This window comes from Mustela putorius, unplaced genomic scaffold (genome assembly GCF_011764305.1).
Source record: "Mustela putorius furo isolate JIRA1106 unplaced genomic scaffold, ASM1176430v1.1 tig00000275_pilon_pilon_pilon, whole genome shotgun sequence".
In the NCBI taxonomy this organism is placed as follows: Eukaryota; Metazoa; Chordata; class Mammalia; order Carnivora; family Mustelidae; genus Mustela; species Mustela putorius.
This window is the reverse complement of record NW_025421341.1, coordinates 22,155,590-22,211,816: the sequence shown is the minus strand read 5'-3', so window position 1 is coordinate 22,211,816 and position 56,227 is coordinate 22,155,590. Positions and strand designations below refer to the sequence as shown.

At 52.7% G+C, this 56,227-nt stretch overlaps 2 protein-coding genes and 1 long non-coding RNA gene across 14 annotated transcripts; 1 reads left to right on the top strand and 2 right to left on the bottom strand.

Moving 5' to 3' along the window:
- Window positions 1-5,448: 5,448 nt before the first annotated feature.
- On the bottom strand, window positions 5,449-19,548 carry CXCR2 (C-X-C motif chemokine receptor 2). 7 transcript variants are annotated; one of them, XM_045078731.1, is made up of 6 exons: window positions 15,484-15,962; window positions 15,208-15,290; window positions 14,738-14,912; window positions 13,503-13,605; window positions 12,595-12,803; window positions 5,449-8,708 (listed from the first exon to the last, which is right to left on the bottom strand). In XM_045078731.1, the coding sequence occupies exon 6, from the start codon at window positions 8,681-8,683 to the stop codon at window positions 7,613-7,615; it is 1,071 nt and encodes a 356-aa protein (XP_044934666.1). In that variant the 5' UTR covers window positions 8,684-8,708; window positions 12,595-12,803; window positions 13,503-13,605; window positions 14,738-14,912; window positions 15,208-15,290; window positions 15,484-15,962; the 3' UTR covers window positions 5,449-7,612. The 7 variants fall into 7 exon arrangements, with proteins under 7 accessions (XP_044934666.1, XP_044934667.1, XP_044934668.1 ...); XM_045078732.1 differs by lacking the exons at window positions 12,595-12,803; window positions 13,503-13,605 and having other exon boundaries at window positions 15,484-15,964; XM_045078733.1 differs by lacking the exons at window positions 12,595-12,803; window positions 13,503-13,605 and having other exon boundaries at window positions 14,738-14,835; window positions 15,484-15,964.
- A 1,026-nt stretch (window positions 19,549-20,574) lies between these two features.
- Window positions 20,575-41,058, bottom strand: RUFY4 (RUN and FYVE domain containing 4). Of its 5 annotated transcripts, none has more exons than XM_045078730.1 (13): window positions 40,949-41,058; window positions 39,371-40,162; window positions 38,082-38,220; window positions 37,845-37,951; window positions 36,292-36,417; window positions 35,909-36,015; window positions 35,419-35,562; window positions 34,929-34,998; window positions 33,440-34,066; window positions 32,743-32,849; window positions 26,876-27,022; window positions 21,889-21,999; window positions 20,575-21,384 (listed from the first exon to the last, which is right to left on the bottom strand). In XM_045078730.1, exons 3-13 carry the CDS (start codon window positions 38,119-38,121, stop codon window positions 21,282-21,284), a joined length of 1,689 nt encoding a protein of 562 aa, XP_044934665.1. In that variant the 5' UTR covers window positions 38,122-38,220; window positions 39,371-40,162; window positions 40,949-41,058; the 3' UTR covers window positions 20,575-21,281. The 5 variants fall into 5 exon arrangements, with proteins under 5 accessions (XP_044934665.1, XP_004762787.2, XP_044934664.1 ...); XM_004762730.3 differs by lacking the exon at window positions 40,949-41,058 and having other exon boundaries at window positions 39,371-39,501; window positions 39,702-40,413; XM_045078729.1 differs by lacking the exon at window positions 40,949-41,058 and having other exon boundaries at window positions 38,082-38,242; window positions 39,371-40,413.
- LOC106006870 lies at window positions 21,858-30,869 on the top strand. Of its 2 annotated transcripts, XR_001181188.2 has the most exons (4): window positions 26,967-27,066; window positions 27,878-27,973; window positions 29,072-29,126; window positions 30,477-30,869. It is a non-coding gene; the product is annotated as an uncharacterized LOC106006870 (long non-coding RNA). The 2 variants fall into 2 exon arrangements; XR_001181186.2 differs by lacking the exons at window positions 26,967-27,066; window positions 27,878-27,973 and adding an exon at window positions 21,858-21,986.
- Window positions 41,059-56,227: the final 15,169 nt, after the last annotated feature.

Sequence of the window (56,227 nt, the reverse complement as noted above, 5' to 3'; positions counted from 1 at the left end):
GACTTGTGAATGTCTCTGAAGCTGCTGGGGGAGGGGCCGTGAGTTGGGATCGGATCTCCGTTCCTCCCCACGTCCCCTCCCCATCTCCATGTCTGTTCCACTTTGGGCAGGTGGAATGGTCAGAAGAGGGCTGCATTTCTTCTGGGTGAGTGGGTTTTAAACTTGAGTCTTGATCAGACTCATCAGGGACTCCAGATTCCCAGGACCCACTCTCAGGTACTCTGATTCAGCAGCAATGGGACCCTCACCCTTACGTTCACCTTAAGCTGGGATGGTGAGCTGGATATCTTCCAACTGTGCTCTAGGTCCACCCTCCACCTATCTTATCCTGCTCTATGCCCTGGGAACCTGAGCAATACGGACTATCTCAATGGATTCCCCTGTCCTCTGGATTCTGAGTCCAGTCAATGGGAACCCTTGCAGGAGATGGATGGGCAGAAGCTTCAAGAAGGGCATTTATTCCCCCAGCTCTGTCCCTGCTAGTTGCTGGGATTGGATCCTGGCAGGGAGCCCTTATCATACAGCTTCCTCCCTGGGCTCCCAGAATGGCTCCCTTGCCTCACCTCTCAGGCCTAGTGGCAGCAACAGCTCTTAGCTCTTTCTGATCTTGGGCTACTGCACCACTGGACACTCCTTTCCCCAAATTCTTTCCACTCTTTATTAAACCCTCACGAGTCTGGTGAAATGCTCTCTCTTGGCCCAGCTCCGGTCAGCCATCTGGTTCTGCCAGGGTTCCGACCCATTCAGGGGTTGTCCGTAAAGCCACGTTTGAAGCAAGGGGCCCATTCTACACATGGCATATTTTTAGAAACACGGCTTCACGGCCGTTAGTGCCCTCTAGTTCTTGTCTGGCCCCTCGGTGCTTAACTCATTTGAGACTAAGGTGACGTTTTGCAAAAGCAACTTTACCAGAAATGAAGTTAAAAAAAAAAAAAAAAGACTGTTTACTGAGAAAGAATAAAAGCCTAGAAACAAATTCACAAAGCCTAGCCCCTTTGTCTGTAAGGAGAACGGTATCTCGCTGCCTGGCGTGCCCTGCCCCCTGCATGGACAGTCAAGCCTGGGTTCTTGCATTTTTTAGAAAATCCTGCCCCAATCAAATTCACTGAAACAATGCAAAACTGTAGGCATTAATCGTGCATATCAGCCCACCCTCCACTTCTCTTTAACTATAACTCCTTTCAGCAACTTCGTATATCTTCTTCCAGATGAACATTTATAAACATGCTTATAATGTGTTTCTACACACATGGATAAGCCATTGACTACACCCACTGTTCTACTTTCCTTTTTCATCCAGCATTATTTCTTCAAGATCTTTCCATGTCCTGTCGTATCACTACCTCATTATATTTTAAGGATTTTTTTTATTTAAAAAATTTTTTTCACTGTACCAGAATTCATTGTTTATGTACCATACCGAGTGTTCCATGCAATATGTGCCCTCCATAAGGATTTTTAAAACAGCTTTATTGACTACAATTTACCGACTATAAAATTCACCTGCTTTAAGCACACCGTACCATGACTTTTTAGCAGTTTCATGGAGTTGTACAACTATTACCATAATCCAGATGTAGAATATTTCCATTACCCCTAAAAGAGGTCTGGTGCCCATCTCTAATCATTCCCGGCTCCTCTCCCCAACCCTACCACACCCCAGCTCTCTGTCTCCGTAGATTTGCCTTTTTTAGACATTTTATGTCAGTGGAATCATACGATATGTGATGTTCTGTTCTGCCTTTTCCCACTTACCACCACGTTTTTGCCTTGTGTTTACACACACACGTCCAATGTATTCTGTGGCCTGGATGCACCTTCACAGTTTATTGGACTCTTTCCCTGTTGTTGAACATTCAGGTTGTTTCTAAGCTTTGAGTTTTAGAAATGAGGCTGTGATGAATATTCTGTATTGATGTTTGTTTCCCTATGTGGGTATTTCTATAGGGTAGATTTCTAGAAGGATATTTCCTGAATCAGAAGGTTTGGGCACTAGAATAGATCTGATCAAATTGCCTTCTTTCATGGTTGTATCTATTTACTCTGCTACAAGTTTGGGTGGTAATATGGTCTAATAATAATATGGTGGATTCTGACCCCAAAACTATAGGATGTAGCAGTTTCCACTGGGCTCCCTGCTGTGGCCCCTCCAAATGACCAGAGTTGTCCCTTTGTTCTTCTGATAACTCTCTTCATATTTTCCCCTTTATTTTAATAATCAAAAGCATTTTTATGGTGAATAGGACACAAACCACAGGTTGAAGAAAACTAATGACTACAGCTGTAAGAATAATAATACAATGAATCCCAGGTAACCAAATCTAGGTAAAGGAAGAATATTCCCGGTATTATCAAAAGCCCCAAAGCATTCCTCCCTGATAGACTGAAAGTTTATGTAAACATTATCCAAACACTGGTGGTGATCATTCTTTCTCTTTAGAGTCCGCACCTAAAGTTTGTATGAAAGATTTGCAATGAGTCAGTTCACTTAAGCTGGAATCATGTTTCATCAAATTCCCTCCCTTTCTCACCTAGTTTCGTGTTAACATCGACCAGAAGAGACTGTTGTGTGAGCTTTGGAAGCTGGAAAGGGGGGCAGAGGCTGCATCCTTTTTTATGCTCTGGAAGGTCAGTGGCAAGCACCAGATGCTGGTCTCTGCGGTCCTTAACCTGAGCCACACATCTTCTGACCTTCACGATGGAGGCGTCAGCATCTCTCGCAGGCCGATTTGATCAGATCTATTCTAGTGCCCAAACCTTCTGATTCAGGAAATATCCTTCTAGAAATCTACCCTATAGAAATACCCACATAGGGAAACAAACATCTCTTGTAGTCCACAAGAGACTGGCGCAGGTTTCAGTCTGTCCTGGCAGGTCCCAGCTCGCCCTCCCTGTTGTCTGCTTCATGGGATCTTTCCTTCTTGGCTCTCTCTGGCCTGCCATTTTCAGGTCCTAGCACCAGAAGCAAAGATAACTGCCCAACCTAGACCATTTTGCCAGCTCCCACAATTGCGTGCAGTCAAATCCCGATAATGAATCTCTCCCCCGAGTGGTCCTGCTTTCCAGTGGAGCCCTGCGTGATAGAGCACGTGTCCTCGACAGAGGCTTGTTTTATCTGTCTCTGAATTTTGTGTTGGGCTCTATCTGTCTCTTTTCTTTTAGAGAGAGAGTGCACACATATGTGGCTGTGTGAACGGTGGTGGGGAGGGGTGGGTAGAAGTGAGAGGGAGAGCGTGGAGCCTGTTGTGGGGCTCGATACCACGTCCCCGAGAGCATGACTTGAGCTGAAATCTGGAGTCAGACACTCAACTGACTGAGCCACCCAGGAACCCCATCCAACGGTCTCTTTAACCGTCTTACCTACCAGCTCAGAATAGGGTAACCCCATCTGAGCTGCTCCCAACCTGGGCCCCAAGCCTCAGTTGCCTCTTGACTCTGTCAGATGAGTGTAGGCGCTGAAGAAGTGGCCCAGCCCTACCCATATGAGTGGAACACTCTGGGAAGTTCATTTACGTATTTTTCCCTCTATTTGTAAGGTGCCTGAGGGGTCACCACTAGAAAAGCTAAATATCTAGAAATATGAACCGCACTAGGCATTTTTAATCCAGCTCTACTCTTACCCAGCCATGAGATCTTGATTGAGCTGCTTGCCTAGGCCTTAGTTTCCCCACTTGCATATTGCAAGGGTTAGCCCCCCGCGGGGGGTGGAGGGATGCTCTAGGTCTCCTCTGGCTCTGCCAGGGCAGGGTGGCCATTTTCCACATCGGTCAACATGGGATGAACGTCAACGTGACATGCCCCTCCTGGGGGGTACGTCTTCCTGTCACCCAGGAGACACTGGGGCTAACCCGATTTCGTGAGCAAAGGGAGCCCATTCCTGCACTGAGGAGGGACTGCGTCAAGGAAGATGTCATAAACTGGGGAAACGGAGCAACAAGACGGGGGGTTCATGTAATGTGGGGAGGTAGCTCAGAAGCCAGAGGGGCAGGCTCAGACTGAGAAGGCAGATCTAGGCAGAACAGAGCTGGGCCCTGAATATGGGACTTAGGCCTGGAAACATCAGAGGGAAGAAGGAAAGCAACAACTCGAAGACAGACCTTGGATTTGCCTCCTCCCAGTGATGTCTTGGTTGGTAGGTTTTTTGGTGCCAAAACTGTCTTTATGTGGGAGAAGAAGGGAGGGAGGGAGGAAGAGAGATAGAGAGTAACAGTTTACACAAGTGCAGCTCCTAGGCTTATTTTATCTCCTCATTTCCCTCGAGAAACATGCTTCCTCTAGCCCTTGTTAGAGGAGCAAAGAGCAGAGCCCCAGAACCACAGCGACACTTGGTCTGGCCTCTTCCCACTGACAGTGATCTCAGAGAGCCATCTGGCCCATCAGCCCTGCCAGGTCAGAACACCTCCAGTCCCTCTGGCAACTGGGGTGTTCCCTCCAGTTAACACACGTTGGCCTGCTGAATCAGAAGCTGTTTGGAAGGCTTGGCCAGAGCAGCTCAGTCAAGCTTGAACCTGAGCTTAACACAGTGCCTGGCAAACAATGAGCTCGAGACAAGGGATTATTAGGGCTGGATTAATCCTGTTTGCACTTTCATGAGTCAGGACTGGTAGTTACCTGTCCCTTGAGCACCCCAGCTCAGAGGTTTGCTCCTGCCTCCCTGGAGAGGTCTTTGGTCAGAGCCACAGCTGCTGTCTCTTTGATTTAGTGGTTGGAGAATTGTTAACAGGAAGGGGATCGGAGCCTGGTGAAGTTTGGGGACTTCACCAGGGAGCCGTCGAACTCCCCTTGCCGTCCTACTTCCTTAGGGGGCTGCTCCGAGCCCAAACCCCTCCTGCCAAAGCCCCCGCAGGGACAAGGCCTGTGAACGGGAGCTCTGCCAGGGTAAGGCTCTGCCATGTCCCAGGGCTCTGGGAAGGCAGGTCTTCAGGAAATACTGCCCAACCAAGGCAGATCCTTGGTTTTGCCTGGATACCATGTCCCTATTCTGCAAGGTGTGCTTTTGATGGTCCTGCATGTCGGGTGTGTGTGTGTGTGTGAGTGTGTTTTGAGTGGGAGAGAGAAGAGAGTGGAGACTCAAAGTAGGGGTGGCTGGTTGAGCTCAGCAGAGCTGTCTGGCTTCCTGCTCCCCAATCCTGCTGATTTGGTAAAACACACTGACCCTTGGTACTCAGGACTCTGGTTTGACCCAAAGACACAAGAAACACTTTGTGATCCTGGGACACATCTCCTTCTATAACACATGTCCAGCGGCCACAGATTTGGGCTAGGGGTGAAGGAAGTAGAAAGGCTGGGTTCTCTCTCGATTTCAATCCTTGTCTCTCTCTGTGCACCCAATAAGCAGAGAAGGGATTTAATTATTGTAAATAAATCTACATTCAGGACCTCTGCCCACCCTTGCCTGTAGCAGTTCAGATGCTTTTGATCACAAGTAATGAAATACACAACTCTAAGTGGCTTGTACAAAGAAAAAAAGACATTTAATTATCTACTCGAACAAGAAGTTACAGGTAGATGGTTCCACAAATGGTTCAATTGCTGAAATTTGTCGTTTGGGAACTAGTTGTTTTTTTTTCCTTTCCAGTAAGATACACACAACATAAAATTGACCATTTTTTTTTATACCAGTTTTAAGTGTCCTGTTTAGTGGGATTAAGCACATTCCTACTGTCCTACCCCTATCACCACTATCCATCTCAGGAAACTTTTCATCGCCCCCAACTGAACTGTGTACCCATTAAACAACTACTTCTTACTTTCTCCTCTGCCTGGACCTGGTAACCACTGTTGGACTTCTTGTCTCTATGAGCTTGACTATTGTAGGTACTTCTAAAAAGTGGAATCATACACTATTTTTGCCCCGCTTCTTCTACTTCATATCATGTTTTCGGGGTTCATCCCTGTTGTAGCATATCCCAGAGACTCATTCATTTTTAAGACTGAACCATATTCCATCGCATGTATACCCCACATTTTTTTTGTCCATCATCCACTGATTGACATTGCGTGATTGTCACTTTTTGGCAACTGTGAATGATGCTGCCATGAACATTAGTGTACTGTTTGAGTCTCTGCTCTCAGTTCACTGCTTTCAGTGTACACTTAGACATGGAAATGCTAGATCATACAGTAGTTCTGTTTCATCTTTTGAGGTGCTGTTTTCCATGGCAGCTGCACCACTTTACTTTTCCACCAACGGTGCACAAGCGTCCCACCACTTTTTCCATATCGTTGCTGACACTTGTTATTATCTGTCTTTGTTGTTGTTGTCATTGATGTTGAATTGTAAGAATTATTTGTGTATCGTGGAGAGTAAACTGTATAAAATTTGATTCAAAAATATTTTCTCCCATCCTATGATTTTCCTTTCCACTCTCTTGATCGTGTCCTTTGATGTACAAAGTTTTTAACATTGGGGAAATCCAATTATCTATTTATTCATTACTTGCCCGTGCTTTTGGTGTCATATCCAAGGAATCACTGCCAAATCCAATGTTATAAAACTTTTCTTCTACGTTTCTAATAAACACTTAGTAGTTGAAGCTTTCCTGTGTAGGTTATGATCCATTTTGAGTTAACTTTTGTATATGGTATGAGGAAAGGGACTAGGTTCATTCCTGTGCATGTGGATAACTGGTTTGCCCAGCACCATGTGTTGAATAACTATCCTTTCTCCCATTGAATAGTCTTGGGAACCCTTGTTGAAAATCATTGACCATTTATGCTTGGGTCTCCTTCTGGGCTCTTTGTTCTCATCCACTCCATCTGCCCAAGTGTGTTGAGCACAATTTTTGCCTCTTTGTCACATCATATCCCACAACCATATTGGGAAGAACCATAAAGGCAAGAACCAAGGACATGTGGGTGTGTGTGCCTCTCTCTCTTTTTAAATCAGGAATACTTCCCAGGAGTCCCTGGACCCAGCAGACTTCCTCTTAGGCATTGGTGTCCTGAAGCCAGTTTGTACCTGCTTGTGAAAGCAGCCCATTCATTTCCTAAATTTTTGTGAGCTAGTTGCTAAACACATGAAAACCTTTGACATCGCCCTGGTGGGAACATGCTGATGCAGGCAACTTGGTAAATGCTACAAACCCAGACTTCTTTTCACCAGCACACTATTGCCCTGAAACCTTACTAGTCAGAAGTGGATGACAGGGCCTCTCCTAGCTAAGGGAGTCTGGGAGAGTGAGTGTCTGTCCTTCTCGGCCTCCCTCAAGGGAGGTGGGCTTTGCCAGCAAGCAAGAAAGGGAGAGTCAGGAAAGCAACGACTGCTGTTTGCCACTAATGGCTCCCCGTGGTAGGAACTTTCTGTCGTCACCTGAAAGGATGCCTTTCGAATGTCTTTAACTGCCCCAGACACCAGAGTGCTTGAGCTCAGTGCTAGGGTGGACTGAGCTCTAGCAGCTGGCATAGGAAGTATAGGGAGGCGTGGGGAACGAGGGCAGGCTTTCTAAACCGTCCAATGGGCCTGAAAAGGACGTGGCCCCAGTAGCTTCCTGTAACCACAGCCAGGAGCTGCTTTGACACAGAGACTGGAAACAACCAGTGGACATGAGGCTCAGGATGGATGCCGACGGCGCGGGAGGTGCCCCGAGGTGCTCCAGCAGGGCCCAGGGGCTCAGAAGGTGGTAGAAGTGTTTGCTGAAGAAGAGCCAACAAAGGAAGGCCTGCCGTCCTTGGACAAATACTCCTTGCTGATGAGCCCGTGGAAGGCCATGATCTTGAGGAGTCCGTGGCGAAACTTCTGGCCGATGAAGGCGTAGATGAAGGGATTGAGGCAGCTGTGGAGGAAGCCCAGAATCTCGGTGGCGTCCAGGGCCCGGCCGATGTCGTTGCGGCGCTCGCACGTCTCCTCAATCACCCGGAGCCTCATGAGGGTGTCTGCGACCAGGACCAGGTTGTAGGGCAGCCAGCAGAGCAGGAAGACGAGCACGACGGCGAAGATGACCCGCATGGCCCGGTGCTTCTGCCCCATGTGGGCCTGGAACAGCGTACGCAGGGTGAGTCCATAGCAGAACAGCATGACCGCCAAGGGCATGAGGAAGCCGAAGGTCTGGGGCAGGGCCCGCATCACTATCCGCAGTCTCGTGGTATTGGCGCCCATGTCCTCGTAGCAGACCGGGCTGGAGTAGGGGGGATTGATGGCCCTGCGGAAGATGAAGATGGGCAGGGACAGGATCAGGGACAGCGCCCAGATGCCTAAGCATATGAACTTGACCCAGTGCCGCTTCTGGGTCAGTGTGCGTGTGGCATGGACAATGGCCAGGTAGCGGTCCATGCTGATGCAGGCCAGCAGTAGGATACCACTGTAGAAATTGACTTCCTTCAGGAGCGAGACCACCTTGCACAGGGGTGTGCCAAAGATCCAGCCCTTTGCCTTGGAGGCAGCCCAGATAGGCAAGGTCAGGGCGAAGAGCAGGTCGGCTATGGCCAAGTTCAGCAGGTAGACGTCAGTGACAGACTGGCTGAGCCGACTGTATAGGACAACCAGTATCACTAGGGAGTTTCCCAGCAGGCTCAGCACGAAGACCAGGGCGTAGATGACCACCACTGCATACTTGTTGATTTCCAGAGATTCTGGCCTGCATGGGGCAGAGCCTTCTGGAATGAAGGGCAGGTCTGTGCTGTAACTGTAATTTTCACCAAAGAGATCTTCCAAGCCGTAAGCCTCCCAGTCCACGTCTTCCATATTGGAGGCAAACTTAAGTCCTGGCCTAGAGAAGAGAGATGGGAGTTACTGCATGATACTCTCTCCCCAGATTCTAGCCTATTTGCCCATGAATCTCGGACAGGATTCTTTGCCTTGGCTTGTATATTACACGGAACCTTCACATTAGGAAATAGTTGTGGCTCTACGTTATGAGCCACATTTTGTGATAAATGGCACGTTGCACAAAACCTGTAGTTCCCTCAAAGCCAAAGAGGTTCTGAGCTCTCTCCATGACATCACCATCACCCAAAACATTGTTTAAATCCCAATCCCTACAGAACATGTCTCAGATTCTTCAGTGGTGAGCCTCTCTGGCTAATGAAGCTGGATTTAATGTCAGAAATAGGAGGTGCCATTCAGTTCTTGATGTGGGAGATGAAGCAGGGTTTGACTGCTAGAGAAAGATAGAGGTTTGACTAGAAAGCTGAGGGAGGAGCCCCTCTGTCCCACTTTTGGGAAGTCATTAAAAGAAGTTTGTGGGAAAATAGATTTAGTGGTAACAGCAATACAGCTGCAGGATACTGGACCTAGAAGAAAGCTTATTTACAGCCCTGCATTTTTCTTTCCGGATGCAGGAGACCTGCTGTGGGAATATTTGTGCAGTCTGAAAAAAGTATATTAAAAATCCCAAGCAGGTGGCTGATTGATTCTCTAAGTGGGTGAAATGTGACAGACTGTCACAGCCGTGGACTGCCACGTGGAGGTGAGCAGAGAAATCCAGAGTGCTCGAAGCAGTGGGAGAGGCAGAAAAGACAGGTCGAGACAGGTGCAGGCAGTGGCACCTGTGCCATATCAGGAGGTGCAGACGGGTGGAGACACACTATCCTTGTTTTGGTGGCTTTTCCATTCTGGTGGGGACACTTTCTGTCATGCCAGTGAGTACCTTCATCTATCCCTCACTCCTCAGCACCCCCAGACGAAGTCCAGGTAAACCCGCTTCTGTTGGCTCGGCCCTTGTTTTGGGGATAGCCCAAAGCCTGCTTTCAGGGGAAGCTGTAGTCACTCTGAAATTTTACCCAGTTTTCAAAGAGGATGTAAATGAAAGTAAACCAGCTCCCAAGTGAGTTCCTTGTGAACCATAAGATGCATCAGTACTGTGCCATTTCTTTATGACAAGGTATGACAGTCCTGGGACCACATGCAAGGAGGTAACCCATCTCAAAACGGAACCAGCGTTAAAGAGAAAAACACGAAGTACTAAGGCTCCAGAATAACTTCAATACTCAATAGGATCATCATTATAAAACAAGAGGGACAGTAACGCTGTTGATGAGGATGTGGGGGATGGGACCCTTCTTATATTACTCGTGGAGATGCGCCCGTGGAGCGGCTGCTTTGAACAGTTTGGCAGTTGTTCAAAACGTCGAACATAGTTACCAATGACCCAGCAATTTCACTTCTAGATACGTGCCCAGGAGAATGGAAAACCTATGTCCCCACAAAAACTTGTACACAAATGTTCACAGCAGCGTGACAGCCGAACAGTGGGAACAATTCAAATGTACATCAACCGATAAATGGAGAAATTAATGGAGGTGCACACAGACCATAGGCTGTTGTCCAACCAACGACAGGAATAAAGAATTGACATCTGCTGCGACGTGGATGAACCATGAAAACATTATTCCAGGCCAAAAAAAAAAAAAAAAAGCCAGACATAAAAGGCTTCATACTGTACAAGTCCATGTATGTGAAATGTACAGGAGAGGCAAATCAGTAGAGACAGAAAGTAGATCTGGGTTGCCAGGTGCTGGAGGGAGGGGTTTCCTTCCAGGCTGATGAAAGTGTTCAGGAATTAGACAGTGGAAGGATTGTATAGCTTCACGCGAATACTAGGAACCACTAGTTGTACCCTGTGAATGGGTGACTTTTACAGAGTGCGAATTCCATCTCAATTAGAAAAAAATTAACCAAAGGGGGACACCTTTGAGAAGCAAACACAGATAGTAAAACAACCACATCAACAATGAAACTCTCCAAAAGCTTTTCTCTTTAGCAGAGGGAGGTCTGTCACTCTCAATCATATATAGCAAAGAAGAAAGCCGAATAGGGTTAGGAGAAACTGGAAAAGCAATGCCCTTTCCCCTGGAGGGACGGAATTCTTAGTCTAGGTGATTGTGGCCAGTTAAATCAGCTTCTAAGCCCATGGAGAGCATAGAGCAGACTCTGTGAACCTAGAAAGATCTGATGCATTTGGGGAATGTCTAGCCAGGGAGATAAAGTAATAATGGGAAAGGCCACCATACAACTTAGCCAGTGTTTTTCGCGAGACCTGTGACAAGTCACTAGTTCTGCCATCCCACGGTCAAGAGGTTGTTTATCCCAGGGTTCTGTCCAATGAAATCACAAGGTCAAGAATGGGTCACCTCTGGGAACAGATGATCAGAGATGCTCTCAAGGGAAGAAATGACCTAGAGAAGGCCCACTTTTAGCAGAGCATAATGGGACAGAGAGCTTGTGCCCATAGAGGACAGGCCCGTATTTAGGAACACTGACCGTGAGAAGGCAGGGCCAGGGCAGAAGGAGAAACTGCCCTAACAGGAGACAACAGCAGCCAAGCATACTTCACTGGTAAGTCCTCATTCTAAATAAGCCAGTGCTCAACTGTATGGGGGAGGGGCTGGAGATACACAGGGGAGCTCCCACTCCCAGACATGGAAGATCTGCTTGAGGGTCCAGAGGGAGACCCTGAAAGTCAGGACAGGAGGTGGAGAATTCCTGTCAGAATTCTGACAAGAGAAACAGGACAAGAAGAAGCAGGCAAGAGAAACAGGACAGGGCAGTGACCTCCAGCCACTGGGGAGACAATGCTTTGTGGATGCTTGTGGGTTTTTCAGCTTACCAGTCTCTAGAAAGGATGTGTTGACAGTCAAAGGGAGAAACTAAGGGAAGGGAGTTGACCTGTCTGAGGTCTGCTTTTTGCCTCGGAGGTACATGACCTCCCTGGAGTGTTAGAGATAGATATGATCAGTCCTGACTACAGATGAGAAGACAGGCACAGAGGAGCTCAGACGTCAGCCCATGGTCACAGAGCCTACAAATGCTACAGCCCGGATTCCATGTAGGTGTGGATCAACTTAGAATCTACAGACTTGCTTTATTAAAAAAAAAAAAAAAGTCATACCTCCTATATTAAATATTTTTGAAATATATTTGTAAGTTAAGTTTTCAAGATCTCATGAAGTCAGACTGCATACAGTTTACTCCTATTGTTTGCTATTTTGTACATTGTTTTCTTATCTATTCAATAGGGCCAGAACGAAAGAAATAGTTCTTGCAAGAATGATAAACAAAACACCCTTAAACTGGCTGACTCCCACCGACCTCCTGGTCATGTTCTCGGTGAACAAGCGGGAGATTCCCTCATTGAGTGAAATGGCAGGACCCTAATGACTCACGGTCATTCAGAAACTCCATGGATGGGATGATTCTAATTCATTTTATAAAAATGCTAAACAACGGAGACGTACAAGATCCCAAACATTGAAGGCAATCTTTTCAATCACAATAGAAAATTCAGGAATTTTAATACAATTCTAGCATGCTTTCTCTCTATAAATATAATCCACAATATTCGCATTTAATATAGGGGAAGGGGGCCTGGATGATGTCTGGCCCTTCCTTGGACCCCATCCTAGTCAAAGCAGGGGAGCTGGCTGAGTCAGGAAGGGAAGGGGCTGGGCAGAGAGTTGCCCTAAGTGGTTGTTGGAGAGAGGAGTAAGGAAGAGGGGCAGGAGCTCTCCCTTTGGGGATCTAGGGAGGTCTTAAGAGGAAAGAAGCCCACCCCGTGGTGGGGAGAGATGTCTGGGGTCATTGGGGGCTGGGTGTCAAGGGGGTCAGAGAATAGAGACATTCTGGAAGGTGAGAAGGGTGGGTGTTCCAAGACTTACCAGGAGCCTGGGCCTTTCACCTGTGGGACCCGTCCAGGAGGGCAGATGTGTCTGACTGACAGGGCGGGGTGGTGAGAAGAGAGTGGAGGAAGTGAGCGGTGGATTACATTGCTCAACTCGAGGGTGGAGTCCTCAGGCTGCTGGATGCTTTTGATAACTTGAATAATTAATTCTCAGGTCAGCTCTTGGATGGCGAGTTATTTTCTGACCTGGTAGAGTTTCATATCGGTAAGGGACCTGTGGTGTTTTCTAGCCAATCTTTCCATTTCACAGAGGAGCAAACGGAGGCCCATGCCAAGGCAGCGGTTTAACCAGGACGGCATGGATTTCTCTCATCTTTGCCCTGGTCTCAGCAGACCCTGGCTCTTTCAGCAGCCTGGTCTGACTGTCCCCATACCCTAACTGCCTCGGGCTGCCCCCTGCTTGGGAGCCCCCCCGCCGTCCTGCTTTTGAACAGTTCTCCCATCTCAAAGGAGAGCAGCTCATGAAGATGAGAGAGATGGAACTTGGGCTTCTGGTGATCCTGGACCTAATGTCTCCTGTCCCCACCCCATGCACTCCCAGAGCCCTTTCTTGGCCTGTACACTTGGGATTGGGTGTGTATGGCTGGCCACTTTTGGAGCCAAGACCATCTCATTTGGAAAGAAAGGCTTTTGGTAAAAATTCACATCTTATCCAAGTCCAAACACATTTTCGAAAGCAGAGTTGAGTGACACTGAGAATGTACATTTGTTATTAATTACCGTGGAAAGGATAAATACAGGCAGAACAGTGAACACTGATTCACGGCTCCCTCCCAAGCTCCCTCTCCCTCCAGCAAACCATGCCTCTAGACCCTCCACTATGCCCCTTGACCCCTGCATCCCAGGACCCATGGAGAGCTCGAAGCCTGCAACAAACTTGCTTACCCCTAGGAAAGAACCTTCAAGTCCAACTGTTTAGCAAACATTCTTTGTCACTTCTCTCTTTCCCATGCTGGAGAAGAATGCAGTGACTCCTGGCCCGGTGATGCTAAAACCAGGCAGAGGCTTGTTATACACGGAGAGAGGCACAGGAAAGCAGTGGTTAGAGACTGAGTGAGCCCAGCAACTCGGGGCCAGTGACTTTCCCTTTCCGAGTCTTGGTTTACTCATCTGTAAAATGAGGCCAGTGATAGCATCTAACCCACTGGGCTGTGCTGAGACTCAAACGAGGGATTACCCATAAAGCACTTAAGACATACAGCAAGCCTGATATTAGCGTTTGTTAGGGCGATCTTCGTCTCTGGAACAGTTTATCAACTAGTGCCGTGACTGTCTGTCCCACTACACACACCACCCCCCCAGGGAAGGAAAAGCAGTGGGTCTGCTTCCCGGGCAGACTTTGATGTACAGCCCCATCGGCTCTGGCCTGGATAACAAGAGTCATGTGAGCTACAGTGTTGGGTCCCTGCTAAGGTCCAGCTTCTGGGAAAAGTGCTTTTCGGAACTTGTGCACTGAGGGGCACTTGGCTGGCTCAGTCAGGGGAACATGCAACAACTCTTGATCTTGGGGTCTAGAGCCCCACCCTGGGTATAGAGATCAGTTAAAAATACGATCTTGATGGGGTGCCTGGGTGGCTCAGTGGGTTAAAGCCTCTGCCTTCGGCTTAGGTCATGATCCCATGGTCCTGGGATGGAGCCCCACATGGGGCTTTCTGCTCAGCGGGGAGCCTGCTTCCCACTCTCTCTGTCTCTGCCTGCCTCTCTGCCTACTTGTGATCTCTGTCTGTCAAATTAAAAAAAAATCTTAAAAAAAAAATACAATCTTGAACAAAAAGAATTGGTACATATTTAATCCTCATAACAAAGGCGTGAAGTGTGCACTTTCTGAATGAGGAAACCAGACTCTGGGAGTTAAGCAACCTCATCAGAGTGACACAGGGAACTGGCGTTTAAACAGTTTTTAAGAAATGTTGTTACCTGACCTCAAACTCTGTATTCTGTCCACTGTAACAAGGGGCTGGAGCCTAGTTTCAGCTTTCCGAGCTTGGTTAGGAACCTTTCAGTCCCAGACAACGGAATGAAAAGGTGTAGAAAGAGGAGCCCAGATCTGACATCTGCCCCCCCCCGCCCCCGCCCCCCCACTGGCCCGCTTCTTGATATTCATTAGGTTGGTCTGGCACCTGCACGTGGATGGTGGGGTGAGTAGAATGGGCTGATGCCGTTGCTGGTGGTCAAGATGAGCTTGGACGAGTCAATTCTCGCTGGGCCTTGATGCAGTCTACTGGAAAATGAAGCGATCGTTCTAGATCTGTATTGTCCAGCACGAGAGCCACTGGATATACATAGCTACTGAAACTGAGTTGAAAGAGAACGAAAAATGTAGTTCTTCGGTCATACTGGCCGCCTTTCAAGGGTTCAAGGCTCGCACGTGACAAGTGGCTACCATATTGGACAGTGCTGATATAGAACACCCCCGGGACTGCAGAAAGTTCTTTTGGGCCACACTGTCCAGGTGAAGATATCTTTCTCTTTAGCTCTATGTTCCTGCTTCTGCAGTCCAACCCATCAGTTCTCAGGGGACTCAGAGAGGAGAGTGAAATTCCACCAGACACGAGTCCCTGACGGCCCTCGCTTGGAACAGCTCACTTACCTGCTATTTGCCACGACAGTTGCTGTCGTCGTATGAGTGGCTCCTGATTTCCTCCGGGGCTAGGGGCTTGGGAGCAGTCAGCACTGTTTGGCCGGAAAAAAAGTGAAGCAGCTTTAGAGGGAAACGTCTGACCTGGGGTCAGCAGGGTGAATTCCAGGAGGCCCACCGGGGAGGCGTCCCCTCAGAGAAGCAATGAGGTTGGTCCTAGGACTCTGACTCCAGGCCAAAGATCTGCCTGGAGATTTTGTGGTGAGCACTGGGGATTTTCACACCTACCTGTCTGAGGCTTTCTGGAGGAGCCTGCCAGGCTGAGAAGAGACTGAGCCTGCTCAGGCTATCTCTGAGCGTTTCCAACCTGCACATCCTTCTTTACAAGGAAGATGCAGGCAACCCCAGCCCCTGGTGAACAGACTTGCCTGCACTTGTTACACACTTTCTTCCTTCCTTCTAGGGTCAGCGTGAGAAGCATCCCTTCTTCTCTTTCTGGTGAATTCCTGCCCCGGCTGTGGGACACCCTGCCTCTCGCGTCCTTGAGGGGTCTGTCTCCTGGCCCTTCTGCCCCATCCGCCATCTCGTTCCCTGAGTTTGCTCATGTCTCTGTCACTCGCCCTCTGTCGTAGGACCCCTCCAGCTACTGTGCCCCCAGCGCTCTGCTCACGGTGGACTTCTAGAGAAAGTGGCTACTTCCCCCTCGCCTCCTCTCCTTCACTGCTCAGCCCACTGCTGCTAGCTCCCTTCCCGTCCCTCTGCTGAAACAGCTCTTGCCAACACTACCAACAACCTCAGGCCACGACGTCCAAAAAGCCCCTTTCTTAAATATATCTGCTGCTGAAGCAAGCACGCCCATTTCTTAAATAAAGCGGTTTTACGGTTATAACAACAAAGCCCACATACTGTAAAGAATAGAGGAACCACCAAAGGACCTGAAGTCGAACTGGAAGGACTCCTTTAAGTCTTTAGATTCACACACAGATCTTATGTCCATCTTTCCAGACTTTTCCACACATGCATGTATGGACATGCTTTCCTTCTTCTTCTTCTTAAAACAAATGATATGGAACTGATGATATCATTCTGCACTTCACCACGCTGTTATGGGCTGCACAGAGGTCCACCTTTCTTTTTTCCCTGACAACATACTAGTCCACGGGGCGGATGTATCATGATTGATCCGATAATTGCCTTGTGGATGAATATTTAAGTCTTGCTACGAGCATCTTTGGATGTACGTCTCTGGGAATTTGTATGATGGTTTGTGTGGCTTAAGTGTAATTTTGCTGGGTCATATCGGTGCCTCTTTAAATTTTGATAAGGCTGTATCTGCTAATGGTGACTACATGTATTGTGGTGGCATAATGTACAGAACTGTCCAGTCACTGTGTTATATACCTGAAATTAATATAACATTATGTATCCACTATGCTTCCATACGAAAAGACTGTATCGGGGCACCTGGGTGGCTCAGTGGTTAAGCATCTACCTTCGGCTCAGGTCATGATCCCAGGGTCCTGGGATCAAGCCCTGCCTGCCTTGGGCTCTCTGCTCGGCGGGGAGCCTGCTTCTCCCTCTCCCACTCCCCCTGCTTGTGCTCTCTCTCTGTCTCTCCCTCTAACAAATAAATAATAAAATCTTGAAATTAAAAAAAAATTTAAAAAGAAAAAAAGAAAAGACCCTATCAATTTATTCTCCCACTGGCAATTCATAAAAGGGTCTGTTAGTTACCCTATCTACTCATACTATCTCACATTTGTCAATTATGTTAAAATGTTTTCTCCCAGCCTGCTGTATGCCTCGTAACTGTATTTATGGGGAAATGGTTATTGTTCAAGTCTCATTTGACCTCTGCAGTATTTAATCCCACTGACCTCATTCTCTTCCTATTTCTCCTGAACCTTGGTCTCATTTTGTGGCTGTAGTTCTCCATTCATCCCTCAAATCTGGATGTTCCCTGGATGTTCTCCAGAGGAGAGGACCAATGCAGGTCCTCTTCTTTCCCTGCCCTCACCAGGCCAGCCCATCTGCTCCCCAGGCTTCAGCCCCCACCCCATAAGTGCTGGGGTCTCCCCCACCTTCAGTGCCCGGCTTCCCTCCAAACTTCTCTTTGCAGCTCAAACTCCTTGTGCAGCCTGAGCCTCGTGCAGCCTCTCAACGTCTCCCCTGAGGTCCCACAGGTGCTGCAAGTAGGTCCACAAGGTGCAGCAGGTAGAAAGCTTGTCTCTGGGAATTCTGACCCCACCCTCCTAGCTGGGCTACTAGCCTACAGGAAACAGTCTGGCCCTGGCAGGCCCCTCACAGGAGGCTATCTCTTAGCATCTCTCTTGATTATCTGCCCCTTGCCATCTTCAAGGACAGTGTTAGGCAACACTTTATTCTCTCTTGCCTGAACTAAAGCAATACAGGGGGGAGAGCTGTGGATTTCAGAGCTGGACTGCAGACCTTGGGCGAGTTACTCAGTCTCACGGGCCTCAGTTTCATCATCTGTAAAATGGGGCTACTGAAGCACCTACTGCATAGTGTTGTCATGTGGATTAAATGTGTCTGTATTGAAAGATTTTTTATTTGAGAGAGAGCGGTGCGCGCGCCAGCGAGCATGCGCAGTTGCGGGGTGGGGGGAGGGGCGCGGAGGGCAGAGAGCGAGTCGAAATAATCTCTGCCTCAAGTCTTTCTACCCCAAACCATCCTCCACTCTGCTCTCAGAACAATCTTCCCGAAGCGTGAATTTGATCAGGCTCTTTTCCTTTACAAACCCTTCAAGGACCTGCACTGCCCTCAGGTAGAGCCTCCGCATGGGACCTTCTGTACCTACCTGGCCTCGTTCCAGGCCACACCTCCGGGACTCCTCAACTCCAACCACAGAGAACCAGGGGTGGCTCCCAAAGAGCCCTGTGGTTCCCCGCAGAGCCTGGCATGCTCGTTCCTACACTCTTGGTCTGGCCAACTCTTCTTTTTCCTTTAAGATTCCGCCTGGTCAAGACCGCCCCTGAGCCATGCAGCCCTCTCTCTGTGCGGTCTGCACAGCCCCACTCCCCCGGGGCATATCTCTATCATGGCTTCAGTTATGGGATTGGTAATCATCTCTGCTGCTCCTGCCTCCCCACTGTGACGTTCTTAAAAGTAGGGATTTAAAAAAAAAAATAAAAGTAGGGATTTTATATCTTTTATATGTAATACATAAAAACACATAAAAATAATATATAAATCGATGGTACACAATATAGAAAAATATATAAATATTATACATAAATAGGACTAATCTATGATAAAAATCTCTGAATCCCCAAACCAACCACAGTGTTTTCTGGCATGTCCTGGGGGCTTCATAGCATTCTGTCGAGCATGGAATGATTTGACAAAGTTGGGGAACTCGTGTACATTGGAGGATCTGAGTGACATCTGGTTTCAAGAAATAATGACCTTGTCCAAGTTTTCCAGCCTGGTAACAGCGAGGTCCCATCAAGCGCTGTGACCACAATCACGCTGGCTGACAGTCTCTGCACTCATGCAAGCTTCACCGCCCCCCCCCCATAAATTCTCCCAGGAATTTGAGGGAGTCTGTTGCAAGTGCCCCCCAGGTGCTCTTCTGGGTGCTGCTGGGCTAGACATGTGCTCTGGAGTCACTCCTATGTTCCATGCACATCCCCATGCAGCACCAGGGGTGGCTATGGTGACTGTGGAAGCTTCTGCCAGGGGTCCCCAGTCCTCTAATGTCTGTGGAGCTTTTGCACTCTTCCTTGGACTTGGCGGGGACTCTTTGGGGTGGGGACAGTGCGGAGCTAGAGGCTGGACCTCGGCACTGTCCTTCCATCCCTCCCCAAATGGGGAGAAGGTCCGTTTTCCCCATTCCCAGCCCCCGATTTCCTTCAGATGAGTTCTGGTCCAGGAGCAGAACTCTTTGCCTCCTCTTTGAACATAGGTTTCTGCCAGGTCTCTCCTCTCCCTCTGTCTTAAGGCAGACATGAACTCGACACTGGAGTTCCACTAAAACATAATGTCTTCCACTAGAATATGAACTTTGCCCTAATACAAATTTCTGAGCAAATCAGACTTGCGGGAAGGGACTGCTGCCCCTTTGGGTAGGGCTGATTCTGTTGCCCTGATTGCTCTAGAGCTCTGGTCCTGTCCCCCTCCGCTCCCTCTCTGCCCCTCCGTTCCTCTGTTGCCCTAATTGCTCCAGAGCCCTGGTCCTGTCCCCCTCCACTCCCTCCGTTCCCTGCCCCTCACCTTGTTGCAGGCTTTACTAAGGAGAAGTTCTCACCAGCTCTCCAGGGCAGGAACTGCTATTGCAAAACTCTTGCTCCATGCAATGGTAATGGGAGGCAACTCTGAGTGGCCTTGACCCCAAAAGGCGGTGCACAGGCACTGGCCAGAGCCACAGGGTTGCCCAACCCTTGCAGAAGCTCTGACTGCCTGTGTGAGGCAGAGGGGATGGGGATAAGAGCATGCAGGGCTGCTTGGGGCCACAGAGTCTGCCCTGGAGCTCAGATAGGGCAGCTAATCCCCTTGATGGAGAGTGGGGCCCACGCTTCCTCTGAAATGGTATTAACATGGAATTTACTGAAGAATTCTCAGGCAGTCAGGGATATGACCTTGTACTGTGGAACTACACAAGCCCTTGTCAACCCTCTTTATTAAAATGTAGCTCTCTGAGGTGCCTGGGTGGCTCAGTGGGTTAAAGCCTCTGCTTTCGGCTCAAGTCATGATTCTAGGGTCCTGGGATGGAGCCCCGTATGGGGGGGGGGAGACTCTGCTCAGCAGGGAGCCTGCTTCCCTTCCTCTCTCTCTGCCTGCCTCTCTGCCTACTTGTGATCTCTGTCAAATAAATAAATAAAATCTTAAAAAAAAAATGTAGCTGACTGAGTACTGTGCAAAGAGAGTCACCTGGTCTCTGCCCCTCCATCCAGGCACTCCCCATTTGGGACTGACCACAGTGGTTGGGAGGAAAGAAGACCGAGGGAGGCCCATGCAAGCCCTGTGTCCCGGCTCCGGGGAGCATCTGGGACTCCCAGCGCCCGCTGGTGGGAAGGGACGATGCGCAGCTTCTTTGGGAAACAACTCAGTTTTTAACAACAACTGTTAAAAGTTAAACATATACCATATCAATGATATGGACGTGGCCATATCAGTGCTGGGTGTTTCCCCAAGAGAAATAAAAACTGATGTCTGTACAAAGATTTGTATGCAGCTGATCGCAGGAAATGTATGTGTAACAGCCTCAAACTGGAAACAATCCAAATATCTGGCAACAGCTGAACATGTCAACAAAATTGTGGTCTCTCCATGCAGTGGAGTTCTACTTAACAGTAAACAGGGACTACGGAAAAACCCCAAAATAAGGACGCCGAGTGAAAGAAGGCAGACCATAGAGAATGCATGCCACATTCCGTTTATATAAAATTCCGGAAAACCAGTGTCTAATGGTAGAAAGTAGGTAAGGGTTTGCCTTGGGAGTGGGAGGGCGAGATTGGGAAGGAGAGCTTACAAAGGACATGAAGAAGGTCTGGGGCTGATGGATGTGCTCCTGAGTGTGAATATGGTGATGGTTTCATGGGTGGATATTAAAGTCAAAACCCATCCAGTTGTGCAATGTGTGTGAAGTGTGTTCAACGTCCATAGGACCTCAAGAAAGCTGTAAAAAAGGAAACCTTGCCAAAGCAGACCTTCAAAGCCAACTCCAGACAGGACACTGCTGCGTGAGGTGAGCAGTGGCTGGCGAGGTGGGCTGCCCAGACACGTCAGGGCCCAGGCGTCTTCTTCTCGGTCCAGGATGTTCTGAGCATGGAAGGCCTTCAGGGAGGCGGATGGCTGGCGCCCTCGCGGACGGGAGAAGCACGGACAGCTGTGGGCTTTGTCAAGCCGCCCCGCTCGTGGGTGGGGGGTGCAGGGCTCCAGCAGGCCTCCTCACTCCCGCCTCCTGCCGGCCAGCCGGCTGCTTCCGCTCTCAGGTGCGCACAAGGGCTGTCTGTCTTAGGTCATCACCTTCTAGAAGGCAGGACTGGTCAGACAAGAGGAATGGAAAGGGTGGAGGGGAGGGAGGTGACCGGAGTGGGGTGGGTGGCCCGTCCTGGGTGAGCCGGTCAGCTGGATTGAGCTTCTCCCTTCTCAGAGCAGGGAGGGCAGCGGCGTTCTCTCTTCTTGTAATCTACAGAGCAGGCATGGCAAACCAGGCCTCCGCAGAGCCTGGAGCAGAGGAAGGAAGAGTGGGGGGCTCCTGGGTGTTTGCTCCTAGCTCCCAGCAGAGCAGCCCTGGGTCTGTCCAAGGAGGCCTGCCCTTTCCTAAAAGGTGTCTCAATGCTCCACCCCCTCCAGAGTCCTTTAAATCCAAACGACAGGGTCTCCTGCTCGCCCCCTCCCATGGTTAGTCCTGCCACCCTGTTCCCAGAAGAAGGTGAGGGGAGTAGCTTCCTCTGTTCAGATCTCCTCCCAGACCAGAAGCCTGTTCATCTGTCTCTTCTCGGAAGGATTGCACAGTCCCATCTTCCAGACACTGTTGCTTATCTGACCTCTTCCCACTGTTCTGGTTCATGTCCACCCTAACTGTTGTGTAAAGTGAGTGGCCAACATTAAGTGGTTTTCATAAACCCCCAGTTCCTGGGTCCCTCCCTTCTGAGCAGGGGCAGAGTACTGTGGGCTGGTGGAAATAGCACTTGTCCCGGAGCAAGACTTCTGTGCCCTCTCAGTTACCTGCACGGGTATCGCCGAGACAGCCGGCCAAAGATCTTGCTGCAGTCCACACAGCATCCGGGGGCCATGGAAGACAGCTGCTGGGCTTTCTGCCACAGGTCATCCTTCTCTCTGACGGGCGGGTTGGGGAGTGGGGGACACACAAAGCGATGGGAAGATGGAGAGACCAAGACGGGGAGAAAGAGAAATATGGAGACCAAGAAGAGATAGAGAGGGAGAGAGAGTCATCCAGAGACACATACAAAGGGAAAAAGAGAGAGAGAGACAGCAAAGCAGAAAGAGACATAGAAAATGAGAGGGAGACACAAAGGGACAGAAAGAGAGACGGTCAGAGAGAAAGGAGGTTAGGGAGATGGAGAGGGAGATAAAGAGAGGTAGATGGTGAGATAAATGTAGAGAGAGAGGGAAAGACCAAGAGAACAAGATGCAGAGACAGTCAGGGACACACACAGAGAGGGAGAGACAAATACAGAGAAAGACAGAGCGACAGAAAGAGACAGTGATAGAGAAAGACAGAAATGAAGAGACCATGAAAGACACACACACACAAGAGATGAGGGAGTCTGTAGTCTTTGGGAAGACAGATGGTGACACCCGGGTCCCCCTAGCCCCACATAGCCTTCATAGCCCACCTCCTCCAAGGAGACCCCAGCAGTTTCTTATAATGCTCCTAGCTTTCATTTGGCACTTGATACAAATCCTTCTGGTTACGTATGCTACACTCCCGCAAAACTATCCTCACTGTTTTTTTTTTTTTTTAAAGATTTAATTTATTTATTTGACTGAGATTACAGGTAGGCAGAGAAGCAGGCAGAGAGAGAGGAGGAAGCAGGCTCCCCGCTGAGCAGAGAGCCTGATGAGGGACTCGATCCCAGAACCCTGGGATCATGACCTGAGCCAAAGGCAGAGGCTTTAACCCACTGAGCCACACAGGCACCCCCTGTTTTTTTTTTAAAGGATGTTTAGGGGGCACCTGTGTTCATCAGTAGGTTAAGCTCCCACTCTTGGCTCAGGTCACGGTCTCAGGGTTTTGCAAGATTGAGCCCCGCCCCCAGCTCTGAGCAGGGTGTGGAGCCTGCTTCAGATTCTTTTTCTCTTTCCCTCTGCCCCTCCCCCTCTGTTTTCCTCTTCAGAAAAAAAATATTTTTTTTAATCAAAATGATTCATAAAATTCAATAGTACAGAAGAACTTATACCAGAAGGAAACAGACACCCTCCCTACTCCTTCTGATCTCAGTGACAAACCACTTCTTATACTTTTAGCTTTTTCTCCTTGATGTTACTTTCACACTTAAGTAATGTGCTCATATCCTCTCTCTTTGACACATCAAGAGAGAACACCTTACCTTGATGTCAGGGGGTTAGCTTAGTTAGTACCATCCCCACTGACTCCATCTCCTTCCTCTCCAGAATATCCCATTTCTGGGTCCTCTCTCACGATTGTAGTTTTCCAGAATATGCTCACACATTTATTTCTCACTCATCCTATGAAGCACAGATAGCATCCGGACTGCCATTCTGTAATATGATGATGCCAGCATCCCTTCCTCTTCGGGGGGCCTCCTCTTCTCCTCTCCTACTCATCTTTTCCTTCAACATCCAATATGGTAGCCACTAGGCCCATGTGGCTACTTTAATCTATATTTAATTTGACTAAAATGAACCACAAGTAGAACTTCAGTTCTTCAGTCCCACAAAACCCATGTGGAGTACTCAGTTGCTACACATGAGTGGTAGCTACCATATTCGACAGGGCAGATAGCAAACATTTCCATCCTCACAGAAATTCTGTTGGATTCTATTCTATATGTAATATTGTTTAAGTGCTAATGGACATTTGTTCTGTAATTGCAGTTGTTTTCTGTGCTTGGTCTTTAGGTTAATTCCAACATTTAAAAAAATCAATAAATAGTATTTACTGTATTAGACAACATATAAATATATTGCTTCAAGGACAGCTAAGATGTGTTCTACACATTTCCTTTCTTGGAAGTTTTCTGTTTTTCCAGGACTTTGCAATTGCCTTCCTTTGCTCCTTGCATGACATACCTTTCACATAACCAAATTATTCCCTCCCCCCAACAAATTGTTCATCATATCAGTTATTCTGTTGATTCTCTTTCTCCCCAGAGACTTTCCTCCTGGGTCCTCAATACTTCTGCTGAAGTCTGTACTGACTGTTCCCTGGGCTTGCTGTCCTCTTGTCATCTTGGGGATTCCCTTTTCTTCTCTCCTGGGCTACCACGACTGTTCCCTAAATCCCACATCTTCTCCTTTCTTGGCTTACTTCCTTGTTTTTCTGAAGTACATCCTTAATTAACTTCCCAGGAAAGGCTGTGTGGGAGGTGCATTTTCTGTGACCTGTCTTTCTGAAAAATGTCTTTCCTGCATCACCTTCCCTACTGGCTTCATAGTTTGGCCGGACCTAGAATTCCAGGGCAAAAGCTATCTTTCCTCAGAACTTGAAAGTATGACTACATTGATGATTATTATTTTTTAAGTAGACTTCACATGTAGTGTGGAACCTAATGCAGGGCTTGACCTCGACCCTGAGATCAAGACCTGAGCCAAGATGAAGAGCTGCTTGACCTACCGAGCTACCCAGGTGCCATTGACCCCTAACATGTTTTTCTGTGTCCTACTTCTTTTATAAGTGATGTGTCTGAGTATATTGCCCTCATCTTTATTTCACTTAGATTTCACACACTGTATCTCAACATGCATTTCCCTTCCTTTCAATTGTTGTGCTGATTACTCAGTGACATCTTCTACATCTGGAGACCTGTGACCCCAAGAGCTGGGAAAGTCTCTCAGCTTTTTATCTGATAATATCCTTGATTTTATTTTGTCTTTCTTTGGAATTATTGTCAGTTGGAGAAGACAGTGAAACTCCTGGATTGATTCTTTATGTTTGCAATTGTTTCTCTCATGTATTCCATCTCTTCATGCCCTGTAAGCTATGCCCTGAGGGACTGCCTCCTTTTTCTTTTCCAGTCCTTATGAATTAAAAAAAAAATTGAGAGATATTTTTAATTTCCAAGAACATTTCTCACCTTTGGATGGTCACTTTCCACAGCACTGTGTTTCATGGGAGATGATTTTTTTTGGTTTGCTTATCTTTGTCTCCCCCCTTTATGTTCTAGATTCTTTTCAAACATCTGGGGATCTGGTTACCATTTCATGTTCAAGCTGCTGGAGCCTCAAGTAGTGGACAGGGCGGTTGGTTGGTTTATGGCTTCCCTTTAGAAAGGACTGGGCAGGGAGCTACTTGCCCCATGGACTATCGAATGTCAGAACACACTGCCCTTTCATTTGGCGGCATCAAACTTTTTTAAAAAGAAGGGCATTTTAATTATTTGCCTGGGAGATAGAACCCTCAGTGTTGACATTCTGCAGTCAGGGAGGCAGGCAGAAAGCAGGGTACACTGCTCTTTCTAATGACTTTATCAGTTATTTTTTCCTGATTTCTGTCACCCATGTCATTTCTGCCATCTACGTCCCTGGTGTTTCTGGGCCCTGAAGTTCTAACTTGGGATAAATCCAGTATCTACTTTTTCATCCATTTTCCAGTTTCTGGAAAGTAGCTGAAGTCTCTTCTCTGTTGTTGGCTCCTCTACCTTTCTGTTACAAGTTTTCTTGCTTTCTTTCTTTCTCTCTCTCTCTTTCTTTCTTTCTTTCTGATCATTCAAGTGAGATCTCAGGATGGAAAATATGTGATGCATTGTGTCATCTTCACCATCATCACCATGGTGTCATCATCACCATCTTGATGCAGAAGTCAGTGTCTAGGGCTTTCCACTGCCTCTTTTGGCTTAGGGCCAGATTTTCCATAACGCTTCTGCAAGGGACATTATACTGTGTAGCCTGGGATCTTGGGATGAGTTTCTTTAACATGAGGAAAAGCATTTTTCCCTCCTGATGCACTGGCGTATTTCCTTGGAATGCCTAGTGACGTTTAGTCAACTTTCTGTGTTTCCATTTTATATTCTGCTGCCAAGATGCTCAGAGTTAAATTTCAACCCTAACACTAATCCTAATATCTTGGGAGTATATATTTTTTTCTCTTTGATTTCATCTATTTTTCTTTAACAATCATATATATTATATATAATAATTATATATATGTGTATATATGTGTGTGTGCATATGTATGTGTGTGTGTGTGTGTGTGTGTGTCTGTGTGTGTATATATGTCTTTTATTGTTGGCTACCTCAAATTGTTTTGTGAGCTATAAAGCTAACATTGTATGTCCCCCTTTCTCTAAGTTGACAGCTCCTTGAAGATCACTCCTTAAATTCTTGGTTTGTTCTTTCCAGGTTGACCTCTGCCTTCTCTCATCTTTAGTATCACTTGGATTTTGTGCCAGAGGATTTAGCCCTAGATGATCCCTCCATGACCTTCCGATTCTAATGGAAGCTGAGTCCAGTGGTACCCTGCTTCCTGAACTGGGTCAAAGTATAACATTAGCTCCCCACTGGCCTGAAAGGCAGAAACCAGGCTTTCCACAACTCCTCCATCCCCCAGTGTGTTAGTGGTTTGGAATTGATCCTGGTGAGCCCAGCCTCTGGAACCTAGGACAGATGACCCAGGATGGCCCACAGGCCTGGTGTATGGAAGCCCAGCAGGCAGTCAGGCACAGGATATATGCTTTGCTCTTAGTTAACCTCCCCTTTCTCTCAATTCCTTCTCTATCCGTGGGCTCCTTTCCTTTCCCCTAACTTTGTAGGTGTGTGTATGTGCGGGTGCATTGGAGTGGTGGTGTCCCTTAGAGCCAGAGGACTCTCTGTAATTTATATGCTGTGTGTCCTTGGTGGCCAAGTCTGCCTCTCTGACCTTTAGTTTTCTCATCTATAAAATGAGGAGAACAGCTGGGGTGGCCAAAAGATGAGTTAGCATACAGAGAAGGTTCAGAATTTTCATTCCCCAGTCTCCACATCCCAGGCCATCCCCCCTTCCACACCCCAGCCCCACCGTGTCCGCCCTTACTGAATCAGCTCCAGCACCCTCCTCTTCATGGCGCGGACCAGGTCCTGCTGCCCTCCGAGCTCCTCCTCATACATGGCATTCCTCCTCTCAGCCTCCTGCTGCTTCTGTTCAAGCTCTGTCTGCAGCTGGTCCCTCTCCTCCTGACACCTGGGCACAGAAGGAGGACTCAGTTCTCTGCGTTTGTGCCTGAGGTAGGCCAGGCCTCTGCCTGCTGGGGAGCTCTTGGGGGAAGCTGGTGGTGCCTCCCACAGCTGAGGTGTGCACACACACTGTACATGCCTCACACATGTACACATGTCAACCACACACACGCTCATGTATATACACACACTACACATGTACTCCCGCCTCTCACAATCCCCCTGTGCCACACTGCACATACACACACACACCACATACCACATACACTGTGTACAATCCCAACATGAACACTATGCCACACAACACACACCACACAAGTCACAATACACCACACATACTACACATATCACACACACCATATAACACACATATCACATACTACATGCTGGTAGCACACTCACACACATGGGACAACACATCATAGATACACACAACACACTCACAACACAACACATCTATACCACATAACACACACATACCACATGCGTATGACAGAACACACGCATACCGTGGGCCACACACACACCATACACACTGCACATATACACATTTACACCACACCACACACACACTCACATAGACACACATTCTCCACATCCCCACACCCTCCTGTGCCACACATGCTCACACACACACAACACACCATACCACACACACCAAATGGACACTGTTGGTGTCTGGGGCCCCAGGCTGGTTGGGCTGTGCCTAGCTGAGAACAATCATTGGGTTGGGGGGGGATTAGTGGTAGAGGACTTGGGGTGATTTTTAGCTATTAAAATATTTTGAAAAATTATGGTACATTGTCTTTTCAATTAAAAAAGGCAATATGAAACATATGGCTTTCATAAATTTTTGTTTCAGTTTGAGCTGGCATTGCCTAAGCTCTGTTCTGGCCTCTTCCTTTTGTCTTTGGTGGCTTCCTAGAAGATTTCTTCCAAGAAATGTGCTGGACTGGAAGTAAGAAGGTCCCAGCCCTTCCCTCCATCGCTCAGATAGGAGGGTGTTGCAAAGGCGGGTCCACACATCCTGTGACCTCAGATGTGTGTGTGTGTGTGTGTCTGTCTGTGCGTGGCGCCACCCTGGGCTTCAGTGTGTTTGAAGCTTTGCTAGAGGCTTCACAATGAACTGAATTATGAATTTTTACAACACTGCTGAGTAGCAGGCCTCAGAAAGAAAGCCGGGTGGGCTGTGAGATCAAATCGACTACAGATACCCATGGAAATTCCAGCAGACCCTCCAGTCCCTCCAGCCTAAGGAAGGCTGTTCTTGTGCTCAGGGCCGTGTTTGGACTTTTAATGAACATTCTGGTCTCCAGTATCCTTACTTAGTACTGGCGTTTCGTTTTGTCGAGCTAGTTTACTTGCATGCGTTACAGTGTGTCTTTGAGGTGGGAGGGAACATTTATTAAGCACCTCCTGTGTGCCAGGGGCTGTTAGAGGGGGCATAGGAGCAGTGCCTATGGCTCTTGGTGGAGCTTAGAGTGTGTCTGGGGCAGTGGTCAAAGCAAGTGACAGGCCAGTGACACGGTGAAGCTAAGGGTATGACCGGCATATAGGAGAGGTGGGGACAGACTTGAGAGGGTGCTTGGGAAAGGCTCCCAAGATGAGGTGACCTTTGAGCAGATCCAAAAGATGAGAATTCAGCCATGTAGAGCCAGTGAAAGGCACATGCAAAGGTCCGCAAGTTGGCAAGAGCTTGTCTTCTTTGAGGAACTGAAAGAAGACAAGGGAAGCTGGAATTTCATGAATGGTAGGAGGTGGGGGTGGGCAAGAGATGAGGTGGGAAGGAGACAGGGCCTGATCTCTGCTTCGCTGGCCCCGAGAGGAGGGGGCTTCGACCTCAGTGCAATGGAAATCCACTGAAGTATTTCAAGTGGGGGTTGACAGACACTCCTGGTGCAGGAGGGGACACGGAGGAATTCAAGTCTATTGAACACCTACTACATGCTAGACCCTGAGCTCAGTGTTTTATAGCCTGGCTTCATTCAATTTTCACAAACGCTTCTGCAAGGGACATTATACTGTGTGGACAGGTAAGACTGTTGTCATTTTACAGGAAAGAAAATAGAGCTTCAGAGAGGAAATCACACTGCTGAGGGCCACAAGGTTTGGTAAGTGGAGGGAGCAGAAATCTGGAGGCAGACCTATCAGGCCATCAACTCTTTCTGCCTCCCCACACTTTTATCCAGGCAGGGCCCTGGTCACCAGTGGTTTATAGCACCAGAGTGGAGTGGGCAGTGGCTGGGAGCAAGGGATGGGTTATAAGCCCCTGGTGTGCCCCAGAGAAGCTCACTGGGGAGCGAGAGGAGGAGAAGTGTGATGTTTGCCTAATTCCCTATCTGAGGACCTCTTCCACTCACACCTGATCTAATCACTTTTGCTTTGAGGTATTACCCAGGGACAGAGGAAACCCACCTGCTTGGCAGGATGGTCTCAGAGAGCATCAGAGCTGTAGGAGGAACTCGAGCACCATCTCCTTTTGCAAATCAGGGACTGGAGGCCAAACAGGGAAGGCCAGTTTCCTTCCCGGGAAAGTGGTTAGCCGGGAAGCGGTTATCGCATGCACCATAGCTCAGTTCCAAGTGTATTTTCTTGGCCCCTGGTTGGTCTGCTGGGGTCTGGTGCTTGGCTGGTCGGCTGTGTCTCCCCTGTGTGTCTAGCCTGGGGCTCTGCACCCGGGGGCCGCACCCCTGCCCACCTTTAGTCTATTCTCCACATCACAGACAGATCAATCCTGAAGCCCTGGCGACTCCCCACTTCCCGCTCAAGACTCTCCTCCAGCCTTCCAGAGCACATGAGAGTGTCCCTCTGCTCCAGCCCCACAGGGACTTTGCATCCGCGGGCCCCCTTCAGGAGCACTCCTGTCTCTATCCCTATTCCTGGACTGATGTTTTCCCACAGCCCCCATGATTAGCTGACATCCCATTTCCATTTGTTGAATTATCATCTGTCTCCCCGGCCCCAAACCCCGCCTATTCTGCTCACTGCTGTCACCCCGCTCACGGCCTCAGTAGAGGGACAACACTATTGCTGGCTGACTCAGTGGGCCCCACGGCACTTCTGTCTGGCGGTGGTGAGACAGCCCATCCCAGCTTGGTGCCCACAGCCCCCGGAGTGTGACATTCCTCCCAAGCTCCCTGGACCCCAGGCGGCAGGGGAGCACATCCTCCGTCCTCCTAGTGGCAGGAGCTTCTGTTCCTGCTGCCCGAGTTCTTACGACTTTCCAGCAGATCCCCAGCCCATGCCTCTCCCCTGAGCTCTACACCCTCCGTGCTGCCCAGCGGCTCCACTTGCCCGTCCGACTGGCGTCTCAAATTTACATGCTCTCGTCCCAGCTCCTGACTTTCCCCCTACAAGCCCGCCCTGCTAGGGCAAACTGTCAGCGGGGACTCTGGACTTCGAGCTCCTCAGGCCGGAAAACAAGAATCATTCCTGATGCCTGTCTTTCTCTCTCCCACCAGGAAGCCAGGCCTCACTGTGGCTCCAGAATCCTGCAGCTTCTCTGCACCTCCATTGCCAAAGAACATCCGGGGGTTTCACCGTGCTCCCCTTCTTCATCAGCGCTCTTGCTTCCTTACAGCTTAGCCCCACGGAGCAGCAGCCTCCAGCCCCTGAGAGCACAGATCAGTCTGGAATAGGCAGGTCTATGGGGACAGATGAATGCTTGCCTAGAGCTGGCAGGTTGGGAGAAAATGGCAGTGACTGCTCATGGTACGGGATTTCTCTTTGCGGTGATGAAAATGTCCTAAACCATGGTGATCGAGGCACAATTTTATGAATACACAAAACCCCACTGAACTGTTTAAAAAAAAAAAAAAAAAGCAAACATACTTAACATTAAAGCCAAAAGTCAATTCTTGTCCCTTCTCTACTCAGGACTCTCAGCGGTTCCTGTCTCACTCTGAGTGCAAGCGAAGGTCCTCTGGATGACCTGTGAGGGTCTCCTGTTACCTGACTGACTTGCCCCTCCCTCCTCTCCCTCCTTCACTCCACTGGGCCTCTGTGATGTTCTGATGACCTGCTACGGCCATTCCTACCCCAGGGCTCTTGCTCTTGCTGTTCCACTGCCTGGAACGTTCTTCTACCACATATGCACATGGCTTATTCCTCACTTCCTTCAGGTCTTCGATCAAGCATCACTTTTTCACGGAGGCCCTCCCTGGCCATGCTGCCATATTTAACCTATACCCCTTGACACTCCCACCTCCTTTCTCTGCTTGACTTTCTTCCTTCTTAGGACTTGTCGCATCTGACACGATGCAATTAACTTGCTTATCGTGTTTACCATTGGCTTTCCCCGACTAGAAGGGACGTTCCCCAGGAACAGGGATTTGGTCTGTGTTGTCTGCAAGAGGATTTCTGATATGCTACAACAGGGCTGGCACCGAGTAGGCAATCTGAGTGTCTGTGGGATAATGGCTAGGATAACAGGTGGCAGGATAGTGGGCTATGAGACAGGGGCTCCCCCAGCTGAGGGAGCAGCCTGGGCCTGGTGGTCTCTTTGGGATCTCCCAGCGGCTCCCTCCAGCCCATCGTGATTCCCAGAGAAGGCTTCTGGGTGGGCAAGGCCCCTGGGTTCGCCTAGGGCCTGGGTCACAGGAATCTTTCCTGACCAAACTGCCAAGCTCAGCCAAGCATTCGGCGGGAGAAGCCCAGGGAGGGGTGCCTTTTGGGGTTGGTTTTTGGGCCCGCAGCCTCTCTCAGCCTTTTAAGCAGAGAGTCTGTCAAGCGGCCCGTGATTCAGTCTGAAGCACAACTACCCAGGCTCCAATGGGGTTTGGGCTGGCACCTCCCAAGGTGGGTGTCGGCCACACGTGAGAGACAGAGCTGGGTGGGCACACGGAGGCACACGGAGACCACAGGAGACAGACACAGAGACTGAGTCAGACCCAGGAAGACCTTTGCATGGTGGAAATATTTTTAAAATTCTGAAAGAGAAACTCAGACATGGAGAGAGTGTGCTCTGGGCTCTTGAGGTTAATAGCATGACGGAAAGTGGGAGAAGCTGGATGGTGAGAGGGGGCCGAGCGGGAGAGGCGGGGGGACTGAAATAAACACAGGCACTCAAAACAGGGCCTGAGGGTCCGTGTGTAAGCCGTCCGGTGCTGCAGTCGGCTGTTGGGGTGTGGACCTCAGCTCCTCTACTAACTGGTGACATTGGGTGAATTGTGCAGCACCTTTGAGACTCAGTTGCCCTATCTATAAAATGGGGATTCTTAGAGAACCTACTTCATACGTTAGGAGGGAACGCCTAGAACAGTGCCAGGGACCTAGTAAGTGCTCGGTACGTGCTAGTTATGATGACGATTGTGACTCACGAGGGTGAAGGAGAGGCTGGAACAGGGAGCAGGAAAATGAGAGGAGGGTATGGAGGGAAGATGGAGAGCAGGGAAGGAGACTGGCTTGAAAAGAGCGGAGTGGCAGCAGAGGGGCAGAGGGGAGCGTGGGAGGGGAGGGAGGGGCAGGAGGCATTCACCTCTCCTGCAGGCTCTCGGGGAGGCCAGCGAGGGAGGGGCCGGCAGGGCTGGGGGCCAGTGGGAGCTCCCCAAGGAGCCCCAGGAGTTATGCCCCGCAAACCTCGCCCTCCTGAGCCTGTGCCCCGCGCGAGAGCCACTCAGAAGGCGCTTCCCAAAGTGACCACGAGGGGGCGAGCAGGAGCCAGGGAGAGCCGCCGGTCCTGCGGACCTCCGGGCCAGGCCTGTTTGCGCCCACAGTTGCCAAGGTTACCTGCTGAACTGCTCCTGCAGTGTCTTCAGCTCCCCTTCCTGCTCCTTCAGCAGCTGCTCCTGGTGCCGGGCCTGCTCCTTGGTCTTCCGGAGCTCACGTCTCAGGCTCTTGGGGGTGGGAAGTAAAGGAAGGGGAAGGAGGCTGAGGGAGGAGGGTCTGATGCCAGCTCCGGGTCTGACCTCACGACATCTCCGGAGACCCCAGGCCGGACGAGACAGCCCTTGGGTGGAGGGGGGGAACTGGGCACAGCACCGGAGCTGAGACGCCAGGCTCTGCCCCTGGGTGAGCCTGGGGCCATTTCTTCCTTGGCTGAGGGATGAGAGTTACAGAAGTCAAGGGGCATGAAGACCCCGCCCGGCTAGAGAGGAGGCCGAAGGAAAGCTTGAACTCAGTCTTGGTGATCTCCGGGAGAAGCAAATACAACGAGGGCCGCTAGGCGGCTGTCCCGGCGGAGAGCTGCTGGGGAGGGGTCTCAGACTCAAATGCCCGCAAGGGGCCAGGCACCTAGGACTGATGAATGAAGTGGCCCTGGCGAGAGCTCACAGCAAGAAGACCCCCTCGAAGAATAATCATCCTGTGCGGACCAATCAGAATTGATCCGCACAGGATGCCCCTCCCCATCAGCACTGATGACTCCCACCTGGGGGGCTGGGTTGGGGGAGGAGAAAAGGCAGGTACAGCGCTCAGCAGCTCTCACCTTGACCACATCCTGCAAGGCCACTTCTGCCGGCTCCTTCCTCCTGGTCACACTGGTCACTCCCCTTTCCTCTTGCTGTCTCTCTGGGGTGGAGTTTTCCTTTGTTCCCAGGTCCGGTAGGACCCCAGGCATCCCCCCAATGCTAGATGCCTTCCACTTCTGCCAGCTCCCTGACATTGTGTCCTCTATTGTCCCTGTGGGGCTGGAGGCCAGCAGCCTGTGGACATGACCCCACTCTGTTTCCCCTTTGTGGGTCCCCTCTGCACCGGGCAGAACCCCTCTTCCCTCAGCCTCTGTCCCTATCACCTCCTTCGGAGCTCTGTTGGTCCCTTCCCCCTGTCCCTGGCTACTGGAGGTTGAATTCTCCAGGCAGACCCCAGTTCTTGGGGCTCCCTTCTCCTGGGCTTGCTGAAGCTCCTTCCCCTCCGGTTCCCACGTGCTCCGTGGGGGCCCGAGGCTCTTGGGATCTTCTCTCTCCTTTTCCACGAAGGGAAGAAGATGCTTGGGTTGCCAGGCCCCGGGAAGTCCAGCTAACCCATCTTCCCTGGGCGCAGCTTGCAGACCAGCTTGGCTAGTGTGTGGCTCTTCTGGCTGGGCTCCTGTGGGGTCTCCATATGTGGCTGGGATCTGCAGAGAAGCCCCCCAAATCACCCCCAGTTACCAGCACCCCAGGTGGATCCGGGGGCTGAGTTCCCGTCTGGTCAGGGAGCAGTGATGCCTCTCAGTGTTCTTTCCTTTCCTCCCCACCCTGACCTGCGAGTTCTTCCCACCCTCTCCTCTCCTCCTTCCTGCCCCCTGAACTTCTCTGTGTTTCAGTTTTCTTGCCTGTGAAATGGGAGTAATAACACCTGCCCCATAGGGTTGTGGTGAAATCTTAGAGACCCACAGCGGCCAAGAGTCCCCTCTCTCAAGCAGCCTTCTGTGTGCTCCCGTGTTCTTCTGCACATGTCTGCATCACCTCACTTAATGGGCTGTGTTATGAGAGGTTCCCCCTTCTGGCCAAAGGCTGAGTCCTCGTGGTATCTGTACCTGGTGCCTGGAAGCTGAGGGGTTGCAGAGCAAGACTGGGGAATGACAATAGCCACAAGCCACCACTTCCTGAACATTGCTCTGGGCTACACATGGTCTGTCTCAACTGTCTCAACGCTCCCTCACAATCACCTTCAAGGCAAGACAAATACTTTGCCAAAGACCTTGGTTATTAGCGGCAGAGGTAGGATTTGAACCCAGAAACCTGGCTCTTCAGTTGCTCCCTTGGCAAACTGAACTGAGAAGTTTGCCCATTGTTCGACGGAGGCCTTCCTACTTACTTCTAGTTATCTAGCAGAGCGCTTCCCCCGACCCTGGGTCCCCTGCCTCCCACGGATGGTGCCAACGGTCTCCTTCTCTCCTTGATATCTGTCTGTCTATCTGCTTGGTTACTGCTCATCCTGGGAGGCCCAACAGAGATGTAGAGCAGGCGATTTGGAATGAAGTTGGGCAGAGGCACCTGCTTTGGGGAATCTTTGGTCTTTTTGGGTCTTCTTCCCTGGGTCCGTCTGGGACTGGAGTGACAGGACCTGTGGAGAAAGGGCGGGGCGGGGGAGGCCGGGGGCCTCTCTCTGGTAGCAGTCGAACCACCCGGGCACCGCAGCACCCCTCCCGCCCTCATGGCCAACTCCGGCTCAGCTCGGCTCTCTCTATCCCTGCCTGTGCCCCACCCACCACTCATCCTCACGTCCCCCCGGGGCTCATCCTTCTGACCAACCCCCCCCCCCCCCCCGCAATCCAGCGGCTCCTTAAGAGTGTGTACTGTGCGCAGCCTCACGGGACATGAAGGGCTTACCCCAGGAAAACAGAAGGCTGGGGAGGGGGAAATCAGGGGCTCAGACAACAAGAAGGGAAGGCTAGCAGGCCGAGTTTGGAGCTTGCTTGGGGTGGGTGGTGGTCAACCAGCAGTAAGACCCTAGAAAGAGGGGGCCTCCCTCCCCCCCACTCACTCTGAGAACATGGGCCAAGCTTCATCCAGGTTCGGCCACTGCAGGTCCAGGTCGAAGGCCACCCCATTGAGAGCATAGAGAGAGTCCAGGAGGTCTTCCCGGAGCTCGGGGCACACCAGGGGGCTCCGGGGGCCATACCAGTCCCTGTGGTAATGGCGACCAGCGCCTTTGGCCTTTGGCTTTGGTACTATTGCTGCCCCCTGGACCCCCGAGAATCTGCTGTCCACCACATGGCATGATTCCCACGGTTGGGTTGAGGCCCTCGGGGAGCAGGTGGCTTGAGTATCATGGTGCTCCTGGGACTCTTGTGTTCCAACCACCCCCTCCATTTGCCCTTTCTTCATTACTTTTCCTTCATGGCTCTCGTTTTAGTTGTCCTTGACATTAACACATCCATCCGGGTGCGGCAGTGGGCGGGGGAGGGGCACGTTTCACGGGGAGGACAGTGGGCTTAGGGGGAGTCAGGAGGAGCATGTGCCGCGAGCCCTACCTGGTGACCTCTGGGTTCAGGAGGCAGAGCTGCAGGGACTCGGCCAGCTGTCCCTGGGCCAGGCAGAAGCGGATGAAGGCACGGCCTTTTGCCAGAGGTGTCTTTGACTACAGAGTGCACAGCGAGTGAATAGTGGTGGGGGGCGGGGTGGACGGCCCTCTGCTAGGAGAAGGAAGGGAACTCAGCCAGCACAGAGGCCAGCCGGGAGCTTGTACTGTCTGGGGAGCAGAGACGTGGTTGCAGGGATACTGAGGGTGGGGCTAACGAGACCTGAGGACCAGGTGAGCAGTCTGTGGTCAGCGGAGCAGAGATGGGTGGGAAGGGGGCCCCTGGAGGTCATCCCTGTCAAGGGCCCGGTGGCAGGGCCACCTGGCCCTGGATACCTTGTCCTGGGCGAGGATGAAGCGGGCCGGCTCCGTGCTACCCCGCTGTCGCCACAGGGTGGCGCAGAGGAAGTCCCAGTAATCCTTCCGAGGCCTCAGGAAGCTCTTCTGCTCTTTCTGGTCAAACTGGTAGTGGGATGAGGGACAGGAAAGCATAGAAATGTTTCCCCCCCCGCCCCGCACCCACCTTGTATCCCAGCATACAGAGAGAGGACAGGGCTACTGTGGGCAGACCTGGCTTGGCCCTTACTGGCTGTGTGACCTCGAGCAAGGTGCTGGACCTCTCTGAGCCTTTGGTATTCTAGTCATGCACTCCAGTAACACTTGTGGAGCACTTATTTTGTGCCGGGCTTCGTTCTGTGCCCTGGGAATTCAGCAGTGGACAAGCTGCCCGCATGGGCTTACCCTTGGTAGTAGAGACAGACAATGAACAAATCGAATAAGTAAAACATATGTTATGGCAGTACTGACTACTAAGGAGAAAAATAAAGGAGGGAAGGGGACCTGAAAGTATGTGGTGTGCGCACACATGTATGTATGTGTGGTGTGTGATGTCTGTGAGTGTGTCATGTGTATGTGTGGAGTGTATGCCTGAGTGTCTGTGGTTTAGGGTATGTGTGCGTATGTTAAAAATTTGGATTTGAGGGGTCCCTGGGTCGCTCAGTCGGTTAAGCATCTGCCTTCCGCTGAGGTCATGATCACGGGGTCCTGGGATGGAGCCCCATGTGAGGTTCCCTGATCAGTTCTCCCCTCTCCCTCTGCTGCCTCTTCCTCTGCCACCGCTCCCCTGCTTGTGCTCTTCTCCCCCTTCTCCCAAATCTGAAAAAATTTGGATTAGAGAAACTAGAGAGAACTTCACTAAGGAACTGTGACTCAAGCCCAGATCTGAAGGAAATGAGTTGTGCCATCCACATTTCTGAGGAACGAGCAGTCTAGGCAGAGGGCATCGCAAGTGCAAAGGCCCTGAGGTGGGTGAGTTCCTGGCATGCTTGAGGAAGATCAAGGAGTCCAACGTGACTGGAGTGTAGCAGATGAGGGGTAGACCGGCAGGAGATCGACACATGCACCAGACACACCTCATGCCTACATATATGTACACTCACACCACATGTGCATCACACACAGAGACACACACAGGCTGTGAGTGTGTGTGCATCCGTGGGGGTGGCAGGGTCATCAGGCACCTCAAGGGGCTAGAATGAGAATGTAATAAGGTGGGACAGGAGGAAGGCTTAGCCTGGCCCATGGTAAGTACTAAGTAAAACGGCCAGCAGCAGGAAGGCCAGCCCAAGGATATTTTGCCTCTGAAACTTCAGTCCTCAGAGCTGGGTGACCGCCCTGCCCCACCCGTCCCCACCTGGCCCCAGCTGGGCCCCCACTTACTTCCGAGGCTATGGTGTCAACCCCCAAGAGTGAGGTCAGATGTCAAGAAGGGCTTGCTGACTCTGAGTGGGCTGAAACTAGTCAGTGGCTCTTCCTCAGTATCTGGGAAAACCCTCCTGGCTATCTGGGCCCAGAGAGAGGGGGTGGGAGGGGGGCAGGGAGGGGGTCACCTGCAGGAGCAGCTCCAGGCAGCCACAGAGTGTGTGCAGCTCAGCACTGGCATCTGTCACTGGCCGCTGCGGGCCCCCGTAGCCCTGGAGGATGGCCGAGACAGCAGCTGGAGGGGGTGGGGGCGGGAGGATGGTGGACATCAGGCTCCGGGTCGGGGGGGCTCTGACAGAGGGGCTCCCAAGACCCCTCCCTTCTCCCCCAACTCAAGCCCAGAAAATTTCTCCAGATGCACTCACCTTTCAGGTTTCTGGTGAGGACGGCCCCCTCCTCTGCCATGAGGATTTCAGAATGATGGGATTCCTCGTGGTTCTGGGAGATCAACCCGGAAAGGAGCCCCTTCCTGGATGGCTCCTTACCCAGGGGAGGAATCACAGCCTGGACCAGAAATGGGATATATCTAGGGACACACAGTGAGTTCACAGGTAGGAGAAACACTCCAGCTCTTCCTTGTAGGCTGGCGTGGGAACGTGATCGTGTGGCCCCCATGAATGGGGGTAGTTCCTGGGTATCAGGCGCCATGCTCCATGCCTGACATCGTTGTCTTACTCAGTCCCCATAATAATCTAGGAGGTCTGTAACTCCATTCGATACAAGATGAAAGGGGGGCTCAGACAGACAGAGAAGTCTTTGATCCGATATCACAAAGCTCTAAGCTGAGAAGCTAGAGTTGAGTTCGAACTCTGGACTGTGTGCCCTCACACGGGGCGACTTGGCATGAGCAGCCCCGTTCATGCTCCTGCGTGAGGACACTGGGCTGAGGGAGAGTCACTCCTGTTCCCCACAGGGAGCTTGTTGGAGCAGTCATCTGCCTTGAGACACACATTCATCCTTTCCGGGCCCCCAGCTGAGTGGAAAATGTGTGTTCTTTGAGGAAAGGGAGTTAGAAGTAAAATGAGACCCTAGAGCTGGGGCTGTGCCAGAATATAACCCACAGGGTATGTGTGGGAGCAGGGCAGCTGGTTTTAATCCCGTGGTCCTCTCCCAGGGGAACTGCAGCCTGTTGTTCCCTCAGTGGGTCCTGGGGCTCAGAGAGGAACCCTGGGGCTGCTGGGGTCCGGTGGCTTATCCTGATGTAACCTGGAGGAAAGGCCGGGCATGGGAAACCCACATGCCCTGCCTCCCAGGCTGAAGTTGCTGGAACCCAGGGGTGGGTGGGAAGGAAGAAGCAGGGGACACAGTGGAGGGGGAGGGAGTGAGAAAAAAAGGTAAATGAGGGAGGCTGCATGAGGATGGTGTTCAGGAGACACTGAGCTGGGAGTTAAGAGACCTGGGTCTCCATCCTGATCCTGCTACTAACTCACTGTGTGACCTTTTGCTTTTCCTGGGCATCAGTTTCCCCACCTGTAGACCCAAGGGCAGACTGAGGGTCTCTGTGTCCCCTTCTGGTCCACTCTACACAATCCATGAGCACTTAGATGGGCCTCCTCAGCTCCCTCTTCTCTGTCCAGGAGCCTCTGCCCCACGCCCCACCCCTGGTATTGCCCCCTTTCTCCAGCCTCCCCCAGACTCCCTCCCAGCTCCTCACCTGGGAAGGCCTGGAGAGCCGGCACTGCAGACTGAGCCTGTCCCTTGTGACTGCAGGTCCTGCACCTCCTTTCCCGGAATGCTGCCCGGGAAGTGACTCAGGCCCAGCCCAGCACTCTGGAGGGGGAAACCCTGCTCAGAGCAGGAGGAGCACAGAACATGGTGGGTGGGGGGAGAGGGGGGAGAGGCAGGGCCCAGGGTGCCAGGGCAGAATGGGTGAACTGGCGGGTGGTACCCTTCAGGCAGACCCCGTGCTAGAGTCACTCCTTGGCCACACACCAGCTCACTCTGAGGGACAGCAGCAATTGCCCCCCTGCAAGTTCCCTTGTTACCTTCCCCTTGTTACCACGGTCACTTGCTCTTGTCTTTCTTCCTTGTCCCCACCAGGCGGCACCAAGAGGCTGGGATTGCCCTTCCTCCGGCTCCTCTGCCAGGCTTCAGTCTCTCGGTAGAAGTCTGGTGCAGGTGGGGACCCTGTCCTCCCCATCGCCCTGTCCCCCTCCCCACCTTAGTCTCCGGGTCCCCAGTGCCATACTGCCCGACCCGCCCCCTCTCCCCCAAGAATGGAAGTGAAACCACTGCGAAGGCTTGGATCCAGGACCCGGCCAGCTGGGTGTCCCTGGGGCCGTGGCCCTTCCACCCTGGCTGGGCTCCGCCTCCTTGAGGCTGGGGTCTTTCCACCTCCCGGTCCCCGTTTTTCTAGGCTGGGGTGCCCCGAGGGCGGGTCCTGGGGGCTGAGAACAGAGGAGCAGGTTCTCTCGCAGACTCCGGTTTTCCAGACCTCAGCGACCGCCTGTAAACAGTGGCACACGCAGTGGCCGAGCCCGGCTCTGCCCTCCCGCCGCCCCTTCCTGCGCGTCTGTGCCTCTCTGGGACTTGGTGTCCCCGCGCAGAGGCCTCGTTCCCCAGCCCCCCGCCCCCGTCCCCCGGGTCCCCGCGTCCGCGGTCTCTTCCTCGCTCTCTCTTCTTATCTGCTTCCTGCCTCCCCCGTCGCGCCGTCGATCTTTTTCTCGCGCTCCCAGACTCTGCGGGTCGCCGCCCCGGGCTGCGAGCCCCCGCCGCCGCCGCCCCCGCCCCTCCCCGCGCCCCTCGGGCTTCCTCCGCCCCCGGCTGCGCCCCGGCGCCCGCGTCCCGGCCCCTCGCCCGGCCCGCACTCCCCGGCTGGCTGGCGGCGCGGGTCCAGGACGCTCCCGGCGCGGCCGCGCGGGGGGCCTCGCCGCTTACCCCCTCCGACGTGCGGGGCGCCCCCCGGCCGCGCGCTGGCCAGGGCCGGGGGGGGGGCCGGCTCCCCACACACCCCCCCTCCCAGCTCCCCGCCCCGCGCCCGCGTCCCCGCCCCCGGCCCGCCGGGCGCCCGGCCGGATGGGCTGCACCGTGAGCCTGGTGTGCTGCGAGGCGCTGGAGCCCGGGCCCCCCTGCGGCCCCCAGCCCCCGGGGAGCCCCCCGGCCTCGGCGCGGGTCGAGCGCTGGAGCCCGGGGCCTCCGGGCGCGCCGAAAGCGGGCGGCTGCCGCTTCAGGTAGGACGCCGCGGGGCGGCGGGGGGGAGCGGGTGGCGGTGGCCAGGCAGAGCCCGGCTTACCTGAGACAGGTAGGGAGCCGCGCCGGGCAAGCGCCCGTCAGCCCGAAGCCGGGGCCCATGGCCCCGGGGCGTGGAGGGGGTGGAGGCGCGGGTCGGGCCGCTACCGGGTGAGGAGGCCCGAGCTGAGCCGAGATCCCTCCTGAGTCTCTCGTGTCCTTGGAAGAGACGAATGTAGGACCGTCACTTAAAAGGGCAAATGGTTCAGGTCAGTTTTAGGGCCGGGCTGGGAATGCTGGAGAAAGGCTCTGAAAGAATTTATTTCCCCTGAGCTGGTCCAGAGTTGACCGTGGGTCCCAGGGGTAGCTGTGGCGGTTGTCGCCCACCTCTATAGGCAGGAGGGAGGGGCCTTCTGAACCCGGGAAAGCCCTACCAGAGCAAGGACTGACCTAAAGATGATCTGGGGAGCTGGACCCCCCCTCCGACACCAGCCCCCCTTTCTCTGTTTCCGGTAAGTCTGGGCACCTTGCGAATGGGCAGCAGACCCAGAGGGTTAGGGATTGGCCCAGGCTGGGAGGTGGGCGTTTGTTCTGTCTGCCGGGGAACCACTATATGTGGGCACTAGATTTCTCCAAGGAGGAAGTGGAGGACAAGGAGACATTTGGGGTCACTAGGTAGGACTAGGTAACTTTGCTCTAGGCTACCTGCTTAATCCCAACTTACCTGCCGGCCTGGGGCTGGGAAGTTTCCAGCCTCCTCAGATTTGTTTTGCTGCTCTGGGTTTGGATTATGCTGGGGTCTTACATCCTACCACCTGAGGCACACGGAGTTCGGGCAACACCGTGTACCAGTGGGGCAGAGTACTTGTCCCGACCTTGTGGTGGTGGTGCAGGTGTGATTAGGATGGGAGCCTGAATTAGCTTAGTGCCCCAGGGTAGGGTGAGGCCTCTGGGGGTCAGCTGGGTATCCCAGACTATGGCTTCTCAGTCCTCACAAAGGGGGCCAGAGAGTCTGGAGAGTGAAAGTGACCTGGCCCAACACCCTCAGGTCAGGCCCTTCGAGAGGTCATCAGGACTTCTCCTCTGACCCAGAGCCTCAAGAACCCGCTCTGTCCTTGGAGGTTTCAGGCAGACGTGAGTTCACAGTCTCCCTACCTCATCTGTTCCTATCTCAGACCTTTCTTCACTTGGCTTTCTCTGTCTCCCTACCTCTGCACTTGTGATGCGGGTGGCTGTGGACTAGGGACCAGGTGGGCCACTAGGCAGGGACAGGGACAGGTAGTCGGGTTTGGCATCCCTCCTGAGGAAGAAGCCAGAGGCAGTGGATGTGGGTGATCAAGGAGAAGGGAGGAGTGGGAAGAGGAGTGAGTGCGTGGGTGTGTGAGAGCCACAGGGACAGGGATGGGGACAAGTGTCTGTCTGCATTCGGATGAGCTGGTTTCTGAGCGGCCTCTTGAGAGGGCCTGGCGCTCGCCCATGACTCACTCCCTCCTTCGTCTGCGGGATGAAACCCCATCCCAGCCCTGGCCTGGCCTGTGGTGCGTGCTACTCTCCTGGCCCTGGCTCCAGTGGGGGACGCTGCCCCTGGCTGCTCTCTCCCCTCACCAGCGCACCCCCTCCCCCTTTATACCGCAGGTCTCAGGAGACCCAGGACAGAACAGCCAGGCGGCCTCTCAGCCTCTCGCTCCCTGGCCTGGCTCGGTTGGAGGAGGAGGCGTTTACCACGTTCTTGTGGCAGATAAACATCTCTTGGGCTCTCAGCTCCCCTCAGGAGTCAGGGCTTAGAAGTTACTCGGCCTCTGGGATCCTAGCCAGGGCACTCTCACTGACATTGTGCCACCGACATGTCACCGTTGCTGCCACTAAGCGTGTTCCCCTGTTCTCCTCCAACAGGACTGCTAAGCTTCTCTTCTCAGGCCGTAGGCTCCTATGGCTTCCTCCGCCCACAGCCCGCTCCGCCCACCTCGGGGCAGCCCCCTCCCATCCAGGTCACATTGCCCTCTTGCCCCCCCTCCCCAACAGGGCTGCCCCAGCTTAGTCCCTGAAGCAGGCTGTCCTCTGCTCAGAGCACACTGCCTTCTTCTCTCTGGCGGCCTGCTTGATCCTCCCAGGCTCTGTGGCCCACGCTGCTCTCCCCCTCCATCCCCAATTTGTGGCCTGCTCATGCCTGCTCTGGGGAGACCTGCGCACTTTGCCTCCCTGGCCTCAGAGCCCCAGCTCTGGGGTTTTGGGGCTTGGAAGTATAGGCTCTTCACCCCTCAGGTGGCCCCCTCAGGGGCGCATGATCGCCCTACGTCCTGAGCTCTCTTTGGTTCTACACATCAGCCAGCCGACCTTGGGAGAAGGGAAGGTGGGGTTTGGCACCCCTCCTGAGCATTCCCGCCAAGCCTTCTCTGACCTGGGTGCCAAGGGGCCTGGAGGGCATCTCCAGGTGCCAGCCTCGCCTCCTCGCTTTCTGCCGTAGCCCGAGACAAGTGGGTGCTTGTCCGCTGGTGGCAGGAGCCAAGAGGAGGAGACTTTGGGCTCCTTCTGCCTTCTGTCTTGAAAAACCAGCCCCCCGGGGTCATTTGCTGTGGCTTCTCCCCAATTGCCTAGGAGCCCCGTTGAGTTTAGGATTTCCCCAGGAGGTCATGTCCTGCAGCCTCCCTTGTGTTCCTATTGTGGGGTCCTACACCCCTGATGGAAGTTCTTGAACCCCCTCTGCTATGGGTTGAATTACTTCCTGTTTCTCTCTAGTTATCTATGATCATAGACACCCCCCCCCCAAAGGCGAAAAGGATCTTGATTAGTGGTTCTGAACTGTTTGCAGTCATAGATCCCTTTAAGAATCTGACGAAAGCTATGGATGTTCTTGCTAAGGAAATGTGCACGGGTATGTGAACACACACACACACACAAATGTCATATACCTCTTCAAGCCTACCCCGCTGCATCTCATGCCTGCATTTCACAATGAGGACACTGAACCCAGAGAGAAATGACTTGCCCAAGGCCACAAAACAAGTGAGTGGCAGAGTGAGGACCATGACCCAGGTGTCCTGACCCCCAACAAGTGGAAGTTTTGTTTCCAGAGGCAACCTGGCCTTTTCCAAAGGCTGTCTGCCAAGGCCTGGCCATTTATGTGTTCAACTAGAATTTTTCTGGGGGCAGTTTGAGGGAGTATTTATTACCTTAGCTTTTAACTGAGTTTATTTCATTGTAGGTTAATGTACCTTTAAAAATTTATTTATTTATTTTTAAAGATTTTATTTATTTATTTGACAGGTAGAGACACAGAGAGGGAGCACAAGCAGGGGGAGTGGGAGAAGGAGAAGGAGAAGTAGGCTTCCCGCTGAGCAGGGAGCCTCATGCGGGGCTCAATCCCAGGACCCTTGGACCATGACCTGAGCTGAAGGCAGCAGCTCAACCAACTGAGCCACGGAGGTGCCCCCCAAATTTACTTTTATTGAGATACATTTGACATGTGATACTGTATAAGCCAAAAGTGTACAAGGCATTGTTATAATACATTTATACTTTGCCATGTGATTACTGCTGGAATCTCAGCTGCCACATTTACAAGTCACATCGTTTTTTTGTGTTTTTTTTTTTTTTTTTTTTTTTTTTTTTGGTAGTGGGAACAATTAAGTCCTTTAGTCAACATGCATTTTTAAGCACTTGCTCTAAGAAGCCAGGCATTGAGCTAGGAGCTGGGGATGGAGCAGGAAAGCAGACAGTCCCTGTTCTTGCCTTCAGAGATGGTGTCAGTCCGGCGGGACAGACAGAATAGAGCGGAAACAAATAGTTGGCGACTAAATGCGGTACTGGAAACAGTGCCATGGGAGAGAAGTAAGGGTGTCATGGGAGCCAGTGGAGGGGTCAGATCTCCACTGGGAAGGTGGAGAAAGTGGTGTTTAAGCGAGGAGACCAAGTGCAAGCAGAAGGTAGGGAAGAGAAGCATCCCAAAGGGTGGGAACAGCGCAGTTGAAGGTCCTGAGATGAAGAGGTATGAGCCCTTATAGGATTTGACAGAGACTTTCTCTGGCTGCTCCTGGCTTTCCATGAACCCTGCACTCCATGCACTGTGGATATGGATTGGAAACAGTGAGGCGCAAAGCCAGGAGACCTGCCTGGAGTAGGCGGTTGCAGTCATCTTGGTGAGAGGGTGGCGGTTTAGGTTAGGCGGCTGGCCACAGGGAGGGCTTAGGGGAGTGAGGCCAAGCCTGAGTCAGGAGAGAAAGGACAAGGACAGGAGGTGGAGAGGGGCTGGGAATGGGTGGGTGCGAGGCAGAGATGTGTATGAACCTGACCCCTTTATTTTCAGTGCAGCTGCTAAGCCTTCATCAGGCACTTCTCCATTTCAGTTTAGTATTTTATCAATATGAAGTGTTTCATAAATACAGAAAAGCACATGAATTTTCCCAGACCAAACATGCCCATGTGCCCATGACCCAGTGCTCAGCCAGCAATGGGTTGTTACATCTGGAAGCCTTTCCCCATGCCCCCTGCCAGTGACTAATCCCCCTCTAAGGCTTCTTGGCTATCCTGACTTCTAACAACACCGATTTGCCTGTTGTGGAGCTTCTTATAAATGGAGCATGTCCTCTGGGTTATTTCGTGCCTGATTTCTTTCTTCTTCTTCTTCTTTTTTTTTTAAAGATTTTATTTATTTGACAGAGGAGAGATCACAAGTAGGCAGAGAGGCAGTCAGAGAGAGGAAGAAGCAGGCTCCCTGCTGAGCAGAGAGCCAGATGCAGGGCTCTATCCCAGGACCCTGAGACCATGACCCGAGCTGAAGGCAGAGGCTTAGCCCACTGAGCCACCCAGGCGCCCCTCGTGCCTGATTTCTTTTGCTCAACATTAGGGTTGTGAATTTCATCCTTCGTCTTACACCTGCTTGGAGGTGTTCCTTCTCATTGTCAGACACCATTCCACCAGGTGAAGAGACACAATTTATTTATCAGTTCTGCTACTGACAGGCCTTTGGGGGTGTTTCTGGTTTGGGGCTATTGTAAACAGCTCTGCTGTGAACATTTATTTTTTTAAGATTTTATTTATTTATTTGACAGAGAGAGAGGTCACAAGTAGGCAGAGAGAGAGGGGGAAGCAGGCTTCCTGCTGAGCAGAGAGCCCAGGACCCTGAGATCATGACCCCAGCCGAAGGCAAAGGCTTAACCCACTGAGCCACCCAGGTGCCCCAGCTGTGAACATTTTTGTGCCTGTCTTTTGGTTGTGCTTTCTGGCGGGCTGATTCATTCCTCTGTTTTGATGAGTGTCTCTGGAAGACCCCAGCATCCCAAGAATCAGAGGCATCATTCTACAAAGGGAGCACTTCAGGCATTTTGGGGAAGGGGAGATTCTCCAGCACCCTAATATGTCCCCGTCTCAAGATGAGGCTCAGGTAGGAGGAGAATGGGGAAGAAGCTCTGGAGGCCTGCACTGGAGTAGGGGTGGGTGGAAGTCCGCTGACCACATCTCTGGACTTACCTACTGTCTAGGGGCAGGTCTGGGTCCCTGGTGGGTCAGGAGGGTATGAAGCCGAGGATGGGCCATGCCTCCAACCGTCCCTCCTTCCCAAAGGGCAGGAAGCCAGTCACTGCCTCCCTGTTTGATGTATGAACTTGCCAAGGGCCCCTGGCACCAGGACTGAGTGTGGTGCCAAGGGCAGGCAAGCTACAGCAGCCCCTGGAGGGGCAGCAACCTGTGGGTGGGAAGCAGAGGCTGCTGTCTGCAGAAAAGCCAAGTGGTGGGGAGCAAAGGGAACATAGACAATGTCCAGGGTTCGGTCCCCCTGCTGACTGTCCTAGCTCTGGTCCCTAAGCTGACCCCCTCCCCACTGGACACAACAGCCCTGACATTTTGAGCCAGCCCCTCTCTCTCCCAGCCTGAAAAGTCCTAGGGCCCCCGAGCAGAGGCTGGGTCTCCAAACCCACCCTGGGATAAGGGATGGAGGACTTCGGCCTTACTGTTTCTTCCTGACTTAGGTTATGAGAGCGGTAGGGTACTTCTGGTGATACCTCGTCACAAAGCTCTCTGTTTCCCCAGGAAATCGGGGAGCCAGGGCTTTTTATTTTTTTATTTTATTTATTTTTAAAAATTCTATTTATTGATTTGTCAGAGAGAAAGAACACAAGCAGAGGGAGAAACAGTTTCCCCACTGAGCAGGGCGCCGGATGCAGGACTCTATCGGGGGCCCTGGGATCATGACCTGAGCTGAGAGCAGACGCCCAACCGACCGAGCCACCCTGGTGTCCCAAGGAGCCAGTGTTTTTATTTATTTTTTATATTTTGTTAAATATTTTATTTTATTTTTAAAAGATTTTATTTATTTATTTGACAGAGAGATTACAAGTAAGCAGAGAGGCAGGCAGAGAGAGAGAGGGGACGCAGGCTCCCTGCTGAGCAGAGATTCCCAATTCGGGGCTCGCTCCCAGGACCCTGAGATCAGGACCCAAGCCGAAGGCAGAGATTTAACCTACTGAGCCTCCCAGGTGCCCCGGAGCCAGTGTTTTTAGACCAGAGTCCAGTTCTTGAGAGCTTGGTATCCTAGGTACGTAGCAGAGGGTGGGCTCAATAAGGGTTGCCCAGCGGAAGGACGGCTGCATGTGAGACTGGGACAGACAGAGACCCCAGAGAGGCGAGAGAACCCAGGGGGAGGCTGGGCACAGGGTCTGGCCGTGGGCAGGTGTGGCCTGCTGTGCTGGGTGGGCTGTCCTGCTTGGGAAGCTGAGACCCCTGCTCCACCTTGGGGCTCTCCCTGGGCCTGAGCTCCTCTGGGCACCCCCTGGATGGGCATGGGTGTGGGGAGGGGATGGGACTGAGGATGGGACCACCGGGGTCAAGTTCAGCCATTGTCAGCAGTCCACTGATGGTGGCCTTTTCGAGGCTTGGAGCGAGTGGAAGGGATTAAGACCCTGTGACCTGCCCAGCCTTCGTCCTCGTGCCCATTGCCTTTCTTCTCTGCCACTCACCTGCCTGCTGCCAAGTCCTGAGGACACACACTAGTCTTCCCCAGTAAGACCTCACCCTCCGTTTAGAGGCCCAGGTTGGGGGGCAGGGGGAAGATGTACTGGAAGGCCTGAATAAGCTGCCCCCTGGTTTAGAGCAGGGGTGGCCTAGTTTGCCTGGGGCAGTCTAGAAAGCCCTCCCAGAGGAGGTGACATGTTGACCTGGGTCCTACAGGGTGAGTAGGACCTCTCTCTCACTGACAGAGAGGGGAGGAAGGCTCAGGGGCATGAAAGTGTGTGGTACCCTCAGGGAGCTGGAGCATAGGGTGGGAAGGGAGAGGCTGCATCAGAAGCTGGAAAAGAGGTAGGTCAGTGAGGGCAGGGCCTTGAATGCCAAGCTAAAGAGTTTGGACTTCAGACTTAATGTGGGTCATAAAAAGCCCCTGGAAGGTTTAGCGGTCTGTGTGTAGGGAGCGGGTGGAGTCTGTGTTTTAAAATATCTCCGGCACAGTGTGGGAGATGGATGAGAGGTGGGTGCGGGATGCCTGGAGCCGGTGATGGGTCTTTCCCCTGTGGCTGAACCAGATGGGGATCTGCGTGTGTGCACCTGTGTGTGTGTGTGTGTGTGTGTGTGTATGCGTGCATGCATGTGTGTGTGTAGACGGGTGCCCTTGGAAGCTGGTTCCCCTTCTTTATCCCTGAGTTCACCTCTGCCAACCCCTTCATCCCCTAATAGCTTCGAGAACTCTGGTCTGGCAGGCCAGGGGTTAAGCTGGGAACTCACCTGGAGGGCATACAGCTGGCTCTTGGCCATGTCCCTTTGGCTCACTTTTACCTTCTGCCCAGCCCAGACATCACTCCCACAGAGCCGGGCAGGGGACAGGCCTGGCTTTGTTGGGACCCTGAGACCTGGCCGGGCTAGGCCTGCCGGCTCTGCCCGGGAAGGGATGGAGGGCGAGGAATGGCGGGGGTGGGGAGAGATGGAGATTGCAGGGACTGGGTGCTGCCAGGAGTCCCTTGGCTGACACCTCGGGCACACCCCAGTCACATGCCCAAGGGGGGTGCTTTGGGACAGGGGGGCAAGGATGGCAAGAAATGAACGGGGTTGGAAAAGGCTCCAGAGCCACCTTCTCCTTCCTCTTTTGCTCCCTGTGGTCCCCAGGCCTCGTCCTCGCCCTGGGGAGAGAAGGTGCTCTCTCTTGTGGGAATCAGGACCCTTTGGGGGGAGCCATTGTGCCTTCTTTCTCTCTCCGCGTGTCTGTCTTGCCCACTTCTCAGGAGTCGCGGTTCCCTTTTCTACCCTCTTTTTTTCCCCGGAAGGCAGAAAACAGGAGGGCTGGCACCTCTTTCCTAGGGGACGCAGTGTGAGGTGGTAGGTGGTGACCCAGGGGACTTTGGGGCGAAACTGTTGTCAGCTTTGGGCTTTGCCACTTCAGGGCTGTGCATCGCTGAGCACGTTATATAACCTCTCTGTGCCTCGATACCCTCTGCTGCCTCAGAAGCACTTAGAACAGTTTGGGGCTTGTTGCTGTCCCTTAACGAAGGGTAGCTGTTGTTGCTGTTATGGCTACTGAGTGGTTGTGTGAGTCTGGGTCCTCCGGGAAACAAGATGTCAGTAAAGGTGTGAAGATTTTATTAGGGGAAATGGCTGAGCGAAAGGAAGGAGCCACGGAAGGCTGGGAGAGCCTTCAGATGGCCGCGCAAGTCCGAGCCTGAGTGAAGGGGAGCCCGAGTGAGCCCGGTGGGACGGAAGTGTCCTCGCCCTCGGTGCACGCCGGAGCCAGGCTGACAGGGGATCCATGAACCCAGGTTGGCCGGAAGTCTTGGGTCTGTCAAGAACAAGGCTGACAGAGCTGCCCTAGCCCTCCAAGAACGGCGGCCTCCTCTGGCGGCTTGGCCCTGGTGAGCGGTGAGCGAGCACCAGTAGTGATTTCAGAGTGCTCAGCTGGGGCCTTGGGGCCTTGGCCGGTCCTGCTCCCTCTGGCAGGACGACTGAAAGGTGCATTCCTGTGGCTGCCACAGGGCCTGGAGACCAGGAGGAGGAAAGGCCTTTGGTCCTGGGGGATCTGGGGCGGCTGTTGAGAGGGGTGGAGGGGAAGGACCCGTAGGTGTGGCAGGAGGCAGCAGACTGGGGCCCAGGCTGTCTTGCTTCCTCCCAGGCCTGGGCCTGCTGAGTCTGGCCTCAGGCTGGATTCTGGCTGTTGAGTTACTTGTCCTAGTCACAGGAAATGGATGCCCTTCTCTGAGGGCAGAGGGATGACCCCGCTGGCCTTTGGTATGACCCTCTGGTTCCCCTCCCCATCTTTCCTTTGTGCTTGGGGGTGTCTCGGTGCTGAGGAGGGAACGGAGGCATGGGCACCTCAGGCCTGTGAGAGCCTACCCTGGGGTGGGGGGCATTCCAGACTCTGTGTTGTGCTGTTCTCTTCTCCCCGCCCCTCCCCCCAACAGAGCCATCCATCCCAAAGTTCATCTTGGGGAGGATGGGCAGCCTGACACCAGGCCTGACACTACCCATGGGTGTCCTGGGGCTGGGGTGGGGAGGTGGGGTGGCTGGCTGGGGCCGGCCTGTGGCTAGTCAGAGCAGGGGGCAGGGGTGTGGAGAGCGCCAGCTCTGACACTACCCTTGGGTGTCCTCAGGGGCTGGCTTGGGGCTGGCTGGGCTGGCCTGAGCAGGGGGCACGGGTGCGGAGAGTGTGTGCCAAGCTGCGACACCATTAGGGGAATGAAGTTGGAGCAGGAGCGAGCTGGGCACTGAGCTGAGGCCATCTGTAGGAGGTCGGAGCAGGCCCAGCTTGGCCAGACTGCCCCCCCCCATACCCCCCACCCTACCCCGTGGGCTCTCTGCCTTTGCAGCTGCCGGCAGACTGCATTGAGATGCCCGAGCCACCCAGACGGCCTCTTGAACCCCAGCCACTCAATATGCTAAGCAGGGCTAATTTATTCCTTTGCCTCTTAATGGAATTGCACAAAGACAGCAGGGGGTGAGCAGGGTGGAGGTAGCCCTGGGGTGGGGGTGGGGGGTTCTTCGCTGGTTCTTCTGCATTCTGAGGCAAGACCCCTGGGCTCCCTGCAGGACTCCACACTGCCTTTTCCAAGGCTGCAGTCCAGACAGGAAGCCCTGTAGCCCCGGGAGCCTGGATGGGAGCAGAGATGGGGGTCAGGCAGCTGGGCGAATCCTTGCTTACCGATTTTTAGCAGGGTGCCCTGGAAAAGCTGCTTGGTGCCCCTGAGCCTTCACTTCCTCTCCCGTGAGAATGGGCGCACAGAGCCCACCTCGCCTGGCTGTTCTGCAGGGCTGGCCGCACAGTCTGTGCCAAGCCCTGGGACACAGTGGGCAGGCTGGTCCAGCCTGTCCACACTCTGTTCTTGTTGGCATCTCCTGTCGCTCCTTGGTCACCCGCTGCAGTCCTGAATCCTGAGGTCAGCTGCGGATGGGTGTTGGGGGAGGGGCGGTTCTGGGAGCTCTGCTCTGGGTATAGGGATTGGGTGAGGGGCAGGGACAGGGGAGCGTAGAACACTACAATGAGGAAATGAGGGAGGGTTTGTGGTAGAAAAGCATGAGCCCAGGGCATGGGCTCCTCTTGTCACCAGTCTGGGCTCTGTCCCTCATAACTTTGTGAGCTCAGTTTCCTCATCTGGGAAATGGGAATGATGGCACTCGCTTCACAGGGTTAGCCAGGAGATTGGGGCGGCTGATGTGCGTCAAGCTCCTAGCACACAGGAGGTCCCCAGTAAACATCAGTGTCCTTCCCCTGGAAGGAGGCTTTGGGATCATCTGGTTGACCCCTTCCCTCGCTGCCAGAAGCCTCCCCTGGGAACTGCTTTCGGAAAGAAGAAAGCAGGAGTAGGAATGAAGGGGAGCCCTGGGCTTGGGACCTCTGACTTGTCTGGCAGGTCAGAGGTCACTGGGTGATCATGATAATCAATGCTCTTAAAGACAGCCTCACGTGATGCTCCCAACAACCCTGGAAAGATGTGAGCCGGCACCATTAGCCTCTTTCAGAGATGGGGAAGTTGAGGCCCTGGGAGGTGACTTGTCAATGGCCCCGCTGCTGTTAGTGTAGTCAGGACATGAGCCAGGAACCTTAAGACCTCTTGTGCACATGGCCTCTCTCCTGCTTCTTACCTGTTCTTCTGAGTAGGACAGCTCCTCCCCGCCCCCAGTAGGACGGGTTTGGGGTGTGCAGTAGGAGCAAAGGAAAAGGTTCAGCTTGTTTCCTCTGGCCTCTTTGGGTCAAGAAGCTATGATCTTGCTTGACTGATCAGTCCTTCTCCTGGGACCCCTCACCCCCATGCAGGTTTGGCCTTCAGCCCTGAAGAAGGTATCCACCCTTCTCCAGCTAGACCCAAGGCAGCCTAGGGAAGGGGGAGGGAGATGGGGTGGTCTGCGGTCCTGCCCCCTTCTCTGGGGATAGGGTAGGCTTAGGCTTATTGCCCCCTCACTTAAGCTGGGCAAGGAAGCCCGGCTACCTCTCTCTCAATGTCTTCAGCAGGTTAGTACTTCTGACTGCCTCCTCCAGGAAGCCACTTTGAGCCCTAGCTTTCTCCCTGCCCCTTGAGCCAATGCCCCCTCCCCAGCAAGCTCTTCTGTGGCCTCTTGTGGCTATGAGAACAGCCCTCATTTTGCTTCCCAGACCCACTGATGGGCATTTCCAGCTCTGGGGTCTCCCCTTCCCTCCTGCTTCCCCCAATTTTCTCCCCTTCTGGGAGCCAGAGGCCCTTTGTGAAGCTTTTTATGTGGATTTGAGCTTCCAAGGCTGGGCAGGGGGGACAAAGGGACACCCCTCTCGCCCCTCTCCATTGTCCCATCACTTCCCAGGAGGCTGCACGTGTGCGTGGGTACCTGTGTGTGTGTGTGTGCGTGCATGCGTTCCAGTCCATGTCTGAGCTTGGTGACTTTTATATGTAACGTGGGTGTAGGGCGGAATCTTGAATCAGGGATGCCGAGCAGTCTTGGGGCCTCTCCTCCAAGGCTGAGAGGCCCTGGTGGGTGGAAGGAGATTGGGTGCTTTTGAGAGGGTGTGTGGCCTGAGGACAAGACTGTCCCCAGGAACCCGTGCTGTCCTCCCCGTCCCAACCTCTACCCAGCTCTCTGTTTCTCTTGTCATTCGTCTCTTTGTCTGTCTCTCGCTCCCTGTCCTGCCCCTTCTCTGTCCTCCTAGCTCACTCGGTCCATGCCCATCCCCATGCCCATCCCTCGCTCTCAGCCTGGCCTCTGCCTCCTTTGGCACAGCCCCCTGTCCCCAAGGAGAACAAGGCAGACCCCACTCTCCGTCCCTGGATGGCAGCTCCAGGGAGGCCTGTCACCTACTGCCTTCCCAGTCTCCTGTGCTTTTCTGGACTTCTGCCCCCAGCTCAGCCCTCTCTGGCCCTGACTCCTGCCCTGGGCTCTGCTCTTCAGTCCCTCCCTCAGGCCACGGGTGTCTCCTCCCAGGCGTGCCATTCCCACAGCCTCAGCCCTGGCTCCCCTTTACCCTGGCTAGCCTAATGTCCCCACAGCCGAGAATAACTCTGGGTGGCTGGCCACCCGCTGGGGACTGGCTAAAAATGGACCCATGCTTGGGGTGCTTTCAGAACAGTCTGGGGTGAAGGCAGGGTCCACCCTGCAGGTCCCTCATCGTCTCCTTGGGGGACATATTCTGCCAGGGCTCCGGGGCCTCCCCACCACCCTGCTGCAGCCAGAAGACTGGTTGGAGGGCCATGGGCCCCAGCGACATCTGGGAGAGACTTTCCGGTGCTGGTGGGTGACACGTGGGCAGAGGGACGTGCACTGAGTGCTGGGATCCACCCGGAATTCCTCGCTGGTAAGTGTCAGGGGCCCGGGCTTGAACCCAAGTGGGTGGCCTCTGGCCCTCTCCAGCCCTTGGAGACCCTTGTCTCTTCCTGGCCTCTTGGGTTCCTCCCTGGGTCTGAGTCTTCATTTCATCTGGTCTCCAGACCACTCCCATCATGGACTCTGGGGCTCTGAGGGGGGTGCAGAGCTTCTTGGAGAGGAGAGCCTGGCCGGCTGCCTGCGTGTGCAGAGTGGGGAAGGGGCAGGTATGGGCCAGTGCCTAGTGAGGGCCTCAGTCTGGGCTCTGGACTTTTCAGTTAATTCCCAAGAGCTTTTTGCTTTGTTTTCTGAATATTCTTTTTATTCTTTGTTTTTTGCCTCCTGTTCTTGTTTCATAGATGTACCTTCTTCTCTGGCCTCTGTGAATGCCAATAACTTGATCTGAAGTGTTCTTCTCCCTGCGCCCCACCTGTTTCCTCCAAGTGGCTCCAAGTGGCTCTGTGTCTCTAGTTCTTCCCTTGTAAGCTTTCCCTGCAGCCTGGGTTCTCGCCTTGTATTTCAAACGGGAACCTAATGGGTGGATGCTTTGCTCTGAGGGTGGGAATGGACCCACAAGTGCCTGGCTTTTGGGTACCTGGCTGGGTGGCTGCACTGGGGAGCCTTCTGTCTGTATCTGGGTTCCTCCTTCCGGGCTTGTCAGGTCCAGGTCTGGCTACCTCATGCTCTGCAAACACTTAACTCCCCTTTTCCCACCAGTACTCACACCCACAGCTGTGCCTCACGGCCCCCAGGCCAGGGCCCGCTGTTTTATCCTCTCCAGGTTCTAAACCTCCTGCCTTCCACTGGGGGAAGGTGGGGTCAGAGAGAGGATCTGGAAACCAACCGCTTCTCCAATGTCCTACCTATCTTCTAATTTAAGTTCATATTCGCCCCCAGTCCCAAAGGTATCTGCCTTCACCAGCTCAGAGCGTTTGGAGGGTCCTGTGCCCGAGGCTCTGGTGGCCTCCCGGCTTTGGTTTTTCTGGCCAGTTCAGGGTGCAGCTCTCTCTCGGGCTCACAGATCCTGCTCATCCCTCTGTCCTCCAGCTCCCAGAATTTTGATACTGTTGTCAAGGGTGATCATCAAAATATTTAACCAGAGATCCAAGCGACTGGGCTGGGAGGCTGGAGGAGTCCCGAGGCCCCTCCTGGGCCAGGAATGAGCCCCTCTGGGTTGGGGGAGGGGGTGCCCCCGACTGGAGCCCTGGGCAGGGCACGACTGGAACAGATGGGGTTTGCTGTCCCGCTGCTGGCCGGGGGGGGGGGGGGGGGGGTGTTGTGCTGCGTCTTCTCCTTTCTCGTTTGTTTTATTTGTCCTTCCGGCCTTTTGCTTTAATTTAAAAAAAAAGAAAAAAGAAAAAATTTTTTTTGTGGTTGTTTTAGAGGAGTTTCAAGAGGGAGCACAAGTGAGCGTGTGTATTCTATTGGCCCACGTCACCAGAAGTACTCTCTTCTTGGCTTCTCGGAGCTTCAGCCGCTGTTGGCCTGCAGGAGAGCAAAGTGCGGGTGGGTGTGGGGCGCCTGGATGACTTAGTTGGTAGAGCCTCCGACTCTTGATCTCAGGGTTGTGAGTTCGAGCCCCACGCTGGGTGTAGAAATTACTTAAACATAAAATCTTTAAAAAAGAAAAAAACCAAAAAGCCACAATTGGTAGACAGAGAGGCCGTGTGGCTGGTCAGGAGGACTGGAAGACACAGTCTTTCTTTCGGGAGACCTGGGGGCAGGGTCTCCTGTCTTCCTGTGTGTGAAGCCAGCTTGAAAGTCGGGAGCAGCCAACGGGGCGGGGATGCCAGAGAAACAGGAGGATCCGCGCAAGCTGTGGGGTCTCCCTTTCAGAAGAACTTTAAGCCAGAAGGGACACCCCCCCCCCCCTCCGTGGGCCTGGGCTGGAGGAGCTCTCCGGGGAGGCAGAGGGCTGACTAGGGAGATCCCAGTGGGCCTCGCTGCCTGTCTGTCCCATGAGTGTTGATAAATTCATTTCCCTTTTGCGTCCATCTTTCCTCTTTTTATCCACAGAAAGCTTCTCTCTGTGGGAGGCAGAATCCCCCTTCTGTGGGCTAGGAGACAAGCCCCTTGCTGAAGGAGGAAGTTTAGGGTGTGAGGGGCAGAGATAGGGGAAGCTTTGGGGGCCTAGAAAGAGACCCAAGGGTCAGAGGCGGGGTCCAGAGAGGCCCCAGGAGGCCCTCTCTCTGGAGCCCAAGGGTTGAGGGAGAGACGGGCCCCCAGCAGGGAGGTGAGGGGCTGGGGGTGCTGGGGCTGGTTCTTTACCTCCACACGACACCCCCACACGGACATCTCATGACAGCCAAGCATAGATAAAAAATTCCCGGTGGGCAAGCTCATTTGCACATTCTGCATCAGGCTGGTATGTCATTTTCGGGTCCAAAATGGTCAGAAAGTTCCTTTGGCACCTACTTTTCTCTTTCTGGGGGGCCATTCAGCTCTACCCCCTTCATTCTTTCCTGCCTTGGTCCCCCACTCCTTGTCTGCTGGGTCCCAGGCCTGGCTCCGACTCTCCGGGACCCTCACTTTGTCCTGTCGGGCCTATGTTTTATGTATGTGTGTGTCTGTTGTATACGCTCCTATTTCCAGGCCTGTTTTTGCT

Bases quoted from the DNA above. Each gene is read 5' to 3' on its own strand.
- CXCR2 (XM_045078734.1), bottom strand. From the start codon at position 8,683: ATGGAAGACGTGGACTGGGAGGCTTACGGCTTGGAAGATCTCTTTGGT.
- RUFY4 (XM_004762728.3), bottom strand. From the start codon at position 38,364: ATGGCGCCTGATACCCAGGAACTACCCCCATTCATGGGGGCCACACGA. The intron at 27,023-32,742 runs GTAACCTTGGCA...TTCTGTGCCCAG, and splicing joins CTGCAGGAGCAGTTCAGCAG to GTGTCAGGAGGAGAGGGACC. The intron at 22,000-26,875 runs GTAAGGGCGGAC...CCCGCCCGTCAG, and splicing joins AGGGTGCTGGAGCTGATTCA to AGAGAAGGATGACCTGTGGC.